General features: G+C 45.7%; 2 protein-coding genes across 2 annotated transcripts; one reads left to right on the top strand and one right to left on the bottom strand.

Annotated features, from left to right (window-relative positions):
* Positions 1-14,955: 14,955 nt before the first annotated feature.
* On the bottom strand, positions 14,956-48,254 carry LOC144724382 (procollagen galactosyltransferase 1-like). Its single transcript, XM_078603467.1, has 12 exons — positions 47,899-48,254; positions 45,529-45,639; positions 39,196-39,313; positions 33,727-33,861; positions 29,077-29,281; positions 27,941-28,060; positions 27,244-27,320; positions 24,638-24,744; positions 24,420-24,552; positions 22,847-22,974; positions 21,924-22,130; positions 14,956-20,446 (listed from the first exon to the last, which is right to left on the bottom strand). Exons 1-12 carry the CDS (start codon positions 48,114-48,116, stop codon positions 19,978-19,980), a joined length of 2,028 nt encoding a protein of 675 aa, XP_078459593.1. The 5' UTR covers positions 48,117-48,254; the 3' UTR covers positions 14,956-19,977.
* A 7,924-nt stretch (positions 48,255-56,178) lies between these two features.
* On the top strand, positions 56,179-61,571 carry TSEN15 (tRNA splicing endonuclease subunit 15). Its single transcript, XM_078603466.1, has 4 exons — positions 56,179-57,418; positions 58,765-58,846; positions 60,279-60,414; positions 60,503-61,571. The coding sequence occupies exons 1-4, from the start codon at positions 57,350-57,352 to the stop codon at positions 60,693-60,695; spliced, it is 480 nt and encodes a 159-aa protein (XP_078459592.1). The 5' UTR covers positions 56,179-57,349; the 3' UTR covers positions 60,696-61,571.
* The last annotated feature ends 5,453 nt before the right edge of the window (positions 61,572-67,024 follow it).

Below are 67,024 nucleotides of genomic sequence, written 5' to 3'. Positions count from 1 at the left end.
ATTATTCCATTCAAGATCGGGACTCTTGCAGACAGGTTTTTTTTTATTTCTAGCTGGTTTTTAATTTATTTTGGATTCGAATTTTTCCCACTTTTGACCAACGTTCCATGCCTTGTTTAAAAAAAATAAGGCAGTCGCCTCACGATCGTATTACAATTGGGCCTTCGCATTAAAAGAAAAGACTCCACATCTATCAGTGATTATTTTTTCTTACCATCCCTTACTCGTAAAGAACATTTCAATCAAGCGGAAGCGATTTGCATTAACCGGCTCTGTAATTAACATGCTAATTATGGGAAGTAGGGTTTCTTGACTGCACACTGTCCATTCGCAAACACTGACGCATCGCACGCACACACACACAGCGCATCGAGTGACGGACGTGTGACATTCTGTCTCTTGTCCCCGCGCATTCACTAAAAGGCCCTTTTTGCTATTTTCTTGCTGTTGTTGCCAACGCGGGCATCCAGTGCTTGTGCTGTTGCAAGGGAGACACGACACGGCAACGTGGGCACGTAGCCGTTGCAGTGTCTCTGCTGTTGTGCTGCAGCTTTTGTGGAGAGAGAGGGGAGGCGAAGAGAGAGAGAAAGTGGGTGAGCGAGGGAGGGAGGAACCCTGCCGTGCAGAGGTGACTTGTGTATAAAATGCCGCAAACATTCGTGTGCACATTTCTGCAATCATATCTGGCGTGGCTAATCCCGGTTTTGCTGCACTCGCAAAACGAGCGCCTTGCGAACTGCAGTAGGGATTTAACAGGCAGCTTTGCGGTTTTGTCGTAGATTTAGCAACATGTGTATAAATAACAAATGTTCAGACTTTCTAAATATTGGGGGGAGATGGGTGGGGGGGGGATACCAAACAAAAATCCAAACTCTTGTCTTTTACAATTTGTTCAAACGGATTTTTATTTTTTATTCATCATTTAAAATATTGCGGTTTGCATTAAGATCAAAACATTTTTTTACAAAAACAAATTGCCAGCCCGAGAGGACATCAGATGCCGGCGGGTAGCAAAAAATACCAATAATCGTATAGGTCACGTCACATTTCAATCCCGGCGGTGTTGTTTGGGCGTCTGATTTATGGAGTGCCTGGCTTTTGATACTGCCATGATGCGAGAATTAAATGTTTTATGATTTTTCTATTGATTTTCCAGGAGACATAAATCAAATCGTGAAAAAAGCACGAAGGTTCTTTTTTGAGGCAGCATTCCAGACCTTTGCATCTCTTGGAGTCGAGCCATCGGAGTTCAGCTAATAACCTGAGCGATATCACAACCAATGGAATTAAATTTACAAAACTTACTCAAATAAAACTACACTTTTTAGTTTACCAGGTAAGGCCTGGTCACAAATGATCGCTCAACGAAGTGGCAGCTTCTCACGTGGATGTTTATTGTAGCCGTTTCTAAATGTGGATGGGAAAAACCGGAGGACCCGGATAAAAAAATCCACGCGACCACTGGGGGAGAGAGAGAGAGAGCGAGACATTAAAACTCCACATGTACAACAGGGTGTCCGGGTCGGGATCGAACCCACGACGCCCTGTATACCAGGCGAGGTAGTTAACATCGCGCCACCACCATCTTGTGGCTTGGGCAAATTCTTATTCAACTCCTTTCTGACAGCTCGCCTGCGATGAAAGCGTCGAGCAAGCGGTGGTGAGGTGGGGGGGTCGCCAAGTATTGACGGTGGCTACAGCGCAGGACTGTCTGACCCTTTTTACCCTCCAGCCAACGGAGCGACCACGCGCGCCACGACATAATAAAAATACGAAGAAATTGTCACGGACAAATCTCGGACTGCCCCAAGCTGCAACGGGGTAAACTGCGGGCACACAGATGCAGAGGAACCCGTCGTATGACTTAACACGACTCTATTTCGATTTAAGGCTTTCGTGACTGCAGGGATTCATCTTCTTGGTTCTTTCGGTAAAGTCACGTAGAAGGGAAATAATAAAATAATAAAAATAAACCAATTTAATCATTCTCACGACGTTTCGGCCACAACGCAAGCAGCCGTCCTCAGGTGAAGAACAGGTCTGTCGGAAAGACAGCGTCATTCAGACGCTGAAAGAACAGGTCTGTCGTAAAGAGAGCGTCATTCAGACGCTGTCATTCCGACAGACCTGTTCTTCACCTGAGGACGGCTGCTTGCGTTGTGGCCGAAACGTCGTGAGAATTATTTTATTATGTTTTATTTTTATTATTTTATTTCCCTTCTACGTGACTTTACCGAAAGAACCAAGAAAATTAACACGGCTCGTTCGCGAACATGCTACAGCCATACACATGTAAACCGTCTCATAGTCATTATCCCTTGAATAAAAAAAAACACATCCCTGGCGAGCCAGCCGATTAGCAGACGATCCGCTCTGTGTTTCGACGCTGTGCAGGGCAGAGCTGTTTTGCAGCATTGGGGACATTTTGCCGCTTGCTGGCGGCGGCGGCGGCAGTGTAATCTGTGACCAAAGGGGACCTCAATATTGGAGGGGGCCTCCAGGAACAGACAGGCATCACTAATCCCTCACCTGTCTGTCCATGCCTCCTGCAGCACCATTGCCTCTGGGGGCCCTGTTTGTGGGGGGCGAGGCGGGGGGCCCAACCAACCACCCTCTACCCCCGCAGCTGAAGGCTCATCCACCTTCATTATAGATTCTTAGAGTCAAGTCAACAAATGTTGCCGCAATATTTAACCACCAGTGGCAGGTTGTTGTTTTTTTTTTATTCGGAGTTGGCCAATTTGGTGCACACCCATAATCAATTGACGATACGTTCACTGTCTGCACTCAACGGGGAGAGTCTGGAGAGAAAACAAATATAAAATTGTGTACAGTACAATCAGCCTCCGTGGGCGAGTAGACGCCTGAGCACAATGCACCACAGACATGAGCAGATCGTATCATTACTCCTTCTGTGTAGCGTTCGTGTTTGTTATTAAGTAGATTCCCATTCAAACGAGCAAGGGGACACTCCCCTTGCCTCTTGAGTTTTCAACTGGTTTTGACAAAATCTGCTTGAAACTCGTCTCCTCGTTACAGCCCTGAGCCAGGGATAAACAATTATCTATTTAACGTTAACTCCCTCTCCTGATATGCAGGACGTCGTGGATTCGATCCCGACCCAGACGGCTGTATTATTTGAGTTTGCGTGTCTCTCTCCCTGTGGTCGCGTGGAATTTTCCCCGGGGGTCCTCCGTTTTTTTTCCCTCCACGTTTAGAATCAACATCGCGCGTTTATAGCATCTGGCTGCTATAAATGTCCACGTGATAAGCCACTTCGTTCAGCTATCATTTGGGGCCGGGTCGCTTCTAAAAAAGAACTCTATAGCTCAGGGGGCCTTACCTGGCTTAAAACAACAACAACAACAAAGTAAAACAATACATTCTAGATTTGAAGCTTTCGTGACTGCAAGGATTTATATTCTTAGGTTTTTTCGGTAAAGTCACGTAGGTAAAAAAATTAAATTAAGAAAAGTAAAATAAAAATAAAATAAAAATCACGACGTTTCGGAGGCAACACAAGCTTCCGTCTTCAGGTGGAACCGTCACAGCACGATTGCTGTTTCAAGTAAGAGAAATTCCAAGAAAACAGTCGTTGTATATATACTGGTTGAGGGTTGGAGGAGCCAAGGCAGGCACCTGGAGATTAATATTGTGAGGTTCGGTGCGGCTGAAGCACAATACATATAAATGAACAAATTCTACGTTCCTATGGTGGGAGCAAATATCTCCACAAGGCAACACGTGACGTTGCTACTCCGTTGACGCCCGACCGCGAGAAACCACGAGGCTGGCTCGCACTGAACACGCGATATCTGAGAGCTTTTTCATCCAGAGCCCCGGAGCGCTTTCGAACGGGAGGCGGCGTGATGAACACGCGGGTTAACGAGGGGGCTACCGGATTAATGTGGGAGGGCTGGCCGTGAGACGCGTGCTTGAGCTGCGAGCGAGCACGCAAGATCTCTGCTTAATTATCACCGGGTCGAGAGGCGATGGGGCCTGAGAGTCTCTTGGCTATGGGAGATCTGGGCCATAGAAGGAAGCCAATAACAACGGTGCGATACAAAATCGCGCGCAGCGGAAGAGGAGGTGAAATGCTCAAATGCTAAAACACATTCCTGCGGAGGGAGCTGGTAGGAACGTTGGGTTGCTCGGTCAATGGCCAAGGTCAACGGCGGCGTGGTGTATTCCGCAAATATGCCCGACTGTGAGGGCGGGTACAAGCCGGCGTGAGTAGGTTAAACGTTGAGTTGTATAAGGGCACCACGGGGTGACCAGCCCCTCCCCACCCAGCCCCTCCCCACCCAGCCCCTCCCCACCCTCCCCACCCAGCCCCTCCCCTCCCTCCCCACCCAGCCCCTCCCTGCACGACGGACACAATAATCCCCTGTGGGCTGGTGTAACCAGGAGGTTCCTACCAGTATAATAACATCATGTCCGCAGTTGTACACATTTACTAGCTGAGAGTACTGCAGAACTCAAACGAATATTGTTGAAGGTCAAAGCTGAAATCGTGAAACGCGGACCGACTGCTCCTCAGTGCGAGCAGACGAAGCTTCTGGTGTTTGGCAGCGAGCGAGTGGGACAGATCTAACGCGCTTAGCAAATCAAAGCATGGAGGGAACAGGCTCGACTACTTCAGGTCCGACACTAACACCAGAATCAGCTGCACAGAGGGGAGAAGGAGACACCAGCTATAGCGAGGAGTAACTTCAACACGCGAATTCACACCGGGACTTGGTAGTGAGACGGTATTGCCGAGTGCGCCGTGTTGGGTATGACTTAACGAGCAATAACGATGGGAAGGTGAGGCAAGAAAAGTCTATGTTGAGTTGCGATGCCATGTAGCCGCGTAGTGCGTGACCTCTCTTGGATGGCAAGAAAAGACAAATGTGTCACCAAACCGGCTGAAATATAAAATAAAATAGAGAGAAGCCCGTTGAAGCAAGTACACCACAGAGAAAGAGCGCAGGTGCTTTGGGCAAATTATGAGAAGAGGAAGCTTGGCAAGTGGCCTAGAAAAGGCAATCACGCAAAGGGAAATTGTGATGGAGAGAGGGCGTGCGGGAAGGCCGTTGTCGAGATGGGAAGACGGCGTTATAGAGAGAATATGGGATGAATCTGCCGAGCAGCGGGCGGCAGTGGCGGCGGTCGCGGACGCATAAAGAATGGCAGAGTGCGGGAGGGTGTGCAGGGGGTTCGATGTGAATGCCACAAAGTCCCGCAGGGAATCTCGTGCCATGAGCGGGGTTTTTGTGGGGGGGAGGGTAACGCCCCGCCCAAACTGGACACCTTTATTCATTCATTTTCAGTAGTTTGCAATTAAGACTAAACATACATTATTTATATTCATAATGTGAGTGATGAAGCAAACCGCTGCCCACCTCCCCCCCCTCAATATAGAAGTCAAACTCCGTATTTGGAATATGCTCAAGTTACCAAACGTTCTGCTCTGGCCGAGACAGGCCATAGTACGGTGCTGCCAAGGGGTGGGGGCTGAGTATTGCCCGGGGTTTGGCAGAGGAGTTCGCATGACCAGCGTGAGAAAGAGCGAGGTCATTCAATGACTGCGCATTGAATGACCTCGTTCTTTGAAAAAGTGGGCGGCCCAGCTGACAATGTGTCACGGTTGAGCCTGCACGAAATTTGGTATTTTTAAGGAGATGCTAAGTGAGAGAAAAAAAAAATTGGAACTCGGAATAAAATATCTGAGTGCTATTAAAGACAATCGACACAGGGCCACGTGTATCCGTGGGAAGGGTTGGAGCAGAGTTGCAGGAACTTTGAAGCAAGTTAAGTCAAGCTCAGAGCCATGGTGGTTTGCGATGTTTAATGTGTGGCACAGATGCTGATGGCACAATCACGTCGCCACGGTGGCGCGATGTTATTTCCTTCGCCGATATATTTGGAGTCTGCATGTATCTCTCCCTGTGGTCGCGCGGATTTTTCCCCTGGGTCCTCTGGTTTTTCCCTCCCCATTTAGAAATATGCGTTTAGAGTATTTGGCTGCTATAAATGTCCACATAATAAGCCACGTCGCTTATTATGTGGAAAAAAGAGGTATAGCTCAGTGGGCCTTACCTGGTAAAATAAAATAAAAAATATTGTGGTTTTTACCTTCTGCACCTGTGAAAAGTGAAACGCACTCGGCTGGGAAACCTATATCATCAATACATGATTCATTCTTTGGTTCTTTCGGTTAAGTCACATCTAAAGATAAAATAATGAATTAAAATAATAGCGACGTTTCGATTGCAACACAAGCAATCATCATCAGGCATAAGAGAAATAGCAACAGAAATCTAACTAGAAAACTATAGACAGACATACAAGCAGACAGACATCACAAGGACACACAGAGAGAGGACACATATCGGCACAGAGAGAGGGGTCGTTTCTGTGACGGTCCCTTAAATATAGGGAGGGGGGCGGGGACGGAGAGAGGGAGGGGGCAGAGAAAATTAGCATATCAATGAGTGGACGGCAACGTGTTGCTGCTGCGCAAGTAAGATGACGACGTGGCACGGCACGCAAGCTTGAAAATTAGGAGAAAGACACACTAAAATTAAATAACCTCGCAAAATATCGAAATGTGATGTAATGCAACACAGAGAGTCGGTCAACACACAATTAACGCATAGCCTGGTTGATTACGTATTTCAAAGATTGCTAAGTTAGAATTTAAGTGTGAAAATTCCAAAGAGAGGACACAGGCAGAGAGAACAAATAGCCAGAGAGAGAAAAAAGATAAGCTTAAAACTTCCCCGTAGAAGTGGTTCAATCTTAATTTTTGGAGCTTTCGTGACTGCAAGAATTATTCTTTGGTTCTTTCGGTTAAGTCACGTCTAAAGATAAAATAATGAATTAAAATAATAGCGACGTTTCGATTGCAACACAAGCAATCATCATCAGGCATAAGAGAAATAGCAACAAAAATCTAACTAGAAAACTATAGACATACAAGCAGACAGACATCACAAGGACACACAGAGAGAGGACACAACGTCGCTATTATTTTAATTCATTATTTTATCTTTATCTGCATTCACCGCAAACAATACTTGTGCTGAACATACATACAAACACGCTCTGATAATATATAACACTGTCTTTGAAACTGATTGGTCTACACCAGAGACAGCCTTCTTTAGGGCCTAGTCTCACCAGTGTCAGACCAGATAACGCCAAAAGGCGGACGGTACAAAGACAATGCACTATACATACAGACACATACGTTTGAGTGCATTTTTAACGCATAACAATTCCGTACGCGAAGTGCATTCTATAAAGTGTGAGGGAGCCCCCTATTGGGGGCTGATATCACACTTCATTCATGTTTCATTCACATTTCATTCTTAATTTTTAGAAGTGCGCGGGGGCCCCCTATGGGCTGGGGGGCTGATATAACACTTCATTCAGTTTCATTCACATTTCATTCTATGAAGTGTAAGGGGCTTAAGCCCCCTCATGGGCGGGCTAAGCCAACTCATAACAGAGGCGAGTTTCGTTTTTGCCAAGCATTGAAAACACACTTTTAATTATTCAAGTTTATTTTGCATAAGCAGATTCGAGGGACCAGGATATAGTCTAACATTTTAAGAGCACCAAAACCAAGCACAGCAGTGCAGTAAGGGGCCGTCCATAAATGACGACACGCACCTAAAGGGGGGGGGGGGGGTCAGACATTTGTGACGATGTGTGACGAGGGGGGGGGGTTGATAAATGTGACGTCACATCAAAATGCGCAACTTTAAATCTAGACAACACGTTCTACTTAATTAAATAGACTTTTAATAAATGTTTTCTCCTACAACATCAGAGTGCAGCGCCACATTAAATACACAATGACAATAGTTTAAAGCGATTAGAAGCATGTTTTTTGGGGGGGGGCAGAGCTTTGTGACGTCATATTTGAGGGGGGTCTGACTTTTTGTGACGTCGTGTGACGAAAAAAAATCATCCAAAATCGCGTGACGTCATTTATGGACGGCCCCTAAATGTTTACACTGCGAGAGTTTCCATTTTTCCCGCATTTACTTTCATCCCAAGTGTCTCTTGGAAGGAAAAATAATACCTTGTTCTTAATCGGCACGTAGCTGGTTATTTAAAATGTTATGTTCAGTTCTTCCAGAATCAAGCCGTGCCTACATGCAAATGCACTTCACGAAAATGTGCGTCTGTTTACATATTGTGCACAATACTTACCCAAGATCTGTCTCGTGCTTTTGTTAACTTAACTGTACTATGATCAGTCTAAAAAGTATCTTTCCCGAGCCGACTTACGCTATAAGGAATTTATTTAACACTGATTCGTGTTTGTGCAATATTTTATAATTCTCACGTGACGTAGTTGTTGGGGAGGGTGGTTGCTTCTCTGCTGCGCTTGCTTTTAATTTCTTTTGTTCCTTTGTCTTTTTTTTGGGTGAGACATTTTCTATACTTTTGAGGCATAAACAATTAGAAAATGACACTTACTATCCAGGAACAAAAATCGCGTTAAATCGTGGGACCTCCTTTGCCAGTACCAAATTATGAGAAGAGGTTTTACCCTTTTTTCTGGCAACAAAACAGATGATAAAATTTAAACTATGAGACCTCCTTTACCAGTGGCAAAAAAATATATAGTAATAGGTTTTTACCCTTTCAACTGGTACAAAAACTGACACCTTTATACAAGGCATCAATAAACTACAAGGACAGTGCATATCATTATCATTATCAGAGTTGTTTCTTTTTGTTTGCATTTTGACTGCTTGTGTTGTGGTTATTGCAAACATGATGCCTTATATAAGGGTGTCAGTTTTTGTACCAGTTGAAAGGGTAAAACCCTATTACTATAGGTGTTAAAATGTTAAAACACTAAACTGAAACCTTTTACAAGGAATCGTGTCTGTATTGTGGTTAATGTATTATGGTTAATGCAGACATCATTCCTTGTAACAAAATTTCAGTTTGGTGTTTTAACATCTTAACACAGCTGTTTTGTTGCCAGAAAAAAATGGGAACACCTCTTCTCATATTTTGGTACTGGCAAAGGAGGTCGCATGATGTAGCTGCTCACCCCGAGCTCTCATTACTCTGATAGTGGCTTTGTCTTTGGGCTGTACGCCTTTTGGCGACCTCTGGTCGAACACCGTTTGAGACGAGGCTCAAAAGAAAGCCGTCTCTGGTGTGGACCAATCCGTTTCAAAGACAATGCAAATACTATCAGAGTACGTTTTTTGTTTGCATTCTGAAAAAAAAAAACAAAGTATTGCGGTTAATGCAGACACGATTCCTTGTAAAAAGGTTTTAGTTTGGTGTTTTAACATCTTAACACACCTGTTTTGTTGCCATAAAAAAGGGGAAAACCTATTCCCGTGTGACATCGTGTTATCGCGCCTGATGGAAGAACTGCCTCGCATTTGACTGGTTGATGTTTTACTGCCCTCTTCTGGCTAGAGTCGCCTCTGTGCAGCTCTGCAGCACAACCACGAACTCACGCGAGATGCCCTTTTGCTCGAGAGCTCCAGAGGATTGAGTGACAAGCTTATGCTGAGCCCGATGATGATGATGACAGCTGGTTGCTGAAAGAGTGGATGATTGCGTGAGATTGAGGGCAGCGTTTACGCCACAGGAGGTTGATTTGTGCAAAATAGGATCCGAGTTGAAGGACTGTCGTCTTATTTTTGACGAAGACGAGGGGGGGGGGTTATCCATTGAAAATGACGAACGGTTTTACGATGAAGTTATCACCGAAGGAGATATTGAGACTCAAAGTGTGTCACGGACACAATGTGTTCGCGAACGTTGATCATACCAAAGTTGGAGCATAATTCATAAGAACCCAATCATCGTTCAAAAGCATTAAACATGTCTAGCGTTTTCTCTTCATTTGTAAACGCAGTACAAGTTTGGCTGCAGGTGACCAGGAGGTTGCAATACAGTATAGCAAGGATGGAATCTATCTTTGCAGATGATACGTGTTACCCAATTTGCGTAGATTTTCTTCAGGTATTCTGGGTTCCTCACACATGCTAACTAATTCATATACTTGACCAAACATCCCGATGCTGGGCCCCCTGAAAAAAGGGTATTGAGACTCAGCGCAACATTTCATGGGTGAATAAGTGACAAGATACATTACCATGTCAAGTTTTTTACGCAACCATCTCCAGGATGACAATATGCACTTTAACATTTCCAGACTCAAGACCTCGCCTCCAAATTCACCAAACCCCAGAGGTCGCAAATGGGTTTTGATTCCTTACCCGTACCCGTACCCGGCCGCACCAGGGTCGCAAATGGGTACCCGTACCCGTACCCGGCCGTGTACGGGTACCCGTTCCCTACCCGTACCCTACCCGAAATGAGTGACAAACAGTTACTCACCAGTGACTCACGGCCTACCCGTACCCGTACCCGGCCGCACCAGGGTCGCAAACGGCTACCCGTACCCGGCCAGGTACGGGTAGCCGGGTATCGGGTAGGGTACGGGTATCGGGTACCCGGTTGTGACCTCTACCAAACCCCCAGATCTAACAACGAATCTCCATCCCAAACGAGCCACACTTCATTTCCCTTAGGCCTCCCAACCCCCGTCCCCACAATCATTATCATCATCGTGTACATCGTCACTCTCGCCCAGCAGCCTCTGCAGGCTGCAGCCTCCTCCCCCCCAACCTTCCCACTGATCTGCTAGGGTCGTGACCTCTTCCTCTATTAATGTTGAGGATGGCTAATACGCGAGACGGGCGAATGAGGGAGCATATGATTGGGTGATCTATGCGTTAAAGTGCCACGCACCTATTTTTTCAGTAGCCAGTGAGGCATGCCAGGGGAGTTGCCATACCCAGGAAGACTGAAATTACTGCATTTACACACTTCCAAATGCATGAGATTTACCACCAGCATCAGTGTGCGGGATCGACCCAGAATATGAATCTTATGTCCAATGCATGACGCTCCAGAGGTCTGCATTCCTCCCAGGAGTCCTACGTTGGGAAACATAGCGGCGCACCTCATGTGTTATCTATTATCTACTCGACTCGCTGGCCCAGCCCCTCCATCACACGCCTGGTCCACACGTGGCTGGGATCTGCGTTAGAGATGGGGGCCGGAGGCATTCATCATGCCCGGAGTTCACTTTGGAGCTCGGGTAGTGAAACTCTTGCTTAGCGGACATTTGAGGTGTGGTCACACACAGCTTGTGAATGCACGTGCACAGACGCAGCTCTGTGTGAAGCCAAGGCTGGATGAGCGCTGTGCGGATTGTGGGGGTTATTTGACGATGCTTCATCATGCTGCTCAGCGTGGATTATCGAAGGTCTGTCGATTCAGGGCATATACATTGAATGCGTGTTGTCCAGTGCTTTGGAGGCAAGAGTGTATTAATTTTCGATTTAAAGCTTTCGTGACTGCAGGGATTCATCTTCTTGGTTCTTTCGGTAAATAAAACATAAAATAATATAATATTTTATTATGTTTTCTTTTTATTATTTTATTACTTCCCTTCTACGTGACTTTACCCAAAGAACCAAGAAGAGTGTATTAATTATTCAGATTTATGAAACCCTCCAAACCCACTCTGCTGCTATGTAACTGGCAAATGGCAGCAAAGAAAGTTGGCCCATGAACCCATCTGTGATGACCAGAGCGTTATACTCGATTCCCGCTCACGACAAACACCAGTGACGATTATCTGACTGGTCCTGGGCCTCCCCTAGATCGACTCAGCCTCAAATTAATACCTGGTGTGGTGCGTAAAATCGCCACTGGGGAGACAAAGGCGGGCAAGGGTGGTGCTGACTACCCATCCCCTCGTGTGCCGTGCCGGCCTTCATTGGTGCTCGCCAACAGCACTTGCCCCAACAGTCGGTTAAGGCTATGCGGGGATCTTTGTCTTTGTTATCATCTTTAATCAGTGGGTTTTCTCCAAGTACTCTGATTTCCTCTTACATGCAATCAATTGCTTAAATGGGAAATTATCCAACACCCACTGCAGGATCCTCGTGAAAAGAAAGTATTGAGACCTGGACTTTGTTGAATAACAAAACTATCACACATGCACTTAGGTCCTAATATCATTTAGAAAAAATACATAAACCCTAAAACCATGCAGGTGCATTCGTCTTTTCAAGCCCGTTGGATTTATGGAACCCTAAGGGCTCAGAGGGGTGCCTTTGGCTTTTGGCATTTTGAGCGGTAACACCGCACCCACCGTATGAACCACATACGTGGTTCTGAACCTCAAGCATTAATACAAAATTCCATGGACTATACAGGTGCATTAGTCTGGCTCTCCGAGCCACAAAGACTGGCATGCAGCCCTATAAATCACACGGATGCGTGAAGCTGCTACACGGTGCAACTCTCCTGCACGTCCATGTGTTTGCGCCCTTTAAACGAACGCGCAACGCCCCATGTCAGATCCCGTCACTTCAACGGGTTTTTCATTCAGCACAGTTGCACATTACTAAGTGATTAAAATCAATCATGAACCAATTTCGTTGACGATTAATTTATATTAAGTACAATTTTTCCCACGGCCTGACCCCCCCCCCCCACCCCACCTATCCTCTCCTTGTCTGAACGCCCAGCCCAGGTGTGATCATTGCCTTCGCGTTCCCATGCAGGTGAGCGACGAGGTCAGAAAACTCTCAAGTGATACTGAACAGATTTATGACTTGCAGACCGACACGTAATTCTTATTTCCTCGGTGCTGCACAACTGCTGCTAAATGGAGCAACACGGACAGAAAAAGGTTAAAAAAAATTAACCCGTAAAAACTAAGTTTTTCACTATAAATCCTTTATATGCGTGGCGGCTAGAGTCCTCTCGTCATCTGGCTTGAGATGGCTGCCACCTATGGGTCAGATGATCGCCTGCCACCATTAAGCAATTGTTAATTAAATATAATTTATTTTTTCCTAAAAAGTGTAAAATTTTGGAAAAAAAATTTCACGAAAATAAATTGTCACGCACAACGAGTCTGTGTGCAAAATGTCAGCTCGATTGGATCACGGGAAGTGGGTTAAAAAAACGACCTAAAGATTTGCACGGTCGTAAGCGCGCAAGCAAGCAAACAAGTGAACTTAATATAAAGGATTTAAAAACCCGACTATGCGTGAACGTCATTGCACAAAAGTTGCACATTTAACATCAGCCTAAGTCGCCCGTGGAATTCGCAGTGAAACATGGCAACCGAGCCACAAATGTGTGGTGGATAGGGCACGTATGGACTTCACGCCGTCTATGGCCAATGCCGAAGGCTCTACCCTGGATTACCCACAGTCACACACAAATCACGCTGCGTACTTTAGGCATGAGCGCCAGGCACAATGCGTGTGCTCAAGTGTCCCGGTAAACATGACGTTCGCGTGTTGTTAGAACTAGATTTTAAGTTTTCGTGACTGCAGGGATCCATACTCTTTGGTTCTTTCGGTAAAGTCACGTGGGTATAAAAAAAATAAAATAAAAATTTAATCACGACGTTTCGATCGCAACACAAGTGACCGTCATCAGGTGGAACCGATACAGCAGGACAGCTGCTGATTTAGGTGACTTTACCGAAAGAACCGAAGAGTATGTTGTTAGAGCTGTTGGGCCAACGTTGGCCCAATGGTCCATGTTTACTGGGACGTTGCTGTGTCATCGCTGCCATAGTCCAGCACTAGCCCCGCACCTCGGATTAGTACGGTTGGCTATGTATGGTGCGAAAGAAGTTCAGCATATATATATATAAATAGCACCTACCCAGACTAGGCACTGGTTTGTGGGTACGGTGGAAAGGTAGTTCCCATAGCCCTGTGTTAAAGGTAGCGTTTCCAGCATAGCATTTTTTACAATACAATTATATTTAAATTTTCACAATATGATTATTGCAATATCGGTTTCTCATAACTGTGTAATTGTATTTTACAGTTTTACCTCCAGTACAAATAACGGCTAAGTTCTTCAAATGCAGTGCACTCAACAGAAGCCACCATGAATATTTTAATGATTGCAACTTTACAACCTATAATGCTGATAATGCACATGTTGTCAGTAATTCGAGGCATTGTGAAATCATTAAACGAGCTCCATGAATGTGGTCATATAGCCACCAGAACATCAATTACTCTGGAAAACACATTACAAACCACTAATCGGTAACAGCTATTTACTGAGGATGTGAATGCGTTCTCGTTATTTCGTAAATCTTTAGTCGGGAAATAAAATCTGAATATATTGTGTTTAGAAGCCACAGCAGTCATGATAGAGAAATATTTCTGCAATGTGGACGATTGCGTCGTAGCAGTATCGCCACATCCCCAGCAAGCGTGCGAGGTTGCGTCAACGTTGGCTTGTGGATTGAAGCTTTGAACCAACGTTCCGTGTTTACTGGGTCGCAGCAACCCCAATCACGAGCGATTGACGGATAGCGGTAACCTGGGTCAAGTGTCTCCCTGCCCACTCGATCTACAAACCACTACTCGCTTGGGTTTGGGCTCTGAAACTATTTTTTTTACTTTACCAGGGAGGGCCTACTGAGATATCTAGAGCTCATTTTCAGAAGCGGCCTGGCCACACATGACAGCTCAAACAAAGTGGCTTATCACGTGAACATTTATAGCAGCCAAATACCTCGAGAAGAATCCACGCGACCACGGAGAGAACATGCAAACTCCAAATATCCAGACGTCAGGGTCAGGTTCGAAACCACGACCTTCTCGTAGCAGTATCCCAGTTTTAGCTTTGCTGTTTCAATTTGACAATACCCGAAATCATTTCTCGTGAGTGCACATGCATTGGGCAGCGCTATAGTGTTCAAGGCACGTCAGCAGCAATAGGCGCGTTCGTTTAACGTGGCACACGATTAACATTTAAAAACCTTCCAATGGACCAATGTGTGTGGGTGTAAGTGGACTTGATCTCTGTTTCTACAGCGCAACCCCTGCACGGGTTACACGGGCTCAATTCCACGTGATCCTCGGGTTTTAAACAAGATTTATTCATAAAAAGGTCATATCTACAGCACCGTTAAGGTCATAATGAAAGCATCGGATGGCCGACTGCTGCAAATCACTGATCGCGTGACTGCACAGACGCAGCAAAAAATTGCTGAAAATGCTTTCCCTTATTTCCCCTTCTCAATTTAACATCATTTGGCCATTGTCACAGCAACAAATAAAAATGCATGCACATGTAAAAGAAACGTAATTGCATTACAATAATTACTTTTAAAAATGCATGACGCTATTGCTCTCCGCTGCCAAGAAACCGATTTGCATGAGCACGCTGCAGCCAGCTGCTCTGCAACACAAAGAAGCGGACATGCCAACGCTGACGGTTCCATTTGTAACCTCATCAGACGGTACATGTGCGAAAAGATGAAGGGGGGTGCATTCCGGAGATGTCATGGCCGTAATCACCAATCGGCGAAATTAACATGCAAGCAACATTCAACATGTGGAGAAATAAAAAAAAAATTAAACTTGAAATGGTAAAGTGTTCACGGCCGGTTTTTTTTTTAGCCGACCTCAGCCTCAGGCAAGCATGTCGCTCACTCGATGGAAGAACACATGTATAATGTATAAACTCTGTTCTGAACCAAGCACCGTGCACCACATTCTGCCAGTCCTGACAACGAAACTCTATTGACTTTCATGACGGAGACTTCTGAACGCACATCTTTCCAGCTGACTATGATGTGTTTTCATGCCCGTCTGCTCTGGCCAGCCCTGTGGAATGAACCGTAATCTCATTTCCATATCACAAGCCGCAAAATGACTTCAAAAGGGCGTGCATTCTAAAAAAAAAAACCGAGGTCTTATCATAGACCAAGCCTAAAATACAAAGCACACGCGGAGTATGAACGAAAAAATGCATCAATTTGGTAACCTAGAAGCAGTCTTAAATCTTAAAACGTGTTCACCGATCTACATCTTTGTAACTAAAGAATGTACGCTGATTTACTTAGGCACCCAAAGTCCAACCATCCGTCAATTAGATATTCGGGAGCAACACCCAACTGAGAATTTCAAAATTAGTTTTTATCTCCAAGCTGCATGGACCTAAATTTTGACTTAAAACTTTCATGACTGCAGGAATTCATATTCTTGGTTCTTTCGTATATACATTTTCAATTCTTATTTTCTATCTACGTGACTTTACCGAAAGAACCAAGAATCTGCATGGACCTACCAAATTTTGAACATAAACGTATGCTTGTCGTGTGAAAAACTAAATGGTCGAGCATTGTATTACACATTCTATAATTCAACATCCTTTTGTACAAATAAAATAAGTTGTAGGAATTATATAAGTTGTAGGAATTGAATGGTGAACAAAAGAAATACTTTTAATGTGACCGAGGGAGAATTTTTATCTCATTGAAATTACGCATGCTGTACATTTCTGTAAAATAATTACACTTAAAAAGTGATTGGGACATGCAGGGTTTTAGATGTCTACACAGGCTAACTAGGCATTCACAAGTAAATTGGGGCGAGAGGCATTGACCACTTAACATGGGTTGGTGATTATAGAAACGTTCACTGGCTGGAATTTGCCAATGTTCTGTTAGGAAGCCACTGGAGCTATGCACTTTTAAACCTCGATTGAGAAATAATTTATTTAGAACAAATTTTTGTGTTTAGTCTATTATCCTTCCCCCGCACCTCCGATTAGCCTGGTTGGCTACGTACGGTGTGAAAGAAATTCAACATACATTAATTCCCAATTAATGCATAGAAATGCGTTATAAACACGCGTACACTGCATTAATATAAAATAAGTTATGCATGTTATACAAGATTAGTGCGTAGAAATTTGAATATGCTATTTAACATAAATTCCAAAGCCGGACTGACTAAAACTTTCGAGATAAAGCTGTAGGTTATGAAAGCCAGCGCTTTGGAAATACAATAATGTACAGTCATATTTCATTCAATGTTTACACAAAATACTGGAAGAACAAAACATGTTTTAATGCTCATATGGACATACCGAAAACAATTAACTTTATGTTTTTGTTACAAAAAAAGCTTAAACAGCCATAAGAGAAAACAAAATCGTAGACACCTCGATGGATGACTCATTGTTATGTTCTTAGGTTTCTTTTCGGTAAAGTCACGTAGGTAAAAAATTAAAATTAATAAAAGTAAAATAAAAAATAAAATATTGTTTCATATTGCTTTTGTGTCCTCTAGGATATTCTTCTTCTCTTTCAGAGGTATAATTTTTGTACATGTGTTAGCTTCTCAAGTTTGATAGTTAGATGTCCAATATTTAAATCCAACAATTGTATCAAAATAAAACAAGTTACTTTGTACATAGCTTAACCAAGACGCACCTGTGTGCGCATTCGCTCGCCTTATGTAAAGACTAAATGAGTTCCTGGAACGTAAAATACACACCGCAAATGCCACGTACGAACCGAGTTGTTGTCAAAACAGAATCTGGATTTTAAAAAAAGCACACCCATTGGGAGTTCCTTCGATTGGCGAGTTGCATTTCGCGGGGGTAAACTGTGGGTACTCCACACTTCTTCCAAAACTTCTTGCCGGCGTGGGAGAGAAGGTCAAATACTGAGTGTGTGGGCTCTCTAGAGCTCCCTCTAGTGGAGGCCCTTCCGCAGCAGTGGTGTGAGAAGGCAACTGCAGGGCTGCGCTTTTGCCTATCATCTAGGACGCAAGTCCAGCCGTGCTTATATCTGACATGTGCTTGCCTCCGCCCCACCAAGCTTACATTAACCAAAAATATAAGCTTGCGTTGCTTATATCAAAACTGTGCTGAAATAAACGCATTTAAATCCAGCTTCTACTGAAAGTTAAAACTACTCTTTAGCAAAATTATACTTGAGTAAAGTATTGTGAACCCTAGAGACAGCTTTATGCAGCAATCACATGGCCTTATAAAGAGCTATTATAACGAGCTATTGTTAACATCTAGACTGAGGATCTGCTTAGATTTATCCATAAGCGGCATTTGATATTCACGGAAGCCTTGTGATCACAATTTGGAGAGCTAGTAAATCAGATTCGTAGTGATTATATTACAGTATTTTACATAAGCCTCTTCGCATTCCCACTGACAATGTTATTGTAGATAAGGCATTGAGCACAGGAGTGGAATAATGATTCTCCCTGCCTTCTGTTTCGATGAATTGTCGCGTTCCCAGGTTGTGATTCAATTGAAGGACCAATCTTGTTTCATCATTGTTGTGGTCAGAGTCTCAAGTGGTTGGAGTGGTCTTAAATGAACCCGATACATACAAAGTATACGAACCAAAAAAATCCACCGAATCTTATATATATACGCGATTCAATGCACGTATTGTTTCGGTAAATTATCAATATTCATCAACAATTGATATCATAGGGTAGTGCTGGTAAGTTTGTGAACCCCCTGTAGCAAATCAGTTTAAATATTTGTCCAAGTTTATTTCTCTTGATCAATTTTATTCAAGTAACGAGAACACCCGCCAAGACCTGCCCTCCACTCCTTACAATAAGATAATACAGAGGGGAGCGGGGGGGTGAGAAACTTGACTAATGTATGTACAGCTCACCTGGGCTGCGGTGATGCAAGGCTTGTTCTCGTTGGTCATTTGAAAAATGAACATCCATCGTTTCAATCGGCAAGCGGGGAATCGACCGAATACGAGCTGCAGAACCCAACCACGGACGATCGGCACCGGAAAACAAAACTCCGATGCAGGCCCAACGCTTGAACCAAGCTGCAACGGGCACGATTTATTCTTTTATAAATCTCCACTGACGTAATATGCACAGCATAGTCTCGTCATGTAGTATAGCCTGCGCATTTTGCAATCACTGCTGAAACTCCAGCCAAAATAATCGGAGAGAGAGAAACGACAACCGAACGTTTTGACAACAAAAAAAACATGCAACACATGCCGGGTTTTTGTGTCGAAATGTGCAAAGTTTAACAAATGAGTAGTGTTGTTTCTTCAATGGCATCAGTCATTATTAAGTTAGTGTGAATCAGGAGATATGGCACTTAGTTAGCCGAGAAAGTGTTGAAAGCTTATGCCTAGAGATGCTGATGAGGTCACAGATGTAATCGAAGGGCAGTTTATACAGAGAGAGAATTGAGCTTTCGACTGGGGTATAGAAAATGTACTCGCATGCTTTAGTTTATTCCATATCCTTTAAAAATTAGATGCCCCTTGGCAGTACAGAGATAATGAGATGCGTTTAATAGTATTAGCGTAAAACATCAAGAGTCAGTTAATTTGTATTAATGAAGATGCAATCTGTACAAAATCATGTTATAAAGCTAATGGAGTTGCTAATGTATGTTACAAGGTGGAAATTATTACAATAAGGCATTTTGGCTTTCAGTTTATACAAATAATACAGTGGACATCCTAAAACTAGGTGAAAAGAAAAGGACACTATAAACGTTGCCAAAAGAAATAACGAAACAGACAACCATTAGAGGCTTCAGCATTAAAGGCAAGAACAGGGATTACATTTCTTAGAATACTTGGATTCAGCAAATGCTACCCACGCAACCAAAACTACAACATCACAACCAGACTGGCAAGATAACTGCTGTACAGTGAACAATACTGTGACAGCACCTCCAACAGATTTGAAGCAGACAGGCCTGAATGCACAACACGAGGTGTTCTTACGACCCTCCTGATCAAATCCTTTTCACAAGCCGGGGAAATTGTCAGTTCAGAATTATACATTTTCTTAAAGCCGCAAAGTAGAACGGACCTGCAACTGAAACCCTGTCGACATCATAGCCCTGACTTGAGTCCACTTTTATCAAAACTGTCCAGGTACTTTCTTTAAATCCCAAGTGGTTCCTTCCACACCAGACCAATACAAACGCGAACAACAAATGCATCGCAGCAACAGGTTTAAAAAAATATATCAAAGCCGCTTGTGCGCAATCACCTGTTGCCATGCGATCCGGCAAAGGTGTAGGTGTGTGTGTGTGTGCGCGTGCCGACGATGTCTGTACACGCCGCTGCTGCCGCTACAGCTCATCTCTGGCGGTGGCGTCGGCTATGTCCGTGGCGCCACCTAGCGATTTCCTAGCGGCCTGTGTGTCTACGAGCTCCTTGGCGAAGGCGCCGCCACCTTTCACGACGCCGGCCCCCCTCTCGGGCCAGCCGCCGCCCACGGCCCCCACTCCAGCGGCCACGCTGGCCTCCCAACCCTTGGTGCCGCCGGCTTCGTCGGCCTCCCCTTTGTTGCCACCGTTGCCGCCTCCGCCGTCGGACGAATGTTCGGCGCCGCCGCTGGCCCCGGGCCCCTCCATCTTTGGCGAGGGTCCCCAGTTGGTGTCGGGGGCCGCGGTGCCGTCCCGATCGTCCCAGATGGTGGAGGTCTCCGTGTCGCTCACGTAGTTGGCCTCGCCCGTGTACTGCGTCGGGTAGACCAGCAGCGGCTCGGCCGAGAACGCGCGCAGGTCCCGCGGCTCAAAGTACTCGAGGTACTGCTCACTGCGTGGCGGGAGGGGACAAGTTGAAATACAGGGCGAGAACAATTGGGGCGAGAGATGGCACCGATAAGAAAAAAGACTGGTGGTCTGGACACGAGTCTACAATGGATCCGGAAAGAAGACCAAACACGGGGTGACACACGCAAAGTGCAGGGAACAAGAAATATACGAAAAGAAACGTGTGCTGGATTGACGCGGTAGAGAATGAGTGGTTTAGGCGAGAGTTCTTCAATTGTTGCAACCCGTGAGCCAGATATTAAGCGCACAAGATCACGGACCGGGCCTGCCGAGCCATATAAAATTCGAGATGCAAGTTGGCGAGACGAAAGCGAGAGATAAACAAGGTCTAGGCATGGTAGAGCTACAGAGAAGAGAATAATATGAATGAGATGCAGGCAGGATAAACACGAGGGAGAGGGAGACAGATGAGAGACCTGGAGACAAGAGGTTAGAGGTCACGTTATGACGTCACGACGCCAAGGCGGCGCCATAACGTCTGCCGCGCGTGACGTCGTAGTGCCTGCGTGGCCCGTCACCACGCCCTAGTTTTATTGCGTGGCCCACCATTGCAACGCAACCCTGGTTTGGGGCTAATAAGTATAACCAGTAAAAACAAAGTTTTTCACTATAAATCCTTTATATGCGTGGCGGCTAGAGTCCTCTCGTCCTCTGGCTTAAGATGGCTGCCACCTATGGGTCAGATGATTGCATTGCACCATTAAGCAATTGGTAATAAAATATAATATTTTTGTCCTAAAAAGTGTAAAATTTTGGAAAAAATGTTCACGAACATTAATTGTCACGCACAACGAGTCTGTGTGGAAAATGTCAGCTCGATTGGATCACGGGAAGTGGGTTAAAAAACGACCGAAAGATTTGCACGGTCCTAAGCAAGCAAGCGAACTTAATATAAAGGATTTAATAAGTATAACCCGTAAAAACAAAGTGTTTCACTATAAATCCTTTATATGCGTGGCAGCGAACTTAATATAAAGGATTTAAAAATATATTCGCCTGTGGAGGACGCGGGGATCGATCCCGCGACCTTTGGCATGGGAAGCGAGGGCGTTACCAACTGCGCTACTCCGCCACGGCCTGTGGAGGGGTTACGCTCTGGGCTCTTATACTGTGACGTTCAGCCAAAGACATGAATGAGTTATATTTGAATATATGTAAAATCATTTTTTTTTGCCTAAAAAGTGTAAAATTTTGGGAATTTTTTTTCACGAACATTAATTGTCTCGCACAACGAGTCTGTGTGGAAAATGTCAGCTAGATTGGATCACGGGAAGTGGGTTAAAAAACGACCGAAAGATTTGCACGGTCGTAAGCAAGCACGCAAGCAAGCAAGCACGCAAGCAAGCAAGCGAACTTAATATAAAGGATTTAAAAAGACGATGAAAGGGAGGCCGGAAGGCGGGAGGGCGGAGTTGGAGGCGGAGAACTGGCGGCGTGAGGGATCGCAAGGAGGCTCTCACATGGGATGCTTGTTGAACATGACGGGCAGGTACTCGTCCACGGGAAGCATGCGGCCCAGCGGCTCGCCGGCTAGCAGCTTCCGCGCGCCCTGCAGTGACACTGCATACGCCAGGGTCCAGTACGAGTAGTCAGCCCACACCAGGTTCCGTATGCCCTTCACGGACCGCTCCGGGGTGTCGATCTGCATCTTCTTGCGGCCGATGTATCTGCGGGCGTGATTAGTGCGTTCACCTGTTGTTAGTCCGTCTGTTGTTTTATTTTTAAATTGAGACGTCTGTGATTTATTTTGCCCACGAAGGTGCACGTACTGAGGGACCCAGTGCAAATAGCAGAGAAGCACGCTCTTCCACTGAACAACTTTGTGAGTGATTAAAACAGTACATCCGTTATCCATGGAAGTGGAACATTTGATTTCGCAATGAGTTCTCATTTTTGGTCCAAAATTTAAATTGAATGCAACTGATTAGGGTGAGCGTTAACTTGAGCTTTACCTTGGGCTGAATAAATACAAATTAAAAGTGGTTTATTTGTCCAAGTCTCTTGCTTACAGCCCAGAGCTTTGAGAATATCCATTTCTGTTACAGAGGGTAGGCTATTCAGACAACAACAACCTCTGCCGGTTTAATCCACTCCCAAGAAATCAACGATCGAGTAGACCCCCTGCCGATTAGACTTCAGAGTGCGAATCACGTTCTCTACCCGCTGCGCAGCATAATCAGCCCCCACGTGTTAAACGCAGCATACGTAAATGTCTCCAAAAACATCGAAATGTATTGGCCACTGTACAGCTTGGCCTGTGTGGCCGGTTAAGTAGCCTCCGCTACTGAAGCTTGGTCTGTCTGGCCAGTTGGCTTAAACACCTTGAGTGAGAAAGCAACAATACCAGCTGGCTCCACACACGCACGCACGCATGCACGCTCACATCAGGTCCCAGTTGAAGTTTAAGCTCTTAACGTCTGCAATGAGCCTCTCCAGGCGGTGGCGGAAGAACGGCTCGAAGCGGACGTCGTCTTCCAGCACCAGCGAACTGGGGAGGCCGCGATCCACCACCTGGCGGGACAGCGGCGAGTTAGCCAGGGCGGGCGAGGTGCTATGGGCGACTCCAGACCCAGCTATTGGCTGGTGCGCATCGACCGAGTTAATACTCCGTTTCTAATAACAGTAATGTACATGATTCACCCAGGAAAGCCTTATTTAGTTGGGGATGTTTGGTCAATTCTATGCAGGAGTGCATGGCATGTGGGAGGAAACCAGAGTACCCGGAGACAACCCACGCGCAAAAGGGTGTTATGCTCAGCACTGACGCCCCCCCTGCACCCCTATGCCTCCAACACTTGGCAAGCCTTGATGGTCCCGAAACCAAATACCATCCAGCCTCGAACCTGTTTAGCCCTGGAGACATTCAAGTTCGGGCGCATTTGTGGTAATTTGCTTGCATGCACCTTGGTGCAGAAGAACAACATTATAGCTCAATTTCATCAGCATGTGTAGGTGCTGATTTTAGCCAAGTTGACAGGAGTGCAGGAATGTGCACGTTAACAAAAGCAATGCTCACCCACCCTAAAATGCTCGTTACTTCCAGGTCATTGGCAGTGCGAGTGTGCACAGTAAAGGAGAGAGAGACAAGCGTGGGCGACGTGGCAGACAGAACAGTTTCCGAGGAAGAGGATATGCCGAGTATATGTCAGTGATTCTGGTGCCAGGGGCTGCAAATCATTGCTCCACCAACACGTTTGCGTCAACGATGCAATTTCGATTTAAAGCTTTCGTGACTGCAGGGATTCATCTGCTTGGTTCTTTCGGTAAAGTCACGTAGAAGGGAAGTAATAGAATAATAAAAATAAAACATAATAAAATAATATAATAATATAAAATAAAAACGATGCAATTGTCAACTCAAGCGTCAAAGCCACATTGCGAATTCAGCTTTAGAGGTTCACTCTTTACGGTCATGGAATGGAGTTATATTTTAGTGTTGTAGCATTCATGTGTGACTGCTATGATGTGAATACCATTAAAGTGTCCCCAAAATGTGGGGTCATTTTGAAAAAAAAACTAATATTTGTGGGGAAAATATGGGATCCTTGGAAATCAGTAAACAAAGGATGAAAAATACAAAGTTGTTAAATATATACACAGGATGCTTGGAAAATAATATGGTAATAATGAAAGTGGCTGTGTTACTGCAATACAATTGCTTCCTGTACACAACGCCAATAAAGTTACTAAACAATCTGGTCACATATATAAGAGTGGAAGTAGTCGTGGTGCCAATTACGTAATGCGCCAGATGGTGAAACAGTCGCGTAGACACAACCGATATTCAATTGCCAAAACAAAATACACAAAACAATTCGAATCTTTGGAGCGGTGCAGAAGATACATCTGCACCCACGGGGCAATGGTTCTGTGGACAGCACCTACATTCACAAGTGGCCCTGAGATCACAACAAGGAACCTAACTAGCTCTGGCCAGGCCATGGAAAGGGGAACACCTCTTGCCAGATGCCGTAGTGGCTCAAGAAGCAGCCGATCTCTCCCTTGGTGAGAACGCGGCCAGAGTAGGGGTCGTGGTAGCCGGGCAGCATGTCCACTCCCAGTGCCCGGATCTGACTCTTGTTGAGTGCCCTAGGGGAGCACACGGCACTCGCTTGAGCAAGATCGCAGACGCAACAACAACTCAGTGTGGTGGTGGTTGTTGCGGCCTGCGTACTTCCCGTCGACCGCGTCCACGACCTTGCACTGGATTTGCTGCTCTTCGAGCGATCGCAGCATGCGGAGCCGCCGCTCGGGACGACGTTTCAGGTTGATCATGTACACCTGGAGCGCCAAGCAGGGAACAGTTGTTGTTGTTGTATAGAAATTAGGAACAGCTTTTATTCAGAGGGCTCGATATGAGGCAACATTGCATGTAAACAGCTTCACGTTTTAGAGTTTCATATTAAATAACGTCATCATGAAAATAATTATATTCCAGTTTTATATTGAATAGTCTTATATTCAGGAGATTCATATGCCACAGCTTCACATTTAACCATTTCGCGTTCAATAGTTGTTCAATCAATTTAAATAAGCAGACAATTAATCTCCTTCATATGTCTCCCATCATTCTGGAAGTACGTAATTTTACCAGCAGTGATTCAATGCAATTATTTTGTGTTAAGTTGTCCTTTGCCTGCATCTCCGATTAAAATGGTTGGCTATGTAAGGTGCGAAAGAAGTTCAACATAAATTTCGATTTAAAGCTTTCGTGACTGCAGGGATTCATCTTCTTGGTTCTTTCGGTAAAGTCACGTAGAAGGGAAGTAATAAAATAATAAAAACAAAACATAATAAAATAATTCTCACGTTTCGGCCACAACGCAAGCAGCCGTCCTCAGGTCCTCTGGACGGCTGCTTGCGTTGTGGCCGAAACGTCGTGAGAATTATTTTATTATGTTTTGTTTTTATTATTTTATTACTTCCCTTCTACGTGACTTTACCGAAAGAACCAAGAAGAAGTTCAACATACATAGATGCATGCAAACTCTGGACCGGTTTTGACATGCAAGAGTCTCGTAAGCAGAGCCAGGCTTGCTTTAATCAGTGCTGGTGAGCTGCCAGATGGTATCGGCAGCATGGCTTCTTGGATGTATGCTATGGCTCACCAGCATCTGACAGTTCACCGGCTTCGATTCAAGCAACCCTGACCTTGCCGCTGAGACACTGTATGTTGAAAGACGGTCCACAATTTGCTTGCACAGTAAAACCTTGGATTGCGAGTAACTTGGTCTGCGAGTGTTTTGCAATACGAGCATTTTTTTAAATAAATATTAATTTGATAAACGAGCGAGGTCTTGCAATACGAGTAGTACGTGTATATGCTTTGTCTGCCGAGTGTCACGTGATCACAACTGATGTACGACGAGTGCTTTGATATACGAGTGCTTTGGATTACAAACACGTTTCCGGAACGAATTATGCTCGCAATCCAAGGTTTTACTGTATTGAATCAATGTTGATGAAATTACGCACTCCCAGAAGGCGATGGGGCCGCTAGGTTGGGTGGAGACAATATTGGGGAAAGCAGATGAAGACGATTAAAGAAAAACATCGATGCAACTCTTTCACAGCAGCGATCATTCCAATAGTTTTGATTATTACACGCTTTTATTTAACTCACTCTGTCTGTTGTTGTCGTATCCTCAAATCTTGTAACTCAATTGTAACCGACTTCCCAATGTGGTATCGACTTGTAAACTTCGTATGCTTATGTCTTACTGATGACAATACTATATTCTATCATTAAAAATAAAATAAATATTTATAAACCATCTTTTTTACATGTTATGTTTCAGCTTTGGTCTAATTGTCCACGCTCAACTAACGTTGGCTGTAAATCACCACGGCCCCTTACGTTATGGCAAGCCTCGGGCCACTTCCTGGAGTCGTGGAGTTCTGCCATTACTCGTACGGTACATTTCATTAAAGCGTGTTTTTTAAAAAGTATTTTTTTTATATTATTTGACTAGAGCTTACACGATGAAAAACTATTCTCTATTTATAGAGCCTAGTAATATAAAACGTGTTGAAAATTAAACGAAGCTCAACGTGAACCAAACAATTAAGTAACAAATGAAAGTTACGCACTTTTGCATAAATCACTTCCTTCGGAGGCTCACAGCTGGAGACGTTTTCGGTTTTAAAAATTATTTGTTATTATTTAGTCTTGAAATGTGGTCAAACATAATATAACGATACAACACTTGTAAAACAGATATGGAACAGTTGGGAAGGCAAAAAAACAAATGCACACGTTGACTCGGATTAACCCTGACGAAACCTTCAGCCTCTATTTATAGATAAAACATTCGCCTGTACCCAACAAATCATCTAGCCAGGCGATTACTGACAATCATGGGAGCCAATGGGTACAGTAAGGCCATATGTTAATGGTTGGTTGCCTTACACAGAACAGGGCAACCTGACCCAGGACATGAAGAAACCATGTTATTCCACCTCCTGTAACGGGATCCAGTGATTTTTTTAAAATAAATGTAAAATATTCCAACATGAAAACCCCTGTTCGATGAGACATCTCATTCTAACAGGTGTACTGGTGCCATTCCATTAAGAATCTTCTTAATTGACATTAACAATCGTGTTAACTATCTGTGGTGGCCTTAAAAGCAACCCAAAGCAGAACTAAACAGACACAGGAAATTGATATGTCACTCACGGAAGAAAACTATCCTGGCTTCACCGCCCATTCACAGCTTTCCAGCCGATGTGGTCGGGCCAGTGAGACGACAATTCATGACGCCCAGTGCCCGTCATTACCTCGTCAAAGCCCATCTTGTCGAGCTCCCTCTCCGGCATGTGGATGTACTGGGATGGCTTCATCGGAGGCTCTTCCACTGCAAGGGCACAACGGCATTAGCTAAAGGTCCAATTACTGAAACAGCCTAACCGCAGAGCCCCCAGAGTCATGCGTGATTAATAAATGGTATTTTAATGATTCGTGCATTTAAAGGCAGATAGAAAAAAAACAAAAGACCTTTGGTCCACACGGCACGCCAATAGCTCTCTTGTAATGGCTCTCCATGTTACGGCGCTATCAAAAATGTCGTTATATAATGAATGAGCCAGTCATTTTAATTGATGGGTCTTATTTCCACAACCACTCAATAATATCTACAGGGAATTAGTAAGCAGTGTCTATTGCGCGAGTGGATGTTAAAGATGCTGTTGTGTAATTTTCAATCAGAGGCCCACTGAGTGCCTGTGTCATGGCCCACATCCCAAATAAATAAATAGAAATTATAAAACAAAAAAATTGTATCATTCACTTTTCACAAGACTTCCCTGCCAAAAAAACAAGACGACTGTCAACATGTGCTCACCTGGTTAAATAAATGTGAATTCAATCTTGAATTGACCTAATTCTTGTTAAATTATCAAAGCTCTTTTTTTGGGGCTGGTACTGAACGCTGCCGCCTTGTGTAGTGTTCCAGCGCGGTGTACAGCTTGCACGCACCCATGATCTCCAGATGGGTGTGAATGAACATGTCCACATCGTCCTGCAGCGTGATCTCTGCCTTCCCTGGCACCACCAGGTGTCCGAAGCGATGCTGGTTACAGATGTACATGGGCACACCTGCAGGGAGTGAGCAAAACACATGGAGCGATTGCACGAAAATCCCCCAGTGAGGCCTTGCCAACTGGACAAACCAGTGCTGTTACAGAAAGGACACTTACGTAGAACAACACGGCAAACAAGAGGACAATGTTGTCAGCACCAGGCTTGACCACCTTCGTCTCCCCAGAACTGATAGTTTACATACCACACAAAGTACTTCTTTTGAGCTGTGCTGACCTAAGGGAGGCCCAGGACAAATGTTGATACTATGTGCCATTTATTCGATCCTTCTAGGATGGTGTCACACATGCATACACTATGACCAGTTTTCTCGAACAAAAGTGATATGTAAATAATCTGCCATCAATCAACTTGATGAAATAAAATAAACCACCATGTTATTTTTTAACATGGTGGCATTACAGTAGCAACATCGTGAACATAACGATGGGAATCATTCAGAGTGTAATATTACATTGACTAACACTCACAACACATGCATCCAATCGTGTGTTGAAAATATTATTTTCGATGTAAAAAATTAGTTCATGCGACTCCTGAATCGGCCACCAGAGGTGCTACATTCACCGCAATGCAAAATAAAATAGATTCTCGTATCAAACCGCGTGACAAGTCGTCACTGCATGGCGAAGAGAGTGAATTATTTTAGGAGAGGCTGCCATAGAGGCTATTTTTCCTCCTCTTCCAGCGCTGGTCAGACACCTTGGAAGAGGTGGGTGACACCCACACTTTACCCCACCACGCGCAAGCTGTCAATCGACTCGTGACGGTACCTATTTATACTGCTCGTTGGATATAGTGCAGTGGGGAAGATTTAATAAACTTGCAACATTGTTTCAACCGTCGCGCCAGGAAAATACACCGGCCACCCTCTAGCTTACAAGTCCAGTGTGACCACCGTTACAAACGCGGTAGCGTCAGGATTACAAACGAAACAAAAATGTGAAAACTTAAACAACAACAACAACAAATTAAGCAACATTCATCCGTGACAGAGGAGGGCATTGCGGCACCGAAGTGTTTGCAGGAGGCGGCGAAGACGATGATGTCGTCGAAGGGCCAGGCGTAGTTGGGTGGCGGGGGATAGAAGCTGATGAGGCGCGACGCCTCGCGGCGCAAGTCGATCAGGAACGTCGAGTGCACCATGGGCACGCGGAAGCAGCCGAGACGCTCCCGCTCCCGCACAGGCAGGTACTCGGGCGCCCTCTTGTAGTAGCCCTGCACAGGGAGGCCCCGGTGTGAACAAAACAGGCACAACGACATCTCCCCCTCGTCCAAAAGTCACATTATTGCGAAAAGTCCTGCACGTGGCAGCAGTCACGCATGGTTATTTGTGTGATCATTTGCATATTATCCGTTTCCTTCAAGAAACATTCAAAACAGTTTCATATCTTCTTCTTATAAGCCAAAAGTCAAATTATTGTATGCGGTCAGCTGCTTGGAATTTCCTTCTCTGTGTGGCTTCCATTCTGTTCCTGATGTCCAGTCCCAGCCACTGTCCTCATATCTCACTCCACCGCATGCTCCCATCTCACCCTTGGCTTCCATCTACACCTTCTGCCGTGCACCGGTGGTATCTCCACAGCGCTTCTAGACGACGGGTCTCTATGCGAGTCTGCGGGCCTCTAATCTCAAAAGCCCTTCCAGTTGCATATTCTTTGTTTCTTCTCAACACGTGCCCAAACCATCTCTCTAACCTTCTCGATGCTATTGCTAACCCCTGAGAAGGCTCTTAACCTCTTCGCTCAGCCTTCTTTCCTCTACAAAATACCTCCAACATCCACTTCGGCGTTCGTATCCCCGTCCTTTTCTAGCACTCGTTCCTATTCCTTCCTTGGTGCCCACGTCTCTGCACGATATAAAAGGACCGTGCTCTACGCGTTACCGTTCCGTTGTACTCGTGTATGCTTTACAATCAACGTAACACTCGTGAGACCTTGGCCCATGTGTGACATCATGCTGTGTTGACCCATTTCCTTCCCACCACTGTTGCCCCACCCTCCTTCCTCAATTAATATTCCACCTGAATACTTTAAACTACTGACCTAAATTGATGCCCATCCCCCCCTCTGAGAACGAACAAAGCTGACGCTTAGCTTCGGTATACGAGGGGTGGAAGTAAATTCTGTGACTTAACACAGGAGGCATGGCCATACCACAGAGGATGGATGTTAAGTGGGCATTTATGAACGTATAATTTCCTCTTTTAAAATCGATTCTCAAGACAAGGGCATTCAATTGTGTGTGTGAGAAAATCTATTATTTCTCATTTACAATGTATGCATTTTTAGTTTGGGTTAACAGTACAACCAAAATTTGACAAACAAGACATAAAAGTGATTAACATTAAATAAAATCAACACCCTGAATTGTGACAATTAATCAAATAGCTAGGGAGGTAAATTGTGAGATGACCAAAGCTCCGTTCAAAGAATATACACATATCAATCCACTGCTGATTTTTGCCTCCCTTCACCGTGCAGGTTGACGGAGGTTATTTGACCACACCTCACCACGCTGATCAATGGAGTTTGGTGAAGTTGGGCAGCAAACACGTGGTGGGATGGATCTTACTGCATTGCCCTCTACTGCATGAACATAACCCGCCCCAGCCTACAACGTCCTGTTTCACGCACATTGGTCACCCAACCAACCACCACCCAGGCTCAAATCCTGGCTTAGCTTCCGAGATCTAATGAGGTGGGGCGCATTCCAGGCACAATGCAAAGACACAAACGTCGTTGTCTCGTCCGCCACATATCTAGGCTGTATGTCTTGGGCTCATTCTAGATTTGAAGTTTTCGTGACTGCAGGGATCTTTGGTTCTTTCGGTTCTTTCGGTAAAGTCAAGTAAGGTATACAATATAAAATAAATTAAATCACGACGTTTCGGGCGCAACACATATACCTACGTGACTTTAACGAAAGAACCAAAGAGTATGTCTTGGGCTGTCAGCAAGACTTTGAAGTCCGTTAATGAGAAACATGACTGTGAAACCGGGATCGGGCGTGCCTTTACGGCCCTCTAGTGAAGTAAATCCCATACTCTGTATTGCGTGACGTTACTGGATCACCATGATTTGATGCCTGACTGTAACTTAAAGCTTTTTTTTTATTAATAGAGCCTTAAAATCATCCTGGAAATTCTAGGACAGACATAGCTCAAGTTTGCATCTACTACATAAGAGGTTTTCATTTTTGTAGTTGTGTTTTCCACGAAAAGATATTACTTTCAAGAAGGATTAGCAGGTTTCAGAATAACATTATGAACTGTCATGTTTCACAGGGCGATGAAATCGCGTTGTTTGTGTGGTCAAAGCCAAAGACTGGAGAAAAATAGAATAAAAAAAATCCGGAAAACCTATCCTCACCAGATCTGGCTTCAATCACTTCCACATGTGTTCACAGTTAAAGAACAGCTTGCAGGGAATGCAATTTTCTCGTGACGATCAACTGACACGGGCCGTGTAGAGCGAGGCAGAGAGCTCTTGCAGGCGAGGATTAGAAGCCTCAGGCTTTGCCCTTCAAGGCGACCTTACAGAAAAATAACACAGTTCCAACAAGATCATCCACTCCTTTCTATATCATGCTACACACGCGTACTATGCGTGTATGTATGTTGAACTTCTTTTGCACCGTACGTAGCCAACCACGCTAATCGGAGGTGCGGGGCAAGGACTACAAACGAAACACAAAAAAGCAGTTCTCAAGAAATGAGCTTTCAACTTAGAATTAAAAGTGCACAGCTCCAGTGGCTTCATAATATCGGAAAGGAAGAGCGTTCCAGACGACCACAGAAGCGGATCATTTCACTGCTGTTTTCAATACTTAAAACGGGTCAAAGCGCGCCCATCTGGATAAACAGCTGACAGACTGGGGAATCGAATGTTGTCAAGTCAAGGAATGAAGCCCGAGATGCACGCCGAGAAAATTCCTTTCGGTGTTTCCACCCAAGGCCTTTCCGTGAAGTAAATGGGACAACGCTGCAGTACGCTTTTCAAGGACGAGTTGACTGCATGTCTTAGTACCTACTTCCCGAGCGTATGCAAACCGCCGCGATATATACCCAACAAAGCGCGCAACTCAACTTATGCAACGGGTGTTTCTGTGCAGCAATGTGTTACATGGTCCCAGGTGGGAGCTTGAGCTCAAAACCTGAGAGCCAAGGATTTAAACATCTCGGCTGTCTGCTGATATATCCCTTTGCCTATCCAGCCAAATGCTACACGTGCTGGCTATTACATAGCATGTACACAGCCAGGGGCAGCTGAACACTAAGTGGGGGCCCTGTGCAGAAGGGAAGAACTGGGGCCCTGGGGACAGCCAAAGATGACATGCAGAGTAACACAAAGCAAAAGAGAGACATGGAGAGGGACGGACACAGAGACACGAGACACTTTTTGGAGCCCCGTGCATGTCAAAATGTTTCGCAAGCATAGGGACATAGCACTTTTTTCCGTCAGGCATTAATGTATATGCATGCAAGACTTCAACACTACAGTACTAGAGGAAATAGTGATTGTCTATATACATAAGCTCACCCTCGCCACAGGATCAAGACTGTAAACAGGAAATGGGTGCCACCCCATGCTCGTTGAGCTGGTAATTGTGTTGACCAGACTTTGATTTGAGGAAATGCAGGTATCGCTGCAAGGGGGTCATGTACGCTACGTACGGTGTGTGCGGTGTGCCCAGAGTGTGCAATGAGGGGGTGTGGTATACACACGCAATGCTGAATGCGTTGTGCGTGGTGTGCACTTGGTGTACATGCGGGATTCGTGTGTGAGTGTGTGCATGCGTGATGAGCACGTACGGTAGGCGCAGTGTGTCTGTGTGGGTGTGGTGTGCACGTGGCACATGTGCGGGGTGGGATGCGCGCATGCAATGCGTGCGACAGTGTCTGTGGTGTGAGTGTGGCGGGTATGAGGTGCGCCCGCGCGATAGGCGCCATGCACGTGGGGTGGGGTGGCGTGCGGCCTGCGGTGTGTTTGGTGCACACGCGTGATAGGCGGTGTGTGTGTGTGGGGTCCAATCGCTGTGTGTGTGTGTGGGGAGTGGTAGTGCAGCGGTTAGCGCGCTGCGCTATGAAACTGGCGACCCGGGTTCAATTCCCACTCACGGCCAACACCAGTGACGATTATCTGAACCGGTCCTGGGCCTCCCGTAGGTCGACTCAGCCTCAAATGAGTACCTGGTGCGGTGTGTAAACATCGCAACTGGGGAGACAAAGGCAGTCGGGCGTGGTGCTGGCCACCCACCCCGTCGTGTACCGTTCCGGCCTTCATAGGTGGTCGCTAACAGCACTTGCCCCTACAGTCTGTTAAGGCTATACGGGGGATCTTTGTCTTTGTTTTGTGTGTGTGTGGGGTCCAATCGCTGTGTGCGTGTGGTGTGCGCGATATAAAAGTTGCATATGTGGTGTGCATTTGTGCGAGAGGCGAGGTGTGCGCGTGAGGTGTGCCAGGTGCACACGTGCAATAATAGGCGGCGTGTGTCTTGGTGTGCTCCCCGTGTGTCTGCGGTGCACGTGATAGGCGCGCTGTATGTACGTAGAACTTCCGTTCGCACCGCACGTAGCCAAGCGTGCTCATCGGAGGTGCAGGGCGCGTGTGCGGGGTGCGTGTGGGGCGCCCGAGGGCCGTGTGCCAAGAGCGCTGCGGCACCTGCTCGGTCATGGCGCTCCAGTAGTTGGAGTAGGCAGTGCGCGAGTCCAGCATGGGCGCCACGATGGTGCGGTTCTGAGCCACGAGGAATGACAGCGTCTTCTCGTTCAGCAGGAAATTGTCAACGTCCACGAACTGTGAAAAAGAACACCCATGGCCTCCTGTAAATCGGGGAACATTGCCCGAACAACGATTCATTCAGCCCTCCTTCATGTAACCATGTGATGGCTCACACAGGTTGTGTCGGTTGCAATGGAGACCTGCAGAAACCGATGAACAGTAATTTTAAATATTTTTGTACAAGGAATATTCATTGCCTTCTCATACCATGCTCGTGATCGGGGGCTGTATGACCGTACTTTACCACGCGGGGACATTATGCAGTTCGGTAAAAGAGGGGAAAGCAAGACTGGTTCAGATATCACCCACCGCTGATATTAGCCGTGACCAGAACTCAACCTCAGGTCACTAGGCTCATGACCACTGCAATGCACTGCTACCTTCTCAAGTATTGTATTCGAGTATTTGGCTGCTATACATATCAACGTGATGAGCTATCATATGTGGCGAGGTAGCTTCTGAAAAAGACGTCATGCACCTGGGGAGGGGTCAGACATTTGTGACGATGTGTGACAAGGGGGGCGGGGTTTGAGAAATGTGACGTCACATCAAAATGCGCAAACTTTAAATAAATATAGACAACACGTTCTACTTAATTAAATAAACTTTTTGATAAATGTTTTCTCGTACAACATCGGAGTGCAGCACCACATTAAATACGCACTACAATGACAATAGTTTAAAGCGATTTGAAGCATGTTTTATTTTTTTTGGGGGGGGGGGGGGGGCAGAGCTTTGTGACGTCATATTTGAGGGGGGGGGTCTGACTTTTTGTGACGCCGTGTGACGAAGAGGGGGGGGGGGTCAAAAATCGTCCAAAATCGCGTGACGTCGTTTATGGATGGCCTCTATACAGCTCAGTGGGCCTTACCTGGTAAAATTAAAAAAAAGTTTTTATTGTTAGTAATGTCTGCGTTTATCTGCACATATGTAAGATGGCTGGATGACCCAACACAAATATTTTAGTGCAGGGCGGAAATCTAATGATGACTGTTAGATGGTCGTGTCACAATGTTGGATTATGGGCTTCCACTTATGACTAAACATTCCAGAGTTTTCATTCTTAGTGAGGTTCTCTTAAGCCTAATTTCTGACCGCTGTGCAAAAACAGTGATTAAATAATCTAGGCCAGTGGCTCCAAGATTAGTTCTCGATACAACCACGTTTGAAAATGTGGTTTGCATCGATAGTTCAATTTTAATGTGCAATCTTAATGTGCAATTTTATTGAGAGACTGTGTGTTGTCTTGCTGTGGTATGGGACTTTTGTTGTTGTTGTTTTGCTGCCTTTCCCCAGCTTGCATTTATTGTTGAAATTCGGCAGGAATGTATATACTGTACTTTTCAAGTTGTACCTATATTATATTTATTTATTGACCTGCTTACCTTTCCATACCTTGCACTCCTATCGGTTCTTGTATTGTTGTTGTAATTTTATGACCCGGCCCTTACTGGACATCTGTGAAATAGAGCTCCATGGCTCATCGGATTCCGTCAGTCTAAATAACGATTCTGATTCTGATCACTCGTTGTGTCACAGGGGCCGTGGGAACTAATCCTAGGAATGCTGCACGTAAAAAAATAAAATAGCAAAATTCTTTCCACTGCCCGTCGCACAAATATTTAGAGGAGTCAATTAAAAGCAAGTTAATTGCTCACATCGCTTGTAACACTTTTAGGGTAGAGCGATTTTTTGGGGTTTGAATGTGTCACTGGTGGCATGGCAGTCTGCGAAATATGCTGGTGGGTCGGCTGTGTGGTCCACGGGGTGCAAAAATGTTGGGCACCACTGACCGGGGCTGTGAACACAATTTGGTAAAGGCCAGCTGTAGGGGCTAACGTTGCCACATGCTCGCCGATCAGATGACAGGCACACGGAAAACTCGTCTCTTTGTCGAGTGAAGCAGTTATGCCCCTTTGCTTCATAGAAAGCCCTTTTGTAGGTAATTAAACTAAATATTTGGCGATACTGCGTTGGCAGTGGCAAACAAGCGCAAACAGCAAAAAAACCCAACTCATTCGTCAATAACACTGCCCTAAGAGAAAACAAATAAATATATAATTGCCGACTTTTCGGGCAATGGCACCTCTTCATAGCACCGTGTTTTTTGACGATAGTGTTTGGTTTTCTTTGTCTATTATAGAAACATCAGTGGCAGCAGTCTTCGATATTGCAGGGCTCTTCCCGAACTTTTTCCAAATAGGGTTCTGGAGTCCATTGTTGGGAGTTTATCCAAATGGTCACTTTGCCCCTAGTTTCGGTTTCAGACTTGGACAAGACAAGCATTGAAGAGACTACCCCCTATTTGAATGCATGCTCACTACACGGGTGTGCTTTGGCAAGTACCTGCAGAATTTGCCAGGCAGCTATGGGAATAGATCCATCATCTTGGTGAAAACTGGCCTAGCAGGGGAGAATGTTAACCACCAGGCTAACCAAATGCGCATCACGATTGGTGCCATATCAACATCGCACCAACCCCGATTATCTTTAACGGTATCTTGACTACTCTTTCACTGGAAACTTAAGACATTTCCTAGGAAGGGCAAGTTGGGGAAAACGTCAAAATCTTCTTTTTCTGTTGATGATGGCAAAATAATGTTATTTTAATTCATCTGTAATAAGTTCATGAAAGCAGTAACTTTATGTTATGAATGGGTCTTGCCGTGTAGTTGGCCAAGCCGATTCACAAATATGTGTTCCTATGATAGTGCTTCATCTCAAAGGATTGCAAGCTCATAAAGGGTTTGTCTAATCTACACCAGGAGCCAAGGCTTGGTTAAATAGACACTGTCAAAATGAAACGTTGAACGATGTCAGAATATCGATAAAAGCACTTGGAAATTCCTCAGTTACACAACCTGACATTTGACACACAAAAACAATCATTTACAAATTAACACCACAAAGTTGTTTCGTAAAAGAGTTGTGCTGTAAAAAGGATCATCATTCAGCAACTGCTTCCGAAAGGGAAACAGCTGAATAGGCAATCTAAAGCTCGCATAAAAAATATGATCAACGTTTGCACACAACCACATATACAATCAACTCAACATTTCACTGATCGGTAGGAAAACAGTTCAGTACTCAAACAATTATTAAACATTAGTATGGCTGTCAATTAATTAATTAATTAAAATTGATTGCGTTAAAAACACAAGCATCAAATTGTCTATGCGACAATGGCCATCAATACAGACAAATTTTACGATTCACGTTTTCCTTCAGGTTGAATGTCAGAATGAAACTAGACACAACAAGGCACACAGTGCAAACAATACACGTGGTACAGGACACACGAAAACGAAAATTGACAAAACTATACAAAGCAATCACGCCAGAGAAGGCGATGACGGCACGTATTTTGGTAACACGGGGCATATTGATGTGGAGTAACGTATTGGCAGGCCCCGAGGATAGAGAAGAAACTGCTGAATTTGTCAAACCAGCCAGTAACACCCGGTCCACAAAAGTCGATTCAAAGAGCTTCACCGAAACTGGCACAGTTTACAAAATCGCGCACAATCATCTCAAAATGTGTAGACTTAACACACGCGAAGAGTACGGGCATTTAGAGACGTGATTACTTTTTGCACCGGGAAATCTGTATTGTTATACGCTACAACTCAAAGAGGAAACACGATGTTTATCTGAAGCCTTTTGATCCTGGGAAGATGAAACAAACTTTCATGTCAGTGGGTGAGTTCAACACTCACTGCTACATTGTGAGGGAACTGAAAATTCCCATAACAGCGCCAGTCCAAAAGTAAATGCGTGGGCATGTGTAATGCAGACAAGTATACAATGGCCCTTTTATTACCACAACTTACACAGGATGGACTACTCTACTGTCCTATCTACTGACAAGACAAGCCCCTTCCACAGTGCTCATATGGGACTTGAAGGAGCACCCAAAGACTTTACGCAACAACTGGTGTGGATGAGACAGCACGATATCATGACCTACCAAACTAAACCAGACCTTCTTCTTGGTTCTTTCGGTAAAGTCACGTAGAAGGGAAATAATAAAATAATAAAAATAAAACATTATTAAATAATTCTCACGACGTTTCGGCCACAACGCAAGCAGCCGTCCTCAGGTGAAGACCAGGTCTGTCGGGGAGACAGCGTCTGAAACTGTCTTCCCGACAGACCTGGTCTTCACCTGAGGACGGCTGCTTGCGTTGTGGCCGAAACGTTGTGAGAATTTACACTATGAGACCTCCTTTACCAGTGGCAAAATAGAGTAATAGGTTTTACTATTTTTCAACTGGTACAAAAAACTGATACCTTTATAAGGTGTCACCTTTATAAGGTGTCACCTTTATAAGGTGTCAGTTTTTTGTACCAGTTGAAAGGGTAAAAACCTATTACTATGTCGTGAGAATTGTATTTCATTATGTTTTATTTTAATTATTTTATTATTTCCCTTCTAGGTGACTTTACCGAAAGAACCAAGAAGATGAATCCTTGCAGTCACGAAAGCTTTAAATCGAAATTTAAACCGGACCTGTTGCTGATGCAGTACTTTGTGTGGGGCTGTCTGTGTGTAAAACAATAAAATGTATGCCACAAAATTCACGACAAATATAATCACACCCGACATGTTGGCGAATCTCAACACGAGATGGATTGCTGATGCATGGCCGGTAGACATATGGAGGTTTAGAGGAATGAAACTCATGCGATGAAATCTTCATACTACCAAGTGTGTGAATGCTTGTATGTAACTATCTCAAACAGATGGATAATTATGGGTAATTATTTAACCTTAGTGAAGGTCCATTATTTAAATCATTCTAGAATATGCTAAGTTAATACGCATCAGCCAGTTGATGATAATAACAAAATAAAACAAAACACATAGAAACACTTGGAACAAGAGATGGATCGTATGACTGGCCCCTACTGGACATCTGTGAAAACGAGCGTGAAAACGAGAAAATAAATATTCCGAAAAAGATATTCTATAATAACTGATTGAAAACAGAAGATATTAATACTGCATTTAAAATATTTGTGAGTTGTTGGACAGCAACAGCAAAAGCAATGGCATATGAGGCCTTGATGACAATGCTGATGAGTGAGGATGACTAACGGTTGGCATATTGATGATCATGACGAAGATGGTGGGATACCAATGATCATGTGCATCAGAATTTGATGGGTTGAGATAACTACAATGATGATTATAGTTACGGACATGAAGGCGATTGGTTGGAGTGACCATAATGAATTGTGATTATGTCATGAGAGTGATGACGATGAAGGCGGCGGTGGTTTGTTACGATGATCATAATGATGACGACGATGATTCCGACGAATGCGGCGGTGGTGCCGGTAACGTACGAAGATGTAGTCGGCCCATCTCTCGCGTGCCGTGTTGAGGGCGCCCTGCCTGAGCTTCATGACGTACTCGTAGCGCGACGCCGACCAGTGCTTGGGGCCCACCTCGTCGAGGTACGACCTGCCAGGAGAGAGAACACACACGCAGCAGCGGCAGCCCCCCAAGACTCACACACAAAGCCAATGCTACAATTAATGGACTCATTTCTTTGTTGTGAAAACTTGTTTGTTCTTCTTGGTTCTTTCAGTAAAGTCACGTAGACGGGAAATAATAAAATTCCCTTCTACGTGACTTTACCGAAAGAACCAAGAAGATGAATCCCTGCAGTCACGAAAGCTTTACATCGAAATTTAACTTGTTTGTGATTTTTGTTTTAGTGCCATTTCTTAATTTGTTTATTCATTTTAGACTTTGCTTGATATAGGGTTTTAATTTGTTTGGTAGTGGCTGAATAAAAATGAAAGTAAAATTATTAGTGGTGGTGGGGGGTGTTTAAAACACAGACTTTTAGTAATATACATTCCTAATTTGGTAAGTTCATGTCTATGAGCAAATCACCTGGAATATGCACCTGACACGGTCAGATCTCAGAGGATAAGCAGAGTGAGCCTGGATAGTTCTTCGATGGGCAACCACTATGCGTAAAACAAGCCTGTCATAGGCTGCTGCGGTGCTACGTTGTGGGCAGCAGATTCTATTGTTGTACTGTACATCTATGCTCCCTGCCTTTACCAATCTGCACTTACCTGTGTGGTAGAGTATGGTGAAATAACGTCCAAAGCCTGCACTTCATGGGGATGCCCTTTTCCAGCAGTAGATTAGCAATAGGGCTGTACATGTATGTAATGGAACTTGCATAACTTGCTGTATTAGTCGACCGCACTATGATGCAACAGATGGTGCAGATGTTAGGTTGTGGTGGCTTGCAAAGCAGAAGACTGTCTTCAAATCCCGTTCCGTGATAAGCTCAGCTACTGATCACTCCAGGGCCATGACAATCACTACAAAGTCGACAAAGTTTGTCCTCTTTATTGATTGGCCCACGCCATGGGAATGTGAAATTGACACCTCTGCCTCACAGCTGCAAGCAGGATATGAAAATTGTCCCATGCTTATATAAGCAGGAAAACACTTTGTAAATGTGGATTTAGTGGAAATCTTTTGGGCTCCTACGTCATGGTTTATCTATCGCTATAATCTACACTGTTCAATCTACTAACATTAAAATCACTCTGAGATGTACGTGTAAAAGTAATTTCTTGAGTAATACATACTCTACATGTAAAATTCTGTAAATCAGAAGCACACTAACTTAGGTCCTATATCACCTACTCTGCTGACTTATCAGCCAGCGCTATCAGCCAGCGGGTATATAGAGTTCAAAACAAACAGATAACGTTAAGCCTGAGCCAAGAACTTCGGGGTAGACTCTCCCACCAAGGCAAACGACATCTTGAGCTCAGCATGAATGGGTTTCCACATTCAAATTTGGCTGTTTGTGTTGGTGCATGCACCACAACCGCAGTCATCAATACACTGCGATGCATTAAGCACTTGGAAGGAATTGTTTTGTTTCACGGATAAGGCTTTATTTTAAGGTAGACTTGTATACAAGGTGCAACCGCTTGCTTTGATTGGAGCAGATACTGTATATCTCATTCCAAGGCGAGTTTGGACTTGGCAAGTTTGGGTGTAGTGTTCCCATTATTTTAGGCAAGAATTTTAAATGCAGAAACGTAATACGAGTTTAAAAAAAAAGGTACCACCATACGGAACGCTACATGTAACATGCTACGGGGCATTGCGTGCATTCACCAAGCGAAAATGTAAACAGACTTAACCGATCCCTACTACTGCGCCCTCCTGAAATCGCAAAGACTCAGTGGAACGGAGCCTGTCTTGCCGCATTTTTAGCGGTAACGTCTGGAAAAATACCACCGTGGCGGCAGAGCCAGTCGCAGGCCCAGGGCCAAGCAAACCACCCGTCAAACAACTTGACGCGCCAGCATGCCCGCTTTCCCGGGAGCCGTGGTGGGCGCAGCAGGTCCTGGAGACGTTTTAATAATAACGGCGGTGTCGTGACACATCAGCTATGCGGAGGCACGGTTGCAACTTGCACGCAGCTCATCCAATTGAATGGAGCAGTCTGTTATTTGGCAGAGCAGGTATGAATTCGGGGGTTCCAGCCAGGACAGAAGAATGTCGTGGTGCATGAATGTGTTTACCAGCTTGTGCACATTGGGTGTAGCTTATGCAATGAAATGCCAGCATTGCATTGATTTCGTCCACGCATTGAAGCATCAAAGGTATTTGCCGTATCTTGTACGATAATACATATAAATAAAATTGAATGTGCATAAATGTATGCACTTCTTTCACACCGTACGTAGCCAACCGCGCTAATCAGGGGAGCGGAGAAGGACAACAAATTATCTGTATGGTGTATAGTGTCTAAATGCAACTGCATCTCATGACACTGCACACATCTTAAATCGAAACTTTGAAAATTAAATGCTGTAACGTTTGTAAACTTGCCTGCATGTTAAGCGGAGAGGTTAAGAAGTCGAGCTACTAACAAACTGGTGGAGAGTATGAAGTTAGTTTATTTTGACTAATAATGTGCACTTAAAATAATATGGGGATAATGAGAATAAATAGACAATGAGTTAGAAAAATATGCAAGCTTGTTATCAATTGTTACGGGTTTGTTTTAATGACGTGACAAAGCTTATCATTGATTGTGAGTTACATCACCACAAAGTTATTGTCAAAATTAAAACATTATGTTGAGTAGCATCAGAGCCATGTTAAGTCAACTCCTTCCACTGTTTTGGATTACTGGTGACAGTGCGCATACCTGGCGAAGTGGCTCCACTCCAGCCACATGTTAATCCCCACCACATTTTCTGTCTACTGCTTTTCGCAAACACAACCACAGGCACCGTAATTTTTTACGCATGACCAATTGTCCTTTTGGGAAAATGTACGCGAGGTTTGCAGCTGTGCATAAGGCAGCGAGTGCAACGTGGGAAAAGGCATACATTTGCCTTACGGTAATACATACCTATGGTAACAACAACAACAAAAAACAACCAATACAAAATCTGCAGGAATAGTAACCAAGTTATACAATACCTAATACTTTGCAGATTGTAAGATGTATTACAGGGCTTTCTAAAACGATAGAGGCTAAGTTGCCCGGATGACGACACACAGCTTCAAGTGCCGTGATCTCATCGTGGAAAGTACAAGCATAAATTGAATACTTTGGAAAATGCGAAATGGATATTTTCAATCCACACTTAGGCTTTCGCGAACAATATTCTCCATAAGAGAGGTTTTTGGGTTAGATTGCGTAAATATAAATGTGTCGTTCAACCCGCCACCAACCGACAAAGGCATTTAGTAAAGTTTGTCACGTAATCAAAACATGACAATTAGTTACTGTTGAGGCTGTGGCCTGATGAGGCTGGTTGTAATTACTAACGAAACGTCTTACTCGAATTGTAAATGTTGTGGGTTTACTCTCCAACACACCGGTGTGCTGTACGAGTAACGAATTGGCACTTTCTGTTTGCGTGACAAACCTCACTAATTAGCTGTGTCGGGTGGTGGCGGTGGATTTAACGGCACATTTAAATTTACACGATATAACCTAAAAAAAAAACCTCTATTATGAATCCACACTGGCCGAGCGATCGATGGGCGTTATGAAATGCAACGAGTGCCCGTTACATTTCATAGAGTGCACAAGTGACGCTTGCAAGTCGTGTTTGTTTGGCAAGAGCTATAAACTCAGCCACACACCTGCCTGCAGGCTGTCAGAGTAGTGAGGAATGTCACTTCTGGTATTTGTTGTCACTTATTTTGCGTTCTCAATGCGGTGGCTGCAAGGAAACTATACACTGTATAAAGTAGGGTCCCAGTGGTTGGTTAAAGCTGTGGTGTGAGATGTTAACTATCTCGCCTGGTATACAGGAGGTCATAGGTTCAATCCCATCCCTGACACCTGTATATTTGGAGTTTGCATGTTCTCCCCATGGTCGCGTGGATTTTTCTCCGTGTCCTCCGGTTTTTCCCTCCACATTTTGAAGCATGCGTGGTGTAGAGTATTTGGCTGCTATAAATTTCCATGCGATAAGCCACTTCGTTGAGCTATCATTTGTGGCCAGGTCACTTCTGAATAAGAATTATATAGCTCAGTGGGCCTTACTTGATAAAATAAAAAAGAGTTTAGTTAGTTTTAGCAACTGGACAGGCTTAATTCAGGACTTTACGCCATTATGCATTTGTAAATCTTCGTATAAGTAGATTCCTGCATGTCCTCTACAAAGTAACCTGCATCTTTTTTCTGCTTTAAAATATTTCTCATTGCAATCTGCTATATGCACGTAAAGCATTTAATATGTTGTACAGAATAAGCATATGTGTACACACACTTCTTCCAAGACTACTAAAATGTTGAGGCAAAAACTATTTAAAAAATAGCTGTAACACACAACAGGTGTTGCTGCAATCTGTAAAAAAAAATCCCATAAAACCTAGGTAAGCGATTTAAATCATGAAAATGTGTGCATTTTCCGAGTAATAAAAGCAAAGATCAATGGGCACTTTCTTTCTCGCAATTGCTCAAAAAATAACACTTAAAGGTCCAAGAATGTAATAAAAACAAACATTAAAAAGCACACAATTAAAGTGCGATGTTTTATTTTTAAATGCCACTGGCGCAGCAATAGGGCAGTGATAAGCACGCTGGACTATGAACCTGACGACAAAAGTGCGACCCTCACTGCGGATAATTTGTTTCATCTAAACTAAACTAAAATCATTGGCAATATCTGAAAGAGTCCTTCTGAGGCAACCTCCTGCACAAACCCCCGCTGACCTGTGTGGTGATGTATGGTCCCACACTGGCCATTGTGGTGATGTATGGTCAAACAACACCCACCACTGCAAGGAATGGCGAGGCCTTCTTCCAAAGCGCATTAAAACGACTTTATTTAATTATTTTCAACAACCTACACGTGGACACAAGTCCAATCGAATGATTGATGTAAAAAAAACTGGGCTTCAAGGTTAGTGTGATGGGGGTATCTTTTAGAATCTTGTTCTAAAATATAGCCGACCGACACCCCATCCGTGCACGGGCAAAGATATGCGTATGGCTTAAGTATTACGAATGGTATAGGTGGCGTTAGGAAGTGGTAAGGGTGTAATGGTCAAAATGGAGTGGTAAGTATGGTGTGGTGTGCGTGTTACAGATGAAACGGTGAAGCTGCTCAATTACCCTCCTAGGTGTGATGACCTCCCTCTCTCCTCTGGCCGTAGACCCCTCTCACCCGTAGTTTTCCGGGACCTTTCTGCTGCTTTAAAAACACAAAAGATGACTCTACCTTCCTTGAATCAATCCATCCATCACCATGTAGGCATCTCTAGCACACACTTTCTCTCCTGGTTCCACTCTTACCTCTCACACGGCACCTTCTGTTTCCATACTTGGACTGCCTTCCTCTCAAAAACCCCTGTTCTTTGGTGTCTCTAGAGGCTTCATCCTTGCCCTCCTGCTTTTCTCAAGGCATCTTCTCCCTCTTGGGCAAAATCATCGCTAATATTTACGCTGAGCACCACTTCTATGCATAAAAAATATATAAAATGAACCCAACCTCACTGTCCACTCTGATACCCTGATTTGACATGGTCTCATCTGACCTTTTACACTTCCGCTGCCCCAACTTCTTGTTCTGTGACAGTAATACTGTAATCGCACGCTTCCTTTCCCAAGCATGCCCAGGCACCACTCTTATGTGCGGCATCTTGAGATGCGATTGCATGAAGACGCTCTGTGAATACAAATAGTTATCGTTCCACGGTGGCGAGATGTAAACTACCTCGCCTGGTATGGAGGTCGTGGGTTCGGTTCGATCCCGACCCTGATGCCTGTATATTTGGAGTTTGGATTTTCACCCCATGGTCACGTGGATTTTTCTCCGGGTCCTCCGGTTTCTCCCTCTACATTTATAAACATGGGTTTAAGAGTATTTGGCTCCTATAAATTTCCACGTGATAAGCCACTTCGTTGAGCTTTCATTTGTGGCCAGCTCACTTCTGAAAAAGAGCTACATAGCTCAGTGGGCCTTACCTGGTAAAACAAAAGTGTATACACTTAGTCGTGGGGGTGCAGTTGTACAGACGGGGCGATACAAATGAGACGTGTGCAGGTCGTTTGTGGTGTGGGTGGGGATGTGGTGTGCTTGGAATTGATGGTGCAGTTTGGTGAATTGAGAGTGCATGAGGTGCACATGCCAAGCAGTACTCGGACACACATAAGCACTCACAGGGGCTCTGCCAAGGGCCTCCACTCCACGTAGTGGTACATCTTCTGCACGCCCATCAGCCACTCCATGAGCACCGCAGTCGTGTTGTCGATGTTGTGGTCCGTAGCCACCCTTGGGGACACAAACAAGGTTTAGGATTTTCACGTGGAGGACATTTAGGGAGACCGGAAGAGACAGTGACAAGTGACAAAAAGCAGAGGGCCTCTCCATCTGACGCTTGGAGAAAGGAAACCACAAAATATGAACACAGAGACCAGGGGACATGTGAGAGTCATAAGTATGTAATAAAAAAAGTGACACAGACGTATAATCCATCTCGCTTGCTCTGACCACAGAGGCCATGGTGTATGGGGTGTCTATGTTGTGTTTATGGTACGTGTGTGTGTGTATATGCTATGTGTACGTGAATAGATGTGGTGTGAATGGTGCACATATGGTATGCATGGCCTTTATATGGGAGGTATGGGGTGTGTGTGTATATATGATTTGGGTGTTCAATATTGTGTGATGTGCAATTTGGATATGCTCTCTCACCAGAGCACCATGCGGTCCTTGGGGAAGTCTACCCTGTGTATATATGGGATGTGGTGTGTATATGGGATGCGTGGTGTGTATATATGGGATGCGTGGTGTGTGTATATGGGATGCGTGGTGTGTGTATATGGGATGCGTGGTGTGTGTATATGGGATGCGTGGTGTGTGTATATGGGATGTGTGGTGTGTGTATATGGAATGTGTGGTGTGTATATGGGATGCGTGGGGTGTGTATATGGGATGCGTGGTGTGTGTATATGGGATGTGTGGGGTGTATATGGGATGCGTGGTGTGTATATGGGATGGATGGTGTATATATGGGATGCGTGGTGTGTGTATATGGGATGTGTGGTGTGTGTATATGGGATGTGTGGTGTGTGTATATGGGATGCGTGGTGTGTATATATGGGATGCGTGGTGTGTATATATGGGATGCGTGGTGTGTATATATGGGATGCGTGGTGTGTGTATATGGGATGTGGTGTGTGTATATGGCATGCGTGGTGTGTATATGGAGATGCGTGGTGTATATATGGGATGTGTGGTGTATATATGGGATGCGTGGTGTGTGTATATGGGATGTGGTGTGTGTATATGGGATGCGTGGTGTGTGTATATGGGATGTGTGGTGTGTATATGGGATGCGTGGTGTGTGTATATGGGATGTGTGGTGTGTATATGGGATGTGTGGTGTTTATATATGGGATGCGTGGTGTGTATATATGGGATGCGTGGTGTGTATATATGGGATGCGTGGTGTGTATATATGGGATGTGTGGTGTGTATATATGGGATGTGTGGTGTGTATATGGCAGTGTTCTTCATTGACTGTGGCCCCTGACGTGCCGCATCCCACAACACACGACACGTCCCCCCCCACCCCCATCATCATCAGCGTGCTGCTGTCAAACCCCAATGATTTAAAACGTGTGGAGGCCCTCACACCGATGATGTCTTATCGGTGAAAGTGGACCCCCCTCTGAAAATTATCGAAGAGCATTGATAGACGGTATGCATGGATAGTGCGCGTGTGTGTGTGTATACAGTGTTGTGTGATCGGCTCACTCCAGAACGCCATGCGGTCCTTGGGGTACCCTCTGCCGTGTACATATAGGATGCATGGCGTGTGTGTGTGTATGGTATGCGTTGTGTGTGTGTGTTCGTGGTGTGTGTATACATGGTGTGTGTGTGTGTGTGTATATACATGGTGTGTGTGTTCATGGTGTGTGTGTTCATGGTGTGTGTGTTCATGGTGTGTGTGTTCATGGTGTGTGTGTTTATGGTGTGTGTGTGAAAATATGGTATACATGGTGTGTGTGTGTGTGTCCATAGTGTGTGTGTATATATACATGGTGTGTGTGTGTATGTGTCCATGGTGTGTGTGTATGCATGGTGTGTGTGTGTGTACATGGTGTGTGTGTATGTATACATGGTGTGTGTATGTGTCCATGGTGTGTGTGTATGCATGGTGTGTGTGTGTACATAGTGTGTGTGTATGTACACATGGTGTGTGTGTATGTGTCCATGGTGTATATGTGTACACGGTGTATGTGTCATGGTGTGTATGTGTCCATGGTGTGTGTGTGTTCATGGTGTGTGTGTGTTCATGGTGTGTGTGTATGTATACATGGTGTGTGTGTATGTGTCCATGGTGTATATGTGTACACGGTGTGTGTGTCATGATGTGTATGTGTCCATGGTGTGTGTATGTATGGAGTGTATGTGTGTGTTCATGGTGTATATGTGTCATGGTGTGTGTATGTGTCCATGGTGTGTGTATGTATACATTGTGTATGTCTACAACACGGTACACGCGGTGTCCGCGCGTTCTCTCACCAGAGCGCCATGCGGTCCTTGGGGTAGTCGAGCCTCTCCAGGCAGCCCAGGGCGTAGGGGAGGCTCCGCGCGGCGTTCCTGGCGAGCAGCGCCACGAGCACGGTGGGCGCACGGGGGCCCGACTCCGACACGCTCCTCTCCTCAGAGAAGTAGGCGCCCGCACGGCCACGCAGCAGCACAAGCAGCAGCAGCAGGGGGAGCAAGCAGCGACACAGCATGTTGTGATGATAAACAGCAGCAGCAGCAACAGCGGCAGCAGCAACAGCAGCAGCAGCAACGTGAAGAGCTCACGGGAGCGCAAGGACTCCCCAGCCGACGCGGGTGCCACGAATGCCACTGAGGAATCGAATCGAGGCTGCGCGTAAATCGTCGCGCGCGATTCCAAACAAGCCCCCCCCCTCCCGTGTGCTGTTGAATGCGATGGGAGGGTTAGACGCTGAATCGATTCCGGCGACAATGGTTGTTTTCGGTTTAGGAGGAATCGATTCTGGTGGAGGATGTTTCGATTGCGTGCGCTTTGCGTGTATTGGATGGAGTCTCAATTGAGTGTCAATACAAATTGACTCGCCTCTCTCTTTCTGGCTTTCCGTTGATAAAATGCACCAACACTCGGTCTGGTGTTTAGGCCACCAAATATTTATTGATGTATTATCAGACAGTGTTTTTTTAGAGTTTGTCGTCAATTTTAATTAATCCATTCTGACCCAAGTGTTTTTTTAATGTTAGAGTTAACGGTGTAACTTTTTTTATTCAGTAAAGCCTAAACCTAATATGGTTTCAATTTGAAATAGAAAAAAACAATAGTTTAGTTAAGCAACCAAAAACGGCTAAATGCCCTTTATATATATGTAGTGGTGATACGCGCTGGGTGTATATGTCGTGTGCCAGCGCGTATGTACGGGTGTGTGTGTGGTGACGCGCGCTGACGGGGAGGAGCAGGCGTCAGTGCGCGGGTGGGGGTAGTGCTGCTGATTGGCTGTGTGCCGGTGACGCGCCCAGAGGGAGTGATCGGGTAGCAGCGCGGTGTGATTGGTCGGGGAGTGGAAACACGCGCTGAGCGGAACCGGATCGTAGGGATAGCGCGTGGGGATTGGGTAACTGAGGAGCGGTGCCGACGTTGAGGTCCGCATCCGCTCCGTCTCCCGGGAAGAAGAGGTATATAAGGTGATGCACAGAGGAGCAGGGGGGAGAAGTGGAACCATCTAAGAATGAAGACGAAGGTGCAGAGATAGAGCCCGGAGAGGAGAGTAATGGAGAGGAGAGGAGAGTAATGGAGAGTAGAGGAGAGTAATGGAGAATAGAGGAGAGTAAGGTATAAGTGTGTAGCCAGCGAGAGAGAACGGTCTACACGAGCTGAGTAATGTATAGTGTGTAGCCAGAGAGAGAGAACGGTCTACACGAGCTGAGTAATGTATAGTGTGTAGCCAGAGAGAGAGAACGGTCTACACGAGCTGTGTAATGTATAGTGTGTAGCCAGAGAGAGAGAACGGTCTACACGAGCCGAGTATGCATACGGTGTAGCCAGAGAGAGAGGAAGGTCTACACGAGCCGAGTATGCATACGGTGTAGCCAGAGAGAGAGATGCAAAGTCTACACGAGGCGAGTGGAGAGTGTAGCAGAGGCGCAGAGTCTACACGAGGCGAGAGAGGAGTGTAGCCGAGGCGCGGAGTCTACACGAGGCACAGAGAGCCAGCAGCACAGAATCCAGAGAGTCAAGAGAAGCGTAGGGTGAAGAAGAAGAGGTCACGAGTTGTACCGTTGTATGGTGACCGCATTGTGAAGAAGAGAGGCCACGCGTTGTATTGTTACAAGTCAAGATTTAATAAAAGAAGTGTGTTCCCGTCAAGGAGTTTCCTGCCGTCATTTTCCAATACTTCATATATATAAAAAACACAATTACCTAAAGTAAACAACGCGTCCTTCCACATATTTATTTGTCTTTACACGTTACAAACTGTTTTACAAACCAAGACCGGGTTCGGCTATTGCCCAGTGAGACACGATTATATTCCTTTTAAGGCAATGTTATTGACGGATGTGTTGCGTCTGTATGACACAGCTTTTCTCGAAACCAGGTAATAAATACTGCCTCTAATGCTGCCAGTTCATGTCTCCAACTTGCTTACGATGTCTAATCCACACGGGTTGCTTTGCATTTAAACTTTGCAATAGATCATTATCAGACGATAACCTCCCTCCTTTCCCATCGATGTCCAGCCACAGACAAAGCATCCCATCAGCCACACGGGAGTGCATCATTTCAGCAGTCCCTGGGATCAACGCAGCAAACCATAAGGCCGGTTTCGACTTTCAGCGTCTCATCAGCAAGCCAGACTTTATACTCTTAGGTTTTTTTTCGGTAAAGTCACGTAGGTAAAAAAAATAAAAATAGAAATAATAGAAATTAAATAATAAATCACGACGTTTCGGAGGCAACACAAGCTTCCTTCATCAGGTGTAAAAAAACACAGCCAAATAACTGTAATAGCCTCAAATCTAGAATTAAAGCCAGGCTTTCTTGAATCATATGCTGGGTGACTTTTAAAGGCGACGGGCGAGTGTGCAGGCCTTCATCTCGCGGCGCATAGACCATGGATAAAGATAATGGTAAACTCATTAAGGGGCCGTCCATAAATGACGTCACGCACCTAGGGGAGGGGGGGGGTCAGACATTTGTGACGATGTGTGACGAGGAGGGGGGGGGGTGAGAAATGTTACGTCACGTAAAAATGCGCAACTTTAAATAAATAGACAACACGTTCTACTTCATTAAATATACTTTTTAATAAATGTTTTCTCCAACAGCATCAGAGTACAGCGGCACATTAAATACGCACTACAATGACAATAGTTTAAAGCGATTTGAAGCATGTTTTATTTTCAAAATGGAAATATGGTTTGGGGGGGGGGCAGAGCTTTGTGACGTCATATTTGAGGGGGGGTCTGACTTTTTGTGACGCCGTGTGACAAAGGGGGGGGGGGCAAAAATCGTCTAAAATCGCGTGACGTCATTTATGGACGGCCCCCAAAGGAAATATAATGTCAAGCAGTCGAGTTAATTGATGAACCAGCACGAATGTCACTCCCTGAGTGCTCCCGTGAACTTCACTCATTGACTCATTGATTCCTCCGCCCATGTTGAGGTCTAAGAGATGGGTCGACCAGACTTACTCTTTGGTTCTTTCGGTAAAGTCACGTATCAAGAGAAAATAATAAATTCAATACTAGCATACGACGGTTCGATTGCAACACAAGCAATCATCATCAGGTATAAATGAAATAGAAACACAAATCTAGTATACTTAGAAATGTAATGTAATACTACAGAGAGTCGGATAACATAACAGTCAACACCCTACTTGGTTGATTACGTTCTTCCTGAGAACGCTAGCATTCTAGGGTGTTGACTGTTATGTTATCCGACTCTCTGTTGTATTACATTACATTTCTAAGTATATTAGATTTGTGTTTCTATTTCATTTATACCTGATGATGATTGATTGTGTTGCACTCGAGGAGTGGCGAGATCGCCACACACACGGGGGAGTAAGACTTGGCACCGTCGGCCAGCGGTGACCAAGCGCGGAGGAACGACGGGCAGCGGTGGAGCTGCAGTGAGGGCAGCGGTGGAGCTGCAGTGAGGGCAGCCGGAGGACTGCACAGGGGATCTGCAGAGGTGTGGAGGCTCGGGAGCGAGAGCAGCTATGGAGCTGCCAAGGGGAGAGCTCTGAGCGAGGGCCGTGTGGGAAAGGTGTAAGAACCCGAATAAAGGACAACGGAGACAGACCCAGGATCGAGTCCTTTATTACACTGGTGTCAGAAGTGAAACGGCATGTCAAAACAGCTCAGAAGAAAGAATATTCGTGCGCCATCATCTGCTACATCATCCGATGACGACGACCTTCCTCGGGCGGTCGACCTGCCTGCGATGGAGGAGGAGATCCGTGCGGGAACAAGTGCGGGTCCGGGAGTCCAAGATGTCGCCGCGTCGGTGGACCCGTCTGCACCAGAGGACGCGGATTGGCGATGGAGGCAGATGGCGGCGCAGCTGGAGACGCTGAAAATCGTGCTCGCGCAATTGTGCCAGCTCGTCACGCCGAGGACTGCGTTGGGGAGAGCCGATGGAGGTCCGCAGGTCGCTGCCTTGCCTCTGCTGTCGGCGCCATTGGCCACGCGGCAAGAAGACGCCATCTTGGGCGTGGCAGGAGAAGAACGGCGGGAAGCCGCCATCTTGCGCTCTCCGCGTCGAGAGGCCGCCATCTTGAACACGTTGCGATGCGACGCCATTTTGAATATGCCGCCTGGTGAGTCATCGGCTGAGGACGGTGCAACAAGGAGTCGCAGTCGTCATCTCACGACCGTCAAAGAATTCTCCATCGGGGGCGATTGGAGTGCTTTCGCCTGCAGATTTCTGGCGGCGGTACGCTCAGCAAGGTGGACGGACGCTGAGGCATTGGAGGTTTTACCGACTCTTCTCGATGACGAGTCGGTGAGATTCTTCCGCTCCATAAAGGCAGAGAAGAAGAAAACATTGAGAGGAGTTTTCGACGAGATGGCAGATGCATATGAGCCACCGGATGATGCTCATCGCCGGTTTGTTCAACGTCAGCGAGCACCCGAGGAGTCGCCGGTGGCATACAGGGGTGCGGTATTGGAGTTGGCCATGGCTGCATACCCGGAGACGGAGCCTGACCTGCTCGAACCTCTCATCTTGGGTAAGATGCTCGAGCTGTCTCGGGATTTGGGGATTCCTATGCCGGTGTGTGGCCACGAAAAGCTTACGTCCCGGGCGGTCGCTAAATGTCTTGATGCCCAGTTCAACCTGCGCCGTTGGAAGCAAGTCACGGCGTGGACGGGGGGGCCCATCGTCGAGGGAGGTGCCGCGGGTTGGGATCCCAAGAAGGCGGTGTACGTTCCTGACGGGGGGGGCCCGCAGGAGCTGACAGCCGCCTCTGCTCAGTGGTCGGCCTGCAGTACGCCGGGGCCGCGATCTGCGCCACCGCCACGGGAGCGTCGGGATGGGGTGCCTGCGGCGAGGCGCAACAACATCGACTGCTTCCGCTGCGGCCGTAAAGGCCATTACGCCAGGGACTGCTGGGCCTGCGTCCCGGGTCCGCCCCAGCAGGAGGCCTCGTCAGCGGACGTGCCACGGAAGGATCCTCCAGGACAGACAAGCCGGCCGTGACATTGCTGGAGACAGGAGACTCTGCTCGGGGTGTGCCTACCACGGCTGCGGGGACTCCGAGCCCCGCCGCTCTTCCGACCCCGTCGCAGACACGATCGCGACGCACCCCCGACGCTGGGCCTTCAGGGACACGAGACCGGGACGTTGACGGGCCTCCAATAGCGACAGGAGGACTTCATCCTGTCGCTCCTAAAACCCCGTCACGTACCCGGTCTGCAGGAGGGCCGCCACCCGTCCGGGACGGACCGGCGACCCGAACGCGCTCAAAGTCCCTTACATTTCGTTAAATTTTACTGTTGTGTTTTGTTGTTGTTGTTATATTTATTGTATGCTTCGTTGTCCTTGAATGTGTGATGGTTGTGTTCGCTCGCATTACTTGTCTCGTTATTGTTCAGCCGAGGTCGGCTGGATTTTCTCTACGGGGGAGGGTGGTGTAATGCGGGCGTAAACGGCTTCTCGGATATGACGTCATGGGGGGGAGGAGTTAGGTCACGTGTGAGAGAGGGGTGAGGTTTTAAGGGAGAGACACCGGAAGAGACGGGGGAGTGTGGGAGACAGAGTTAGAGTGAGGCCACGCAGGGCGGAGGTCGAGGAGTGGCGAGATCGCCACACACACGGGGGAGTAAGACTTGGCACCGTCGGCCAGCGGTGACCAAGCGCGGAGGAACGACGGGCAGCGGTGGAGCTGCAGTGAGGGCAGCGGTGGAGCTGCAGTGAGGGCAGCCGGAGGACTGCACAGGGGATCTGCAGCGGAGCTGCAGAGGTGTGGAGGCTCGGGAGCGAGAGAAGCTATGGAGCTGCCAAGGGGAGAGCTCTGAGCGAGGGCCGTGTGGGAAAAGTGTAAGAACCCGAATAAAGGACAACGGAGACAGACCCAGGATCGAGTCCTTTATTACACTAGTATTTAATTTATTATTTTCTCTTGATACGTGACTTTACCGAAAGCACAAAAGAGTAATTCCTGCAGTCACGAAAGCTCCAAATTAAGTATCGACCAGACTTGTTTAGTCTCAGCTAGGGCTGAACGATTTGGGGAAAATATCTACCTTTAATTGCGATTGTTCTAACATATATTGCGATTGCGATTTGATTTGCGATAAAAAAAATTAAAGTCAAGCTTCAGTTCAATATTCACTGTGTAATAGATTTCAAGCATGTGATGGAGCATTACCACATGATACCATCAAAATATGAACTGCTCTATATATTCTAATTTAAGGATGAAAACTTAAAACATATGAATTGCTTCCAACATGCATTTATTAAAATGTTTTCATTTAAATTTAACAATCAAACATAGAACAATTATTAAGTTAAATAAAGTAATAATACAAAATAAAACCATTCCAATAAGAAAGTAATAGGACTTTTCAAATCGCAGCCTTTGCGATTTGCTAATCGCATTGTTTCAAATTGCGATATCGATTTGAAATCGATTAATCGCTCAGCCCTCGTCTCAACCACACTCTGAACAAACGCCCCCAGTTCACAGCACGCGTCTTTCTGCTCCACTGTAGAATTTCCCTCCCCATCGCCGTCTCTCTCCTCCCAATCTCAATGAAAGAAACGTGTTTACACCTCTTATAACAAATTTAATGGTGCTGTTTGTTTCTGGCCGCGTGACGTTCTGGGCCTTTTCTCCGCACCTGTGTTTTAAGATAACGACACGGATGTATCGGGGAGAATCGATGAGCGCTTCAAAGTTCATCAGATTCCTCCTCGATACATTTTCTGATTCTGACATTTATTTATTATTTGGTACTTGCTTATATTTCTCTATCTTGGTGTTATATCGGATTTTTTTAAATTGTTTATGTAACTCGGTGACCCGCCCCTATTGGTCATCTGTGCAAACGAGCTTTATAGCTCATCGGATTCCTCCTCCAGTATAAACATTCCGATTCTCTGTATCTGCCGTGGAGTGGAATCCCCCATACGGGGAACGCTGTGGTTGCGGGACTCGCCCCCCACCCCCCACACGCACACTGGGATATACAGGGGCCGTCCATAAATGACGTCACGCGATTTTGGACGATTTTTGACCCCCCCCCCCTCGTCACACGGCGTCACAAAAAGTCAGACCCCCCCCCCTCAAATATGACGTCACAACGCTCTGCCTCCCCCCCCCCCCAAATTTATTTTTAAAAATATGCTTCAAATCGCTTTAAACTATTGTCATTGTAGTGCGCATTTAATGTGGCGCTGTATTCTGATGTTATAGGAGTGTTGTTATATAAATCAGGGTTGTTATAACAATTCTATATTATTTTTCGATTTAAAGCTCGTTGTGGCCGAAAGATCATGAGAATTTTATTTGATTATGTTTTATTTTTATTATTTTATTATTTCCCTTCTACGTGACTTTACCGAAATAACCAAGAAGATGAATTCTATATTCATTTAAAGTTGCACATTTTGATGTGACGTCACATTTCTCAACCCCCCCCCCACCTCGTCACATATCGTCACAAATGTCTGACCCCCCCCCACCCTAGGTGCGTGACGTCATTTATGGACGGCCCCACACGATGGTGCAGCAGGCGCATCTACCGGTCGTCTCGGTCAGCCAACCCCTGGGCACCTGCTGGGTCTGTCCCGAGACCTCCCTGCCAGCAGCGAGCCTTTGACACTCCACGTGGCCTCTAAGTGCACCTGGCCTGGCACCAGGCGCCGTGGTGACGTCACCGCCACTAAGTGGCGCACGGCGGGTATTGGATGTCGTCATAGGACTTTCGTGACCCACTCTAGCCACTAGATGCCGCTGCATTAAAATTAAAATAAACCCTCGCACTCGAATTACAGGATTAGAATTGCCATGTTTATTTCGATTATGTTATTTGTAACGCGACCGGAGAGAGAAGATTTTGCTGTTTTTTCTTGGATTTTTCTGTTGTGCGTAGTCACTTTAAGATGTTATTTGTTCATGTTTTTGCTTGTTGCGGTTGCACCCGAGTCAATAGCCGCATGGCTCACAGAGCTTTACCGAATAAATGAAACTGAAACTGAAAAGCGATGACGTCACGCCGCCCCTCTTTCCGCAGCGACGTCATAGGTAACAGAGCCGCACGCGTGACGTCATCGCGCCACCGTTGTGTGCGCGATGACGTCATTTTTCTTTCGCGGCGTGTGACGTCACGCCTTCGCGAGGCATGCGCGTGTCTCCGTAACCTGCGGGTGATCAGAATAGTGATTGTAGCAAAGTAGTCGTAGCGTACTTCATATATATTTTAAATAGAACGTTGAATTTCGTAGTACTGTTATAGCGCTTGGGAAACCTAACTTGTAACACTGGCGCGAGTGTGGAGCCCCCAGGGGGCCGTGGTTGCAGCCTGACGGAGCGAGTGGGTAGCGAGTGGGCCCCCCAAACTACCAGGCCACCACCAACAACCACCAAGCCACCAACAACAACCACCAGGCCACCAACAACCACCAACAACAACCACCAAGCCACCAACAACAACCACCAGGCCACCAACAACAACCACCAAGCCACCAACAACAACCACCAGACCTACAAAAACCACCAACAACAACCACCAGGCCACCAACAACCACCAAGCCACCAACAACAACCACCAAGCCACCAACAACAACCACCAAACCAACAACAACCACCAAGCCACCAACAACAACCACCAAGCCACCAACAACAACCACCAGGCCACTAACAACCACCAACAACAACCACCAAGCCACCAACAACAACCACCAGGCCACCAACAACAACCACCAAGCCACCAACAACAACCACCAAACCAACAACAACCACCAAGCCACCAACAACAACCACCAAGCCACCAACAATAACCACCAGGCCACCAACAACCACCAACAACAACCACCAAGCCACCAACAACAACCACCAAGCCACCAACAACAACCACCAAGCCACCAACAACAACCACCAGGCCACCAACAACAACCACCAAGCCACCAACAACAACCACCAAGCCACCAACAACAACCACCAAGGCCACCAACAACAACCACCAAGCCACCAACAACCACCAACAACAACCACCAAGCCACCAACAACAACCACCAAGCCACCAACAACAACCAACAACAACCACCAACAACCACCAAGCCACCAACAACAACCACCAGGCCACCAACAACCACCACCAAGCCACCAGACCACCAACCACCCAACCACCAAGCCACCAACAACAACCACCCAACCACGCCGACTAGGTTGGAGGTTGGAGGAGACCCACGGTCGTTGTGTTAAACATTCACAACTCGAGGACCGCTGCTCTCATCGTGATGATGTTGGGGAACGCGACGACGGCTCCAGCTGCCGGCGGCACTTTGTACATCCTGAACCATCCCAAGGTGCGCGCGGTTCACTTGTGCCGAGGATAAGAACGGGGTCCGAGTGTATTCCAAGTTAATTGCTGTAATACGGGGGGATGTTGTTGTTGGTCAGATCGCGTAGATATCTAAATGTGTCGTTAAACCCGCCACCACCCGACACAGCCAATTAGTAAGGTTTGTCACGTAAACAGAACGTGGCCAATTCGTTACTGGTACAGCACTACACCCGGTGTGTTGGAGAGCCAAGCCACAACATTTACAATCTGAGTACGACGATTTTGTGGATGATATTGGTCGCGAAAGCCTGCGTGTTAAACTGAATTTCTGTAGTTGTGATGGGTTGAGTGATTACCTGAAGTGACTCAATGGTTGAATGATTATAAGTGAATGAATGGATCGAGTGATTGCAATTTAATGAATGGGTTGAATGATTATAAGTGAATGAATGGATCGAGTGATTGCAATGTAATGAATGAGTTGAATGATTAGAAGTGAATGAATGGATCGAGTGATTGCTATTTAATGAATGAGTTGAATGATTAGAAGTGAATGAATGGGTCGAGTGATTGCAATTTAATGAATGGGTTGAATGATTAGAAGTGACTGGTGTGGCTGTCATGAACAATTGAGTGACATAATGAATGGGGCGAGTGGTTGGAATTGACTTAATAAATTGGTTGATTACATGATAGATGAATGTGAGTCGTAAAAAGTGATTGGGTTGAGTGTAAGTAAATGAATGGGTTGAAATGCCACTGTAATAGTTGCATTGATAGATGAGAACTTACAGAATGAGTGGGTTATTTTTTCACAATATTCTTATTGATTATAAGTGAATGGATGAATAGGTTCACTAATCCAAAGTGAGCAGACTAGTGTTTCACAATAAGTGAATGACCTGACTGATTGACAGCGATTGAAATGTTGAGTCACGAGTAGTGAAAGAGATATTATAAATTAATGAACAAGTTTTGGATTAATTAATGGAATGCATTCATTGGTGGACTTTGATGGGTTTTCATGAGCCGTGATAGATGGAAAGCCGGTTTGCATACCTGTCACCCCCCTTATCAGTGGCTACCTTATAACAGACCAATTCAGACCCTTATAAATCTCAACGTTCATCCTACAAAGTCCCATCACAAGGGAGAAACACAAACACATTGCCAAACAAAAATCCCTGTATTGAAACGGCTGTATGGACCTGAAAACTCAATTTCCCTGTACAAGAATACGGGTAAACCGTATGGGTTCACAGGTATGGGTTGGTTTTAACTTTGTGAAGCTAACCAGCTATAAATTGAGCACACTAGCACTGCAGGTGATACATTCATGTTAACTTCATTGCCTCTCTGTGTCTGCAGTACAAGGAGCTCCTGGACTTGAAGGTGGCCGAGGAGAGCGAGGCATTCACGACGCTTGTCGTTTACCTTGACCTACTGGAAGGTGACTCAAGCAACCAGATAGTGCGGAATTAGTGTGATTAGTGCATTAGCAGTGGTGCAAAAGCACAACAAACAAAAGACTCAAAAACACATTCGTCAATAACACAGCCCGAAACAGGAACATTATAGAATGGGCAACATTTCGGGTAATGGCCATCCTTCATAGCGGAGAGATGGAGAGGCCAGATAGATTGAACAGTCGTCGGAGACTGCACAATAGTAAAAATGTGACCCTGTTAGATATGTTTGAAGAATGTTTCTTGATGAACATTCTAGGGACAAAAGTTGTTGTTGCCCTTTGCATCATCTTGGGATTGGTTCGCATGTCGACAAATTATATTGCCTTGTCGAGTTCCATTATTTATCTGGGTTGACGCAGCCTGTCACCCCCTTTTGGCTGATAATTTGAGCGCCGCCGAATGAGCATTACTTGGTAGGAAGTCAGCAGTGATTCTTACATGGATAGCCTGGCCCCTGCCTTGGAAATGATGTTCATCAGAGGGATTGCCTCGTAAAGATGAGCACTGCTTGTTGATGACCTAATCACCCCGCATGTGCCCTATCTCATCAGATCTCAGAAGCTAAGCAAAATCGAGGCTGGTTAGTACTTGGATAGGAGACGATTGGGGGTTATCAGATGTGGTACCAGGGGCAGATATTTGATTGTTATCCCCTCGTATATATGAGGGGGATTCCCCATACTCCTATATCCTCCCTTGTGCCAAACACTCATCGTAGGTATTTATTAAACATCTCAATGTGGGAACTTCTTAGAAATAAGTATTCAGACTGGGTGAGAACTTCCTCAGTAAAGGGCATCATTATTATTATTGTAGTCAATTCATCACACTTTTCAGTACGTGAGGACACCTACTTCATGAGGCCAGGGTGTATGCAGAAACGAATCTGAAAGCACGTGATCCCCCAAGCCGCTGCTGCGATGATGACCGGAGTTTGCGTGATGGTTTACACCCCTTGAGACGCGTGGTGAGAGACGTGGTGAGGATAACAGCTACAGGCAGCCAGGATGAGACGTGGTGAGGTTGACAGCTACAGGCGGTCAGGATGAGAGACGTGGTGAGGTTGACAGCTACAGGCGGTCAGGATGAGAGACGTGGTGAGGTTGACGGCTACAGGCGGTCAGGATGAGAGACGTGGTGAGGTTGACAGCTACAGGCGGTCAGGATGAGAGACGTGGTGAGGTTGACGGCTACAGGCGGTCAGGATGAGAGACGTGGTGAGGTTGACGGCTACAGGCGGTCAGGATGAGAGACGTGGTGAGGTTGACAGCTACAGGCAGCCAGGATGAGAGACGTGGTGAGGTTGACGGCTGCAGGCGGCCAGGATGAGAGACGTGGTGAGGTTGACAGCTACAGGCGGTCAGAATGAGATACGTGGTGAGATTTACAGCTACGGGCGGCACGTGTTTGCAGTGCGCTGCTGGACGGAGGTGAACACGGCGGCGTCGCACGAGCTCGGCCTGCTGTACGTGACGGGCCGTCCCGCGGCGGGAAAGCCTCTCACCGTGGTGCTGCCCGTGTCCTCCCAGGCCTCCGTCAGCCACTGCCGGCAAGTCACAGACGCCTAACACACAAAATTCATCTACGCTCGAGGTGAGGCATACGACACCAATTCATGGACACTGCTGCCATTGCAGGATTCACGAGATCATGAAGCACACGTGCGTGGGCACGGAGCCGGCAAGCGTCACTCTGGCCATCGCGGAGAGCGATTCCACGGTGGTTTACTACCGGCTGACGGACGGCCTCGTCACGCCCGAGCCCCCCGACTGCGTCGAGGACATGGACAACAAGCAGTGGAGGCGGCGCCGACGACGCCAGCAGCGCTGAGGCACACGCCCAGAGCGTCGCACTCGCACGGACATTGCCGCGGTGGGGGGGGGGCGGATCCGCGCAACCCGGTGTGACGCGCGCAGCGACCGATTTGGCGCCGACGTGGGTGCGGCGCTGGCGGGTCAGAACGGTCGCCAGATCTGAGCGACCCACATCCAAGGAGGCTCAACGGCAAGCAAAATTGGACCTGCATTAAAGAGGCGTAAAACCTCCACGTGTCACCGCACCCAGGGATGAGCCATGCTTCTGGATTTTAAGAGCAGAACAGAGGCAGGGGGTTTCACTGTGGTCTCGCGGATACTGAGGAGGCAAGGGTAAATAATAGACTCGTAACGATTCAACGATTGAAATCAGTTTCTTATGCTCGCGATGCAGTCAAAATGATGCATTGAGGAATCGACTATGATTCGTAAGCATTATGCTAATGTACTTTTAGGTTCGAAGAAACGGAACATAAACGATGCAAAACATGCAAGAAATAAGGTGCAAATGAGACATTACTAACAGGTCAAATAAAGGAATCAATTCGTGATCCCACATTTTGAGGGTTCAGTCTCCAGGAGGGGAAGTTAATCGTTGGATGCCCAGTAAATTGCACTGACCGGCCCACTATTGCTTTTGAATTCTGCTGATATCCTGTCACGTTTGAATCCACTGCCACATCAATTATTCCCCAAAAAACTACTTCCTAGAGAATACTGAACATGAAATTGTTGATTATCAATTTTTCAATTAGGCTACGCTGTTTAGCTATGTTGGACATATTGGTTTACGCAACTGTATAACTGTATTCAACTTTCATTTTCTAATTGTTTCATGTTTAAGCACTGAAGATGCTTGACAAATGTTTACGATAAACTCACAGCTCTGTTACTCATCGCATTGCCTTCTGTTGACACTAAATGGTGTTACACTTTAGATGGTATTTGTGAAGATAGAAGTAACAAGCTGGGAAGATAGTAATTTAAAGGAGCTTAATGCATGTGTACTGTTACAACTCCGGAGGCTTGTCTTAGAGGCACACTTGTTTATTGTAACACCGTACGGAATACTACTTATGGCTTGCGTCCCTAACACTGGTCACGCTCTCGAGCCCTCCGGCTATCCATTACCTAGGGGAGGCTATCTCTCTCCCGAGCCCTCCAGCTAACAATTACCTAGGGGAGGCTATCTGACCTGACCTAGCCAGGGTGCGGGTCCCAACCACTGGCCGCTCAGACCCGGCCCTGATAAGGACGTCGGGTCAGGGGCTCCAGGATCCTAGCTGAGCTGCTCCGTCTTCTGTCTTCGCTCCGTCTTCGTACTGGCTCCCGAACCTCTCGAGAGGTCCGTTATCAACGCTTTTACACCGAGGGGTGGGGCTGTGTGGGATCCAAAACCACCCCGCAGCCCCCACCCGTTAGGAGGGGGTGTGTGGGATCCTGGAACATCCCACAGCTCCTCCTGCTCCGGGACTCGGGATACTGCAACTGCCCCTGCAGGTGTATTTGACCCCCTCTCAATCAGAAAGATTTCTGGCTCCCAGGTGTCTTTTATACAGGTAACGAGCTGAGATTAGGAGCACACTCTTAGAGGGAGTACTCCTAATCTCAGCTCGTTATATACAGGTAACGAGCTGAGATTAGGAGCACACTCTTAAAGGGAGTGCTCCTCTTCTCAGCTCGTTACCTGTATAAAAAAACACCTGGGAGCCAGAAATCTTTCTGATTGAGAGGGGATCAAATACTTTTTTCCCTCATTAAAATGCAAATCAATTTATAACATTTTTGACATGCGTTCTGGATTTTGTTGTTGTTATTCTGTCTCTCACTGTTCAAATAAACCTACCATTAAAATTATAGACTGATCATTTCTTTGTCAGTGGGCAAACGTACAAAATCAGCAGGGGATAAAATACTTTTTCCCTCACTGGAAGTGTCTGCAGTCCCCGTTGCCCCACATAGCCCATTTATACCCCTACACGTGCATATTCACTATCTTGCGGGGCAGAATAACATTACTTTTAAGACTAAGAATTGTTTGCTTGAAAGTGTCTTGTTGCCAATCGTGTCCAAAAACTATTGTAAATCTGAGCTTTTTGTATTGGTAAGCTGTGGCGAGTTTAGTAGTGAAAACATGTTACCAAACAGATGGACAGGCATCATTATGCAGGGTGTCTATTAAGGTATCCTCCATTATTAAAGAATGTTAATTCGCAGTTTAATTTCGGTCGATGAAACTATACAGACTATTGTTAGTATGACAATTGTATAAGTTTCATCGCTCAAACCTTCGCAAATCTTTCACGGCATTGGCAAAGCATCACACCGAGATTTGGGAGTCCCCGGGTGTTTGGCAACATCTCAGCTGTGATTATTTTGATTTGAATGCCTCTGTAATCCACTTGTCAAAGCTCTTGCACATGGCGAGTGTACGTGACCTGTGGTGCAATCCATACCAAACTCTTTGGTTCTTTCGGTAAAGTCACGTAGGTATAAAATCATATAAATCACGACGTTTCGGGCGCAACACAAGCGTACATCAGGTGGGAAAGCGTGGCCTGCTGCTGAGACAGACTGTTTTAAAAGGTTTGAAATGGGTGTACATCAAGGGTCATAAAGAAGTGGCCGGGGCTAGTGATGTTAATGTTAGAAATTAGCATGTTAATGTAAGATCGGAGAGCGGCCTTCTCGACGAGGACACAGAAGTGGCTATGTTAATGTGAGGGATTAGCATGATGTTAATGTGAGGGATTAGCATGTAAATGTAAGCTAGGAGAGCAGCCTCCTATTCCATTTAAGATCTTTGAATCGACTTGCGTGGACTACGCGCTATGGCTGTGTCCAACACGTTGAGCAGCTTCCCCAGACGTGGATGGCTTGCGAACTAACGTGCATGATTCCAAATCAACGTGCCAAACATTTTAAAATCTATGATAGCCGGCACAAAATGCTCTGCAATACTGTAGGATTTTTCCCCAGTCTTAGAAATATTATTTTTACCGAAGACACGACTTTAATTTTGATTTAAAGCTTTCGTGACTGCAGGGATTCATATTCTTGGTTCTTTCGGTAAAGTCACGTAGAAAGGAAATAATAAAATAATACATATAAAACAATAACATTCTCACGACGTTTCGATTGCAACACAAGCAATCATCATCAGGTGTGAAAACCACCGCCACTTTTTTCAAATGTGCTTGCTGTGGTTTTCACACCTAATGATGATTGCTTGTGTTGCAATCAAAACGTCGTGAGAATTTTGTTTAATTTTATTATTTCCCTTCTACGTGATTTTACCGAAAGAACCAAGAATATGAAGACACGACTTTCAAATATCGCTTGCAAAATGTTGCTTTATATAGTAAAATAAGGACACTCTTGGTGGTTTGCTGACATCTAGTGGTAAAAAACGTGTGTGTGTGTATCGATCAATCTGATGTCAATTCTTGTTTAATAATAGAGGGCACCTTTATGGACACCCAATACTTTTGCTGACCTTACCAATTGGCAGTTTCGCAGCTCCTTCACAATGTACAGTTTAAAAATGACGTTTTTCAATGCAATTTTTTTCATTTGGTACTGGCGAATTTGAGATTCGAGTGTTTTTTTACAACTTTTGTGCATAACGATGGGTCCCCTTGCTTAGAGACCACAAGGGCAATCGGTGAGCGTGAGCCCTGACTAACCACAGAAGAAACCCGCAGTGGTTCGGCCGTGTTACATGACACGGCATGGACTGGACCGGCCTGAGAGAGGCTGTCGTTCGGTCTGCAGATAGCAGAGGACATTCTTCTTTCGTATGTATTAATAACAGCAGATTAAAGACGTAATTGTAAATTTGTTATCCACTCAGTTGTCTGTTCATAAGCAGAATGGATCTCCTCCATTCCTCCTTTAAAGCCGTGAAGACAGCAGCGGAGTGTTTACGATGTGGTCCATGGTTTGGGATTAGTTAACGCACTCGCAGGCCGCCGAATCTTTGATGCGCCATTTGTGGCATCAGGTGGGCGCATCGGCCATGCCCGGTCCCGATTCGTTTGATGGTTGATCACACTGGTCAACAAAAACAACAAAAACACTTTTTTTTCTGGCCTGGATTTTTGCAGCTGTTTTAGACTAATTTTAGGGTGGTGATTCCAAATCTGTTCTCAGATTTGCTCTATCACATCTCATTTTTATGCTATTGGCATACCCCATTTTCATTGATTTTACCCGAAATTAACTCTGTCACTTATGATTGCAAGTTGTTGCGAGTCAGTGACTGCTTTAGTGTTAAAATATGGTGCTGTATTTTTAGGATAGTGTGTTTACAATATCATTTTATGTAGATATCCACATTCATTTAATATTTATCTTCTGCAGTGTTTATTGAAAATGCAATATTTGATATTGTGATAGACAAAAACTGATGCCAGATTTGGAATAAGCACCCCAAAATTACCTTGTAACCGTTGGAATACCTTATGCCAGAAAAAGTGTGTTAAAACCAGTGTTATCGACGGCGTGGAAGGTTGAATCGCAACTCTCCATGGTTCCCCACGGCCGATTGATTAGCGAGTACAAGTCGCTCAATTCAAGTGTTCACCTGGCTCCACCTTGTGGCCGTATCCGCAACGTCAACACGCAAAGCCCCGACAAGGAGAATTGCACCCCTGCAGTAGCTGTCATGTTGACAGATTCGATCAGTATCATCCTCTTCTTGGTTCTTTCGGTAAAGTCACGTAGAAGGGAAATAATAAAAATAAAACATAATAAAATAATTCTCACGACGTTTCGGCCACAACGCAAGCAGCCGTCCTCAGGTGAAGAACAGGACGCTGTCTTTCCGACAGACGCTGGTCTTCACCTGAGGACGGCTGCTTGCGTTGTGGCCGAAACGTCGTGAGAATTATTTTATTATGTTTTATTTTTTATTTCCCTTCTACGTGACTTTACCGAAAGAACCAAGAAGATGAATCCCTGCAATCACGAAAGCTTTAAATCGAAATTATCAACATAACTTTTCCCTAGAACGCTTTTACATTTGACATTATTTATGGACAGTTATTTTGCAGGTCCTGTTTATATCTAGTTTTGTGTCTCAGGTGCGTGTTTGAACCGCGACAAAAATTACCCATCTAAAAAAACGCTCAAACTAGGCACCTTATCACAATGTTAGCGTTTCAACCGTTGTAGGAATTCAGCAATGGTCATTAAGCCTTACATGGGCTGCCGATATTATCCCGTGCAGAATTTATTTCCTCCCATTGGAGCGATTAGAGAACACATTCCACTAGACTCCATGCTACATGCAAATCGAGTGCAGCGATGCTCCATAGCTCACTTATTTATTTGAAGTTCACTTATTGAAACTTTGCAGGCCAACACGAGAAGACAAAAACACACATGACCTCAGACCGATAAGGCTGAGGTTTTTTTTATCATTTAAATAACATTTTTATGGAGACGCTCTGCATAGTTCAAAAATAACTAAAGCTAAACAGACCTGCAGTGAAGAGTAAACCTGCATGACCTCCATAAACAAACAAATTGAATTGGGGAAGCTTGGCTCCTCAAACAAATTAAACACATTCCTGCGGGGGGAGCTGGTAGGAACGTTGGGTTGCTTGGTCAATGGCCAGGGTCAACGGCGGCGTGGTATATTCCGCAAATATGCCCGACTGAGGGCGGGCACAAGCCGGCGTGAGTAGGTTAAACGTTGAGTTTTATAAGGGCACCACGAGGTGACCAGCCCCTCCCCACCCAGCCCCACCCCTCACCCAGCCCCACCCCTCACCCAGCCCCACCCCTTACCCAGCCCCACCCCTTACCCAGCCCCACCCCTCACCCAGCCCCACCCCTCACCCAGCCCCTCCCTGCACGACGGACGGGCACAATAATTCCCCGTGGGCTGGTGGAACCAGTGGGTTCCTACCAGTAAAACTCACGATATTCATCCTTGGCCACTTGTTGCACTTCATCTGAAGGTGACAGCAACAAAAACCGGAGAGAAACTCAAAGCTGCGACAACAGCAGCTCGCGCTATGGAGCATCACGGAATTAATGCGCGCAAAAAGCCCGTATCGTTGGACCCGAGCAACACACGGAGCTGAGAACACGGGCCCCAAGCCAACAAAGCAACGCCGCTTCCCATGAATATCTTGGCCACTGTTAAGCATAACAGCGGCGATTGAGTTCTAACAGTTCCCGGCCAAGTGGCGTGGTTCGTCATTGTCGATTCGTTGTTCACGCTTTTGCCAGAAAATGTCAAAATGAAGCCAAGGCGGTACACGGAGATCACCTCTGCGGACAACGCACCTCTGCAAATATTCGTTGTGGCGAAGTGGAATTGTCACGTGATGATAC

Source organism: Lampetra planeri, chromosome 20 (assembly GCF_965212315.1).
Source record: "Lampetra planeri chromosome 20, kcLamPlan1.2.h2, whole genome shotgun sequence".
In the NCBI taxonomy this organism is placed as follows: Eukaryota; Metazoa; Chordata; class Hyperoartia; order Petromyzontiformes; family Petromyzontidae; genus Lampetra; species Lampetra planeri.
This window is presented reverse-complemented; position numbering and strand designations above follow the sequence as displayed.

Coding starts and splice junctions, on each gene's coding strand:
- LOC144724382 (XM_078603467.1), bottom strand. CDS start 48,116: ATGCTGTGTCGCTGCTTGCTCCCCCTGCTGCTGCTGCTTGTGCTGCTG. Junction 33,862..39,195: donor GATGGGCCGACTACATCTTC/GTACGTTACCGG, acceptor TCTTTTTCACAG/TTCGTGGACGTTGACAATTT. Junction 29,282..33,726: donor GGAGCGCCATGACCGAGCAG/GTGCCGCAGCGC, acceptor CTCCCTGTGCAG/GGCTACTACAAGAGGGCGCC.
- TSEN15 (XM_078603466.1), top strand. CDS start 57,350: ATGATGTTGGGGAACGCGACGACGGCTCCAGCTGCCGGCGGCACTTTG. Junction 57,419..58,764: donor ACATCCTGAACCATCCCAAG/GTGCGCGCGGTT, acceptor CTGTGTCTGCAG/TACAAGGAGCTCCTGGACTT. Junction 58,847..60,278: donor TTACCTTGACCTACTGGAAG/GTGACTCAAGCA, acceptor ACGTGTTTGCAG/TGCGCTGCTGGACGGAGGTG.